This window comes from Mytilus trossulus, unplaced genomic scaffold (genome assembly GCF_036588685.1).
Source record: "Mytilus trossulus isolate FHL-02 unplaced genomic scaffold, PNRI_Mtr1.1.1.hap1 h1tg000429l__unscaffolded, whole genome shotgun sequence".
NCBI classification, from domain to species: Eukaryota; Metazoa; Mollusca; class Bivalvia; order Mytilida; family Mytilidae; genus Mytilus; species Mytilus trossulus.
The window spans coordinates 288,542-360,630 of NW_026963357.1; the positions used below are offsets into that span (position 1 = coordinate 288,542).

The 72,089-nt window shown below is 32.5% G+C and overlaps 1 protein-coding gene across 1 annotated transcript; it reads left to right on the top strand.

Moving 5' to 3' along the window:
- The first annotated feature begins 5,021 nt into the window (after positions 1–5,021).
- On the top strand, positions 5,022–54,547 carry LOC134702299 (uncharacterized). The gene is made up of 16 exons (XM_063563281.1): positions 5,022–5,108; positions 5,446–5,544; positions 5,882–5,980; positions 6,318–6,416; positions 7,290–7,397; positions 10,421–10,489; positions 21,193–21,214; positions 26,020–26,229; positions 29,064–29,606; positions 30,154–30,260; positions 39,480–39,933; positions 41,056–41,831; positions 42,292–42,322; positions 46,101–46,369; positions 49,583–49,610; positions 50,753–54,547. Exons 1-16 carry the CDS (start codon positions 5,031–5,033, stop codon positions 51,082–51,084), a joined length of 3,324 nt encoding a protein of 1,107 aa, XP_063419351.1. The 5' UTR covers positions 5,022–5,030; the 3' UTR covers positions 51,085–54,547.
- The last annotated feature ends 17,542 nt before the right edge of the window (positions 54,548–72,089 follow it).

Consider the following 72,089-nt stretch of genomic DNA (forward strand, 5'->3'; position numbering starts at 1 on the left):
TCTAAAGGTAAACTTGTAACATTGACTATCAAATAGGTAAACTTGTAACATTGAATATCAAGTAGGTAAACTTGTAACATTGAATATCAAGTAGGTAAACTTGTAACATAGTAGGTAAACTTATCATGACACAATAATGGTGTTCAACACAAAACATGATACATTATGACTTAACACTGATTTTCAATACAGAACATGAGACACATCATGACACAACACTGGTGTAAAACACAGAACATGTAACACATCAGGACACTACAGTTATGTTCAACACAAAACATGAGTCACATCATGACACAACAATGATGTTCAACACAATACATAAGCCACATCTTGACACACCACTGGTGTTTGACACACAATATGACATCATGACACAACACTGATGTTCAACACAGAACATGGGACACACCATGACACAACACTGATGTTAATCACAAAACATGAGACATATCATGACACAACACTGATGTTCAACACTGATGTTCAACACTGATGTTCAACACAGAACATGGGACACATCATGACACAACCATGGTGTTTAACTCAATACGAATATGAATCATGACACAACACTGAAGTTCAACACAGAACATGAGAGACAACATGAAACAACACTGATGTTCAACACGGAACATGAGACACATGACACAACATTCATGTTCAACACAGAACATGACACATATTAGGACACAACATTGATGTTCAACACAGAACATGACACATCATGACACACCACTGATGTTCCACACAGAAAATGAGACACATCATGACACAACACTGAAAACATACAAGTAATCAGAGTACTGCACTAAATGTGAAACATACCATTTTTATATGACTGCCAAAATTTTTAAAAAAATTGTCGTATATTGGTATGACGTTGGCGTCGTTGTCGTCATCTGAATACATTTGGTTTTAGCACTATAACTTTAGTATAAGTCAAAAGAAATCTATGAAATTTGAATACAAGGTTTATGACCATCAAAGGATGGTTGGGATTCATTTTGGGAGTTTTGGTTCCAACAGTTTAGGAATTAGGGGCCACAAAAGGTCCCAAATAAGCATTTTTCTTGGTTTTTGCACAATAACTTTAGTATAAGTGAATAGAAATCTATGAAATTTTATCACAAGGTTTATGATCACAAAAGGAAGGTTGGGATTGATTTTGGGAGTTTTGGCCCTAACAGTTCTGGAATGAGGGGCCAAAAGGGTCCAAAATTAAACTTTGTTTGATTTCATCAAAAAATTAATTATTGGGTTTTTTTTATATGCCAAATATAACCGTGTATATAGATTCTTAATTTTTGGTCCTGTTCTCAAATTGGTCTACATTAAGGTCCAAAGGGTCTAAAATTAAACTGAGTTTAATTTTAACAAACATTGAATTCTTGGGGTTCTTGATCTAAACATGTACTTAGATTTTGATTATGGGCCCAGTTTTCAAGTTGGTCCAAATCGGGGTCCAAAAATTCAATATATGGGGTTCTTCAATACGTTGAATCTTACCATGTATTTAGATTTTTAATATTTGGGCCTGGTTATCAAATTTGTCCACATTGAGGTCTAAAGGGTCTAAAATTGAAAATTATTTGATTTCACCAAAAATTGAATTCTTGGGGTGCTATGATATGCTGAATCTAACCATTTTAAATATTGGACCATAATATGAAAATGTCCAATTATAATTTTTATAATTTTTTAAGTTTAAGTTCTTAGACCACATTCATTCTGTGTCAGAAACCTATGTTGTGTCATCTATTTAATCACAATCCAAATTCAGAGCTGTATCAAGCTTAAATGTTGTGTCAATACTTGCCCCCACTGTTCAAGGTTCGACCTCTACGGTCGTATAAAGCTGCCCCCTAACAACACACAACACATGGTCTGGACCTGACTACTCAGAGTAAATAGACAAACAAATACAACAAACAACACATGGTCTTGACCTGACTGCTCAGAGTAAATAGACAAACAAATATAACAACACACAACACATGGTCTGGACCTGACTACTCAGAGTAAATAAACAAACAAATACAACTTACAAAACATGGTCTGGACCTGACTACTCAGAGTAAATAGACAAACACATATAACAACAAACAACACATGGTCTGGACCTGACTACTCAGAGTAAATAGACAAATATTACAACAAACAACACATGGTCTGGACCTGACTACTCAGAGTAAATAGACAAACAAGTATAACAACAAACAACACATGGTCTGGACCTGACCTGACTACTCAGAGTAAATAAACAAACAAATATTACAGCACACAACACATGGTCTGGACCTGACTACTCAGAGGAAATAGACAAACAAGTATAACAACAAACATATCGCATGTCCTGGACCTGACTACTCAGAGTAAATAGACAAACAAATATAACAAACAACACATGGTCTGGACCTGACTACTCAGAGTAAATAGACAAACAAATATAACAACTAACAACGAATGGTCTTGACCTGACCTGACTACTCAGAGTAAATAGACAAACAAATATAACATCACACAACACATGGCCTGGACCTGACCTGACTACTCAGAGTAAATAGACAAACAAATATAACAACACACAACACATGGTCCGGACCTGACTACTCAGAGTAAATAGACAAACAAATATAACAACAAACAACACATGGTCCGGACCTGACCTGACTACTCAGAGTAAATAAACATACAAATATATCAACAAACAACACATGGTCTGGACCTGACCTGACTACTCAGAGTAAATAGATAAAAAAATATAACAACACACAACACATGGTCCAGACCTGACCTGACTACTCAGAGTAAATAGACAAACAATTATAACAACAAACAACACATGGTCTGGACCTGACCTGACTACTCAGAGTAAATAAGCATACAAATATATCAACAAACAACACATGGTCTGGACCTGACTACTCGTAGTAATAGACAAACAAATATAACAACAAACATCACATGGTCTGGACCTGACTACTGAGAGTAAATAGACAAATATTACAACACACAACACATGGTCTGGACCTGACTACTCAGAGTAAATAGACAAACAAATATAACAACACACAACACATGGTCCGGACCTGACCTGACTACTCAGAGTAAATAAACATACAAATATATCAACAAACAACACATGGTCTGGACCTGACTACTCAGAGTAAATAGACAAACAAATATAACAACACATGGTCTGGACCTGACCTGACTACTCAGAGTAAATAGACAAACAAATATAACAACACACAGCTTATGGTCTGGACCTGACCTGACTACTCAGAGTAAATAGACAAACAAATATAACAACACATGGTCTGGACCTGACCTGACTACTCAGAGTAAATAGACAAACAAATATAACAACACACAGCTTATGGTCTGGACCTGACCTGACTACTCAGAGTAAATAGACAAACAAATATAACAACACACAGCTTATGGTCTGGACCTGACCTGACTACTCAGTGTAAATAGACAAACAAATAACACAACACATGGTCTGGACTTGACCTGACTACTCATAGTAATAGACAAACAAATATATCAACAAACAACACATGGTCTGGACCTGACTACTCATAGTAATAGACAAACAAATATATCAACAAACAACACATGGTCTGACCCTGACTACTAAGAGTAATAGACAAACAAATATAACAACAAACAACACATGGTCTGGACCTGACTACTTAGAGTAAATAGACAAACAAATATAACAACACAACACATGGTCTGGACCTGACTACTCAGAGTAATAGACAAACAAATATAACAACACACAAAACATTGTCTGGACCTGACTACTGAGAGTAAATAGACAAATATTACAACACACAACACATGGTCTGGTCCTGACTATATATACAGCTACTGAGAGTAAATAAACAAATATAACAACACACAACCAAGGTCTGGACCTGACTACTCAGAGTAAATAGACAAATATAACAACAAACAATACATGGTCCGGGTTGTCTGATTTGGTACAGGCACAAAATTTGGAGAGATTAAACCATATTTGCTTTAGTACAATTCCCCCTTGGCCTATCTAGACCATTGGTATTAAAAATAAAACACAGAATAATAAACCCTGCACTGTTCAATTACCCTTGGTCTGTATGGAAACTGATACTTAGTCATTATACTGAATCAACATTAAATCAAAATTCTCAGTTTTAATGGAAAAAATGTATGCAGGGTTTGATTTTAAAATATTTTTGTTTGTGTTTAAGTTATGGATGGTGAAGTTCTTATTTTGCTTCTTGACAAGAAACAATTGTTTACACTAATGTTTTACTTGGTGTTGTGTTAACAACTTTGATCAGATAGTGATATGTATAAAGATCTAATGTAGAAACATCTTGTAAAAAGGACAAATAGTCGTTAGATTCATATAAAATGTAATTCCGTTTTACTCATACAATTGTTCTGAATCTGAAAATACTACTCTTTTATTTTTTTTTTAGATTAATGATTATTCTGAACCTGCACTAAATTCTGTTGTTAATTAGGCATATTTAATGAACAACAAATGCTTGTATGAATAATAATAATAATAATAATAATAATAATCTTTATTTAAAGAGGGTCTCATTTTCTTTATGTTGTACTAAATCAGGAAATAAAACTTGTTTCATGCTTTTTTGAATAATTTATTTTATTAACATTAATGATTAAATGGAATCTACACTAAATCCTTTTTACACACAAAATCATGTTGTTAATTATACAGTTTTAATGAACAAATATTTGTTAGAATCATATAAAGTGGGGTCTCATTTTACTCATAGTATTGTTCTGAATCAGAAAATATATCTTTTTTCATTTTTATTTGAAAAAATTACTTTTATAAAATTAATGATTATACTGAATCTACACTAAATCCTGTTGTTAATCAGACAGTTTTAATTAATGTGACTGTTTATTTTTGTTTATATTTATTACACAACACTGTTCAGTTTATCAGACAAGTTTTGATGTCAGTTGTATTATTCCAGGTTAATGGATTGACAGCATTAATGTGGGCTGCCAGGTTTGGACATGTGGAAGTGTGTCGACTTCTCCTGGAGAACAGATGTAAAAAAGATATCACATCAGTATGTTATCTACTGAATCTGATCACATTACTTTTAATCAACACAAAATCATGTTGTTAATTAGACAGGTTTAATGGACAACTAATGTTTGTAATAATTATATGAAGTGGGGTCTCATTTTACTCATATTATTGTTCTGAATCAGAAAATATAACTTTTTTCATTTTTCTTTGAAAAATTTACTTTTATAAAAATTAATGATTTTACTGAATCTACACTAATTCCTGTTGTTAATCAGACAGTTTTAATTAATCTGACTGTTTATTTTTGTTTATATTTATTACACAACATTGTCCAGTTTATCAGACAAGTTTTGATGTCAGTTGTATTATTCCAGAGAGATGGATGGACAGCATTAATGGTGGCTGCCAGTGAAGGACATGTGGAAGTTTGTCGACTTCTCCTGGAGAACAGATGTAAAACAGATATCACAGATGTATTTTATCTTCTAAATCTGATCACATTACTTTTAATCAACACAAAATCATGTTGTTAATTAGACAGGTTTAATGGACAACTAATGTTTGTAATAATTATATGAAGTGGGGTCTCATTTTACTCATATTATTGTTCTGAATCAGAAAATATAACTTTTTTCATTTTTCTTTGAAAAATTTACTTTTATAAAAATTAATGATTTTACTGAATCTACACTAATTCCTGTTGTTAATCAGACAGTTTTAATTAATCTGACTGTTTATTTTTGTTTATATTTATTACACAACATTGTCCAGTTTATCAGACAAGTTTTGATGTCAGTTGTATTATTCCAGAGAGATGGATGGACAGCATTAATAGTGGCTGCCAGTGAAGGACATGTGGAAGTTTGTCGACTTCTCCTGGAGAACAGATGTAAAACAGATATCACAGATGTATTTTATCTTCTAAATCTGATCACATTACTTTTAATCAACACAAAATCATGTTGTTAATTAGACATGTTTAATGGACAACTAATGTTTGTAATAATCATATAAAGTGGGGTCTCATTTTACTCATAGTATCGTTCTAAATCAGAAAATACAACTTGTTTTCAGTTTTCTTTAAAAAAAAAATTTTCTTAAAATTTATGACTAAACTGAATCTACACTAAATCCTGTTGTTAATCAGACAGTTTTAATTGATGTGGCTGTTTATTTTTGTTTATATTTATTACACAACATTGTCCAGTTTATCAGACAAGTTTTGATGTCAGTTGTATTATTCCAGGAGGATGGATGGACAGCATTAATGTTTGCTGCCAGGTGGGGACATGTGGAAGTGTGTCGACTTCTCCTGGAGAACGGATGTAACAAAGATATCACAGATGTATGTTATCTACTAAATCTGATCACATTACTTTTAATCAACACAAAATCATGTTGTTAATTAGACAGGTTTAATGGACAACTAATGTTTATAATAATTATATAAAGTGGGGTCTCATTTTACTCATAGTATTGTTCTGAATCAGAAAATACAACTTTTTTTCATTTTTCTTTAAAAAAAATATTTTTCTTAAAATTTATGATTCTACTACTGGATCTACACTAAATCCTGTTGTTAATTAGACAGTTTTAATGTATGTTATCTACTAAGTCTGATCACATTACTGTTAACCAACATAAAGTTGTTGATAAGACAGGTTTAATGGACAACTATTGTTTGTAATAATTACATAAAAAGGGGTCTCATTTTTCTTGTCTCCTCGTACTTAATCAGGAAATGTAATGTAACTATTTTTCATATATCTTTGAAAAAGTTTTTTTTTTAAATTGATCATTATTCTGAACCATAATAATCAGGCAGATTTTATTATTATATCAACAAATACTCGCCAGAATTATATAAAGTGAGATCTCATTTATCTCTGTGCATTTCACTGAATCAATTGATATAGATATTTTATGCATTTCTTGAGAAAAAAAAATTTTGTTTTTGTTAACATAAATTTTTCTGATGGAAGTTCTGACATCCCACTAAAAAACATGTTGTTTATGTACAATATAAATACAAGTGTGACTGGTCATTTTATTCAGTTTTGACCACTGATTCATGTGATATACATTTTGTTTCTATTTGTTACACAACATTATCCAGTTTATCAGACAAGTTTTATATCAGTTGTAGGATATGTTGTATATTATTGACATTGAGAAAATATTGTCCATAATATTTACTTGTTATTTGGTATTATTATAGAGTGATGGACAAACCGCTTTACATCTGGCTGCTAAGTGGGGACGTCTACAGACCACAAGATATCTCGTAGAACAAGCTAGTATCAGTCCCTTGGTCAAAACACATCAGGTAATATTTTACAGTATATGCTCAGTATTCAACTAGTAAATAATGCATCACTAAAATGATGTTTAAGATATTTTTGCTCAAATGGACTTTTTTCTCAAGGTTAAAGAATGTCATATGATCCTTAAAATTGAACTAAAAATATGAAAGTGATTTATAGACTTAGATGGCTAAATGTTATTATAAAACACATGCACATAGACAATCATATAAAAGAAATCATTTTTTTTTCAAAATCTTCTAAAATAAAATGACTGTGTTTATAGACAACTAACACATTTTGGGTGATTAGTTATACTAAAAGGGGATACTTTTATTATTCCATAATTCCATAATTTGTTAGCCAAATTATATGAATATCTCAGTTTTAGGGAAAATAAGCAATAGTAATAACCTATAAGTAAATGGATAAAATAATTTTTGATATCAAAAATAATAATTTGTATTGATTCAAAATTAGACCTGGCAATATCCTGAATATGGCACTTGTTGTTATTAAACAAACAATCTTTCAAAAGACCCATACACCAATCTGTTGTCGTGACAATGATAAAAAAATTATTAGATCGTATCAAAATAGTCTTAAGGGCATACGATACAGTTACAGGGGAGGTAATGACATTGCTAACGTAAAATGTTATTTTCGCGACGTCAAACTGTGACATATCGGGAAAAGATGCATTTTTCGACTGATTTTTATCATTCAAACTGATTTCATTTGGAAATGAGTTCATGGACCCCTATTTTTCAAAACAGCAATTTGTTTCATTTTGCAGGGAGATTATGTGACCTAAATTTTATAAAACTGTAAATAGAGGAATTTTTTTAATTTTGATAAACACGCAGCAAAAAATGACGTATTTTCCTCTATTCATGAACATTTGATAAATATAAGTTATTTCTGAATAAAAAATGCATACGTTTTTAGGATACTTATAAAATACAGAAATTACCGATTATTTAACAAAAACAAATTTGTGTATATCTTTTATAACAAAAAAGTTATGGCTTTCTTTCGAAAAAAGAAATTACGGCCACAAATCTGAATTTTGAGCAAATATACAAAATTTCGACCTCATTTTACTCAAAAAGTAGCACATGAAGGTATATTTTTTATTACATATTTGATTTAATCAGGTAAAAAATAGCCTATATGCAAATTTTCACGAACTTGTAAATACAGGATCAAAACTGTATTGTATGCCCTTAAGGATGTTCGCTGCTCAGTTTCAAAATAAATAACTTTTCATAAAACTAGTATGTATTGATAGGGAATAAATTGAGGAATCCAAACAGAAAAATTTTTTAGGGGTCAATGTGCTTGTTTTCGAGATATTACCCATTGTAATTTTAGCGGGAAAATGTTTTCTCTTGATTTTTCATAGCTTTATCATTGACCAGTTAAAGATCTCAAATACTATTAAAAAATAAATAATATTTTATAAGACTTTTACAAATGACTTATAATTATACACGTAAAGGATTTATAAAAAGAAAAATGGGGTTCATGGGCCAAATATTTTAAGGCATTCAAATGCTTTAAACCAGAGGATTCCGAAAATTTTACAAAATTCCAAAACATGACAAGCAGACATCCTTAAGCAATACATTAAATAAAGGCAACAGTAGTATACCGCTGTTTGAAATTCATAAATCGATAGAGAAAAAAACAAATCCGGGTTACAAACTAAAACTGGAGGAAACGCATCAAATATAAGAGGAGAACAATGACAAAACAGAAACACAACCTTAAAATGTAACACACACAGAAACGAACTATAATATAACAATGGCAATTTCCCTGACTTGTTACAGGGCATTTTATAATAAAAATGGTGGGTTGAACCTGGTTTTGTGGCATGCAAAACCTCCCACTTTAATGGCGATGTTAATTATAACATTGAACTGACAACATTACTTGACAGGACTACAATACAAAAACATTGGAGAAAATATAGGAGAGAGAAACAAATAAATAATAGCCAACAAAAGGTACCAGGTTAAAAATTTAATACGTCAGACGTACAAGTTCATAATATATATTTAAAATTAAATAGTTAAAAAAATATTCTATTGTAAAAGTTACTTTATCTAAGTTATCTCTCATTATATCGAAGTTATCTCCCCTTATATGGCAAAGTTTTAAAAAAATAATAAATCTGTTTTTTTGTAAAATATAGCAGTAAATATGATAAATCACATTATTTTCTATATTAACATGAAAAGTCTTACACATAAATTACATACAACTTTCGAAATTTGCACATTTTATTAAAGATCTCAACTGTTTGTTGTCCGTTTTTTTTGCAAAATCCAATATGGAGGAAGACACCGCAGCCTTCCTTAAGACTGCAAATTTCTTCAAATTCTTGTTTTTAAAAGCTATATAGTTGGAATAGTTGCAGAAAAAACTCTCAACTGTGCTATAATTTATGTATTTCCTTATTTATACGATGTCAGTGATAAAACTAAAAACTATGAAATCTGTAAAATAACAATATATAGTTATAGGAGGATATGGATAGGGTATACAGAGTAGAAAATCATGAATGATAGAAAAAAACTTCGAGAATAGAGAAAATTGGGCAAAAAGATGACGAATAGAAAATAATGGAGTGCAAAAATATAAAGAATAAAGAAAAATGGGGTGCTAAAATATAAAAATAAAAAGTTAAAAAGACCCCCAAATCCTACAAACCCCATCTAGACATAAGGATGCATTAACAGATTTTAAAAAAAAACGCATTAAAAAAATACAAAGACTAAATGCTTACAGATTGAGATTATTTCATATGCTTTAAAAAAAAAGTTAAAAGCCTTCTTAAAGAATACAGAAAAAGTTATAAAAATATTCAGAATGTTGTTCATGAGTTATATTTTATAATTGAAAATAATATGGTTAGCACCTGTAAAAACAAAATAAGACACCGCTCAGCTGCTACTGGTCTTGTTTATTGTATGATATGTGTAACAAAAGTCTTCTTTGTAATAATCAGATAAAGGCTATATAAAGATTTGTATTTCAGGGTGAGACTCCGTATGATCTCGCAGCAGCAGAATTCGGGCCAAATAAAGAAGTGATGGAATACTTACAGGTACACATACTTTTAATTACAAATGCTTAGACTTAGAATAAATCAGGTACAAAACCAGGATACTCTAGGGGACATTCTTTATGTCTTGAAATAAAAATTTCAAATTCTAATGCAATTTATTTGTTATTACGATTTTGATTGACCAAATTCATATATTTGAGACGCTAAATTCAACTCTTTACCAGCCGTTCACAAAGCTAAGCTACCATTTTGAATTCAGGAAATTATTGGTTTGTATTTTCTTCAATATTAAACAAAATTAGTAGATGTCTTTTATTTCATTCAAGAGCGTTAATGCGAAAACAAGCTTTGCAAAATTCTATTTGAGATTCTTACACCGACAGTGTCTAAAACCTCTTGTTCATGGTTAACTAGTCTCATCTCAGATCAGGTTTGGGGTAATTGTAATTGTAATCATTAGTCAGCTATAATTGATTTCAATTTTTTAAGTAATCAATGTAATCATTAATCAACCAAAAATTACAAGTAATCTAATTTAATCAATTTCTTTTCAAAACATCTTTTAATCCTGATTTTTTTTTTACAGTATTAAATTCTGATTAAATTGATGTAAAATTAAAAAAATTGCCTTTATTTTCAATATGAAAAAATAAAATATTTCATGTCTTGGATAAACCTTGTGTTATTCATTTTGGTCGAGCCTTCGACTTAAGTCGAAAAAGCGAGACACAGCGATCCTACATTCCGTCGGCGTCAGGGGCGTCCACAAATATTCACTCTGTGGTTAAAGTTTTTGAAATTTTAATAACTTTCTTGAAATATCCTGGATTTTTGCCAAACTTGGACAGAAGCCTGTTTATGTTCATAAGATAGTATCCAGAAGTAAATTTTGTAAAAATAAAATTCCATTTTTTCTGTATTTTACTTATAAATGGACTTAGTTTTCCTGCCAGGAAACATTGCATTCACTCTGTGGTTAAAGTTTTTAAAATTTTAATAACTTTCTTAAACTATCCTGGATTTGTACCAAACCTGGACAGAATAGTTATCAAAGGTACCAGGATTATAATTAAGTACGCCAGACGCGCGTTTCGTCTACATAAGACTCATCAGTGACGCTCATATCAAAATATTTATAAAGCCAAATAAGTACGAAGTTGAAGAGCATTGAGAAGCTTGTTTATGATCATAAGATAGTATCCAGAAGTAAATTTTGTAAAAATAAAATTCCAATTTTTCTGTATTTTACTTATAAATGGACTTAGTTTTTTCTGCCAGGAAACATTACATTCACTTTGTGGTTAAAGTTTTAAAAATTTTGATAACTTTCTTAAACTATCCTGTTTTTTTGTACCAAACTAGGACAGAAGCATGTTTCTAATCATAAGATAGTATCCAAAAGTAAATTTTGTAAAAAAAAAATCCCATTTTTCCCGTATTTCACTTATAAAGGGACTTAGTTTTTCTTCCAGTTAACATTACATAAAGTCTGCAGTTAAATTTTTTAAAACATTTTTAAGATCCTTAAACTATCCTGGATTTTTACCAAACTTGGACAGAAGCTTCTGACATTCAAAAGATAGTATGGAGAGGAACATTTTTATTGATTTCTTTCATCATTTTGTTGAGTGTGATTAACAGCAAAAGTAGGCGAGACACTGGGTTCCGTGGAATCCTTACAATTTTTTAATAAATAGGATGACTTTATTTAGTATGTGCATACATGTACCTTGTAAGGTCCCCATGTCTGTCAGACCGTTTTCATTTGACCTCAATCTTATTTCATTGTTCAGTGATCAAGGTTAAGTTTTCATAGTCAAGTCCATATATCAGATACAATAATCAAAAATTATACTCTAATTGGTGTATGAAATGATTGTAAGGTGTACATGTCCAACTGACAGGTGTCATCTGACCTTCACCTCATTTTCATGGTTCAGTGGAGTAATTTGATTTTTTGTGTTCTTCTTTTTTTCTAATATTATATGCAATAGGTCAACTATATTTGGTGTATGGAAGTAAATTACGATGTACATGTCAGTCTTGCAAGTGTATTTGACCTTGACCTCATTTTCATGGTTCATTGCTCATTGTTAAGTTTTTGTGTTTTGGTCTATTTCTCTTGAACTATAACTAATAGGTCAACTATATTTGATGTATCGAATGATTGTACGTTGTATATGTCTGTTTTGTAGGTATCACCTGACCTTGACCTCATGTTCATGGTTGATTGTTCAATATTAAGTTTTCATGGTTAGGTTTCTTTCTTGGATTCTATAGGCAATAGGCCAACTATATTTGGTGTATGGAATGATTGTAAGTTGTATATGTCTGTCTGGCAGGTATGATCTGACCTTGACCTCATTTTCATGGTTAATTAGTAAATGGTAAGGTTCTTTCTTAGATATCAAAAGTAATAGGTCAACTATATTTAATGCATATATCTATTGTAAGGTGTGCATGTCTTGTATAGTTTATCTGAGCTTGGTCTTCTTTTCATTGTTCATTGGTCATTGTCAGTTTTCCTGGTTGATATGTTTCTTAGAAACTATAAGCAATAGGTCAACTATATTTTGTGCCTGAAACGATGGTGATTTGTACATGTATTTCTGGTTTGGTTTATCTGATCTTGACCAAATTTTCTTGGATCATATAAAGTTTATGTGATACTTGAAGTAAAGCTTTATATTTAGGAATAATAACATAAAATCAGTAGCCAGTAAAGGAGGTGAGACATTTCAGCGTGTGCCCTCTTGTTACGTTTTGGTCTGTTTTTTCAAATAATTATAGCAACATAAGCAATGTTAAGTTTTTCTGTTTTGGTCTGTTTTTCAATTACCAAAAATTATAAGGTTTAAATGTCTGTCTGATAGGATTTATCTGACCTTGACCTCAATTTCATAGATCTTTTAAAATGTTAAGTGTGTGTAATATTTTTAGTTAAATTTTATCTTTAAGACTTTCATTTAATCAATGGTCAGTAAAGGAGGCAATACGTGTGCACTCTTGTTATGTTTTGGTCTGTTTTTCAAATACTTATAACAATATGAGCAATATGTCAGCTATATTTTGTGTATTGAATAATTGTAAGGTGTGCATGTCTGTTTCGCAGGTATAATCTGACCTTGACCTAATTTTCATGCATGGTTTATTGGTTAATGTTAAGTTTTTGTTTTGGTCTGTTTTTCAATTACCATAAGCCAAAAGTCAACTATATTTGGTGTATAAAAAAATGTAAGGTGTATATGTCTGTCTGTTAGAGTTTATCTGACCTTGACCTCAATGTCAGATCTTTAATGTTTAATTTGTGTAATACTTATAGCTAAACCTTTATCTGTAAGACTTTCAAGAAATCAATGGTCAGTACAGGAGACATTTCAGCGTGTACACGCTTGTTGAAGACATTTGACCTTTTATTTTTGGAGAAAAAAATTGTTTTGTTTAAAAGTGATAGATTATTTGCATTTGCGTCAACTCAACAGCTACAGTCCTGACATTACTTAATTGATGAGGAAAGAAGATCTACAAAAAAGTTTAAATAAATTAAATTATGTTGAGTCTTTTTTTTGTTTTTTGTTTTTAGCTATAATAAATAGAGAGATACACATATTATCAACTGCGAGTACTCTAAGATCTGTACTTTGTGTCTTTTTTTTTTGTTTGGATTTACAAGTATCCGCCCACGTCCACTCTTTGTTTCTGTTAAATGTATTTCTAATTGTATCCATCTGATGAGTTTAGCCTTTTTCAATTGATTTTTAGCTCACCTGGCCCGAAGGGCCAAGTGAGCTTTTCTCATCACTTGGCATCCGTTGTCCAGCGTCCGGCGTCCGTCATCATTTACAAAAATCTTCTCCTCTGAAACTGCTAGGCCAAATTAATCTAAACTTGGCCATAATCATCATTGGGGTATCTAGTTTAAAAATTGTGTGGCGTGACCCTGCCAACCAACCAAGATTGCCGCCACGGCTAAAAATAGAACATAGGGGTAAAATGCAGTTTTTGGCTTATAACTCAAAAACCAGAGCATTTAGACCAAATCTAACAGGAGTAAAAATGTTCATCATGTCAAGATCTATCTGCTCTAAAATTTTCAGATGAATCAGACAACCCGTTGTTGGGTTGCTGCCCCTAAATTGGTAATTTTAAGGAAATTTTGCTGTTTTTGGTTATCTTGAATATTATTATAGATAGAGCTAAACTGTAAACAGCAATTATGTTCAGCAAAGTAAGATCTACAAATAAGTTAACATGACCGAAATGGTCAAATGACCCCTTTAGGAGTTATTGCCCTTTATAGTAAATGTTTAACCATTTTTTGTAGATCTTGGTAATCTTTTAAAAAAATCTTCTCCTCTGAAACAACTTGGCCAAATTAAACCAAACTTGGCCACAACTATCATTGGGGTATCTAGTTTAAAAAATGTGTGGCGTGACCCGGTCAACCACCCAAGATGGCCGCCACAACTAAAAATAGAACATAGGGGTAAAATGCAGTTTTTGGCTTATAACTCAAAAACCAAAGCATTTAGAGCAAATTTGACATGAAGTAAAATTGTTTGTTAAGTAAAAATATATCTGCTCTGAAATTTTCAGATGAATCAGACAACCGGTTGTTGGGTTGCTGCCCCTGAACTGGTAATTTTAAGGAAATTTTGCGGTTTTGCAGGTTATTATCTTGAATATTATTATAGTTAGAGATAAACTTTAATAACCTATAATTGTTGATTTCTGTGTTATTTGGTCTCTTGTGAAGAGTTGTCTCATTGGTTATCATACCTTATCTTGGGTGATTAGTTATACTAAAAGGGGATAATTTTATTATTCCATAATTTGTTAGTCAAATTATATGAATATCTCAGTTTTAGGGGAAAAACAATGTTAATTAGGTAAAAGTAAATGAATAAAATAGTTTTTGATATAAAAAATAAAAATTGATGCAAAATGAGAATGGGCAATATGGCACTTGCTGTCATTAAAACCAAACAAACTGTCGAAAGACAAATACACCAATCCGTTGTCGTGACAATGATAACAAAGTTATTAGAAAGTATCAAAATGCTATAAACAATACAATGACATACGTTAATCGTATTTTTATAACCCACGCAACAAAGTTGCGGCGGGTATGATGTTTTTGACCCGACCATCAGTCCTGCTCTTGTCATCGCAACTCCTCTGAAACCACACAACAGAATTTCATGAAACCTTGTTAAATAATAAGGACATACTATGTAGTTGTGCATATCTACAGGAAATTACGATTCAATTTTTTTTCTAGGAGTTACGCCCCTTTGAACTTATTTGCCCCAATATACTACTGCAACAGTTTGTCATAGCAACTCCTCTGATACCACACAACAGAATTATATGAAACCTTTTTAGATGATAAGGACATACTATGTTGATGTGCATATCGACAGGAAATTATGATTCATTTTTTTTCTAGGAGTTGCGCCCCTTTGAACTTATTTGCTTCAATGTACTTCTGCTAATTATACTACCCGCAACACCACACAACACAATTTCATGAAACTTTGTAGATAATAAGGACAAACTATCTAGATGTGCATATCGACAGAAAATTATGATTCCATTTTTTTTTCTTATACAATTTGTTTTCTTAGGCATATTTTATTTCTCCAATGACAATATGGGGACGTTGGATTTGTGAGCGCACTCACTAAGGTTCTTTAATTGCCACTGCTTGTATTAGTACCACTCTTCCAAGTGGACCAGGTTAAGTACTCTGACTACTGAGTATATGCTATACTTGGATACCCTTACCAGCAGTGGTGCATAACACTCCCAAGTTTGGATATCCTTACAAGGAGTGGTACTTGATATCACAAACTGGGTAGATGATACACTTACCAGCAGTGGTGCATAACACTTCTAAAGTTGGATATCTTTACAAGGAGTGGTACTTGACATCACTAACTGGGTAGATACCGTATAGCGGGTTATTTTCGCGGGTGTAAAATTTCACGATTTTCATTGGATAAGGTATACGAAAAATTTTGGCGATTTTGTTCTATCCGCGAAAATAAGCGAAAATTTACACCCTGTGAAAATAACCCGCTATACGGTAATACACTAACCAGCAGTGGAACTTACCAGCTTATACTTGGTAGATTGTATACTTACCAGCAATGGTGTCTAACACTGTCTATAAGTTGGTACACTTACCAGCAGTGTTATTTAACACTATCTACTGAATGGATTATACACTTACCAGAATTAGTATTAAACACTTGCCAGTAGTGGTATAAAACTACTGAGTTATTTGTACACTTGAATACCCTTTACAGAAATTGTTCGAAACACTGTTGGCTAGGTTGATGATAACTTTACCAGTAGTGGTACTAAACACTGTCTGCTATGTAGATATTACACATTATCAGCAGTGGTACTAAACACTCTGTTAGGTAGATGATACCCTTACTAGCAGTGGTACTAAACTCAGTCTACCAGGTAGATGATACCATTACCAGTAGTGGTACTAAACACAGTCTGTCTGGTAAATAATAACTTTACCTTGAGCTGTGGTACTAAACACTATGTTAAGTATATACTATTCTTTCAGCAGTGATACTAAACACAATATGTAAGGTAGATGATACCATTACCAGCAGTGGTACTAAACACTGTCTGTTCAGATGATGATACCATTACCAGCAGTGGTACTAAACACAGTCTGTTAAGTAGATGATACCTTTCGCAGCAGTGATACTAAACACAATCTGTTAGGTAGATGATACCTTTATCTGCAGTATTACTGAACACTTTGCTAGTAGATTATACCCATTACCAGTAGTGGTACTAAACACAGTCTGTTAGGTATATGATATTCTTTCCAGCAGTGGTGTTATACAGTCTGTTAGGTAGATGATAGTCTTACCAGCATTGGTACTTAACAAAGTCTGTTGGGTAGATGATACAATTACCAGCAGTGGTACTACACACTGAATGTTAGGTAGATGATACCCTAACCAGCAGTGGAACTAAACATAATCTGTTAGGAATATGATATCCTTTTCAGCAGTGGTACTGAGAACAGTCTGTTAGTTAGATGATACACCTACCAGCAGTGGTATTAAACACAGTTAGATGATATCATTACCAGTAGTGGTACTAAACACATTCTGTTTGGTAAATGATAACTTTACCAGCTAAGGCACTACACAATGTTAGTTAAGTTGATGATACCATTACTAGCAGTGGTACTAAACACAGTCTGATAGGTAGATGATACAATTACCAGCAGTGGTACTTAACACAGTCTGATAGGTAGATGATACAATTACCAGCAGTGGTACTTAACACAGTCTGATAGGTAGATGATACAATTACCAGCAGTGGTACTTAACACAGTCTGATAGGTAGATGATACAATTACCAGCAGTGGTACTTCACACAGTCTGATAGGTAGATGATACAATTACCAGCAGTGGTACTAAACACTGTCTGTTATGTAGATGATACCATTACCAGTAGTGGTACTAAACACTGTCTGTTAGGTAGATGATACCTTTACCAGCAGTGGTACTAAACATAATCTGTAAGGAATATGATACCCTTTCCAGGAGTGGTACTGAGAACAGTCTGTTAGGTAAATGATACACATACCAGCAGTGGTATTAAACACAGTATGGTAACTTAGGTAGATGATACTATTACTAGCAGCAGTATGTTAAGTAGGTTATACATAGGTTTGAATGGTTTTACACTAGTAATTTTGGGGCCCTTTATAGCTTGTTGTTCGGTGTGAACCAAGGCTCCGTGTTGAAGGATGTACTTGAACCTATAATGGTTTATTTTTTAAATTGTTATTTGGATGGAGAGTTGTCTCATTGGCACTCACACCAAATCTTCCTATATCTATATATGGTCGCATTACCAGGAGTAGTACGACACACTGTATGTTAGGTAGATGATAATATTACCAGCAGCAGTACTGGTTGTTAAGTAGGTTATATATGGTCGCATTACCAGGAGTAGTACGACACACTATGTTTGGTAGATGATACTATTACCAGCAGCAGTACTGGTTGTTAAGTAGGTTATTTATGGTCCCATTACCAGGAGTAGTAAGACACACTGTATGTTTGGTAAATGATACTATTACCAGCAGCAGTACTGGTTGTTAAGTAAGTTATATATGGTCCCATTACCAGGAGTAGTACGACACACTGTATGTTTGGTAGATGATACTATTACCAGCAGCAGTACTGGTTGTTAAGTAGGTTATATATGGTCCCATTACCAGGAGTAGTACGACACACTGTATGTTTGGTAAATGATACCAATACCAGCGGAGGGACATAACATTGTATAATTGATGGATGGTACACAGGGATTGATAATTGAAACACTTTGACACCCTTACCACAAAATGGTTATTTGATACTACACGTTCCATGCAGTGCTTCTAAACACTTCTACTGGGTAGATTGTAAACTTAGACACCCTAACAAACTGGTTTTATACACTGTCTATAGATTATATACTTGATTAGCATGACTGTATTTGTGCTAAGGACTGTCTACTTGGTACTAGAATAAGAGATACGTTTAACCTTCAACCTTCAACAAGAGTACTGTTGATCCGTAGATGTTTCACTTCGGTACTCATACCAGCAGTGTAACTTAACACCATGTGCAATATAAATCATACACTTGAATATACTCTCCATCAATGGGATTACTTGTGTATGCCATGCTACTAAACACTGTCTTCTTTGCAAATTGAAAACTTACCTCGGTACTAAACACTATCTACTTGGTATTCTGTAAATATCATGTACACTAACAAGCCGTGGTACAACAAACTGTCTACTTTGCAGATGATACACATGAATTCCTTTTCAGCAGTGGTGCTAAATACTGACTGTTTAATAGATGCATATATAAATATATATATATGTTACACTTAGATATCCTTTAAAGGAGTGGTGATCAACACTCTACTTCGTTATTGACACTCTACTATACTGGGAAGATGATACAATTGGAAACCCTTACGAGCAGTGGTGCTTAACACTCTTCTGGGTATATGTTACACTTGGATATCCTTACAAATTGTGTGGCTTCACACTACTGTAAATTCAGAAATTATTGCGAGGTTTTTATTATTGCGAATAATGCGACTGAGTTGTAAATAAAGGCAACAGTAGTATACCGCTGTTCAAAACTCATAAATCCATGGACAAAAAAACAAAATCGGGGTAACAAACCTAAACCGAGCGAAACGCATTAAATATAAGAGGAGAACAACGACACAACACCGAAACGCAACACACACAGAAACAGACCAATCATCAGACAAAACACCACGAGAATAACAAATGTAACATGAAAACCAAATACATGAATTTGGGATAGACAAGTACCGTGCCACGTCTTATCTCAATATCTCAAAAATAAGAGAAAACACAAACGACTCAACGTTAAAATGCAACACAAAGAGAAACTAACAGGGTAGATGTTACACTTGGATACCCTTATAAATTGTGTGGCTTAACACTCTACTTGGTATATGATACACTTGGATACCCTTATAAGTTGTTGTGCTTAACACCTTACTTGGTAGATGATACACTTTCGTACCCTTATAACCAGCAGTGGTGCTAAACACTCTACTTAGTATAAAGATACACTTGGATACCCTTACAAGTTGTGGGGCTTGACACTCTACTTGGTAGATAATACACTTAAATATCGTTACCAGCCATTGTGCTAGACACTCTACTGGGTAGATGATTCATTTGGATACCTTTGTGGTCATTGGTATTATACACTGTTTATAGAAAAAAACTAAACAGACCGAATGATCGGTAATATAAAACAGAGATTTTTTTCAATAATTATATTCTTGTCTACAATGTTGAAGATTAGCCAACATGACTAAACATAGATTATTGGGGTTAAATACAAGTGTTACGGCTATTATTTTAAAAAACCATTATAAAAAAAATGTATACTTGTTCAGTGATAATGGACGTCATACAAAACTTCGAATTATACACAAGAAACTAAAATTAAAAATCATACAGGACTAACAAAGGCCTGAGGCTCCTGACTTGGGACAGGCGCAAACAAGGTTAAACATGTTTTTTGAGATCTCAACCCTCCCCCTATACCTCTAGCCAATGTAGAAAAAACAAACGCACAACAATACGCACAGTAAAACTCAGATTAAGAGAAGATAAGAACGAGCCAATAGCAGAAAGTGGCATTTGACACCAAATATAAATCAATCAACATCTATTTGTTTTCCATTACATACTACGTTGTGGGTGTTTATGTTTGAAACTTTATTACTCTTACAAGTTTGGTGATAAACACTCAATACATTTTCCTCTTTATTACTCTTACAAGTTTGGTGATATACACTCAATACATTTTCCTCTTTATTACTCTTACAAGTTTGGTGATATACAATCAATACATTTTCCTCTTTATTACTCTTACAAGTTTGGTGATATACACTCAATACATTTTATTACTCTTACAAGTTTGGTGATATACAATCAATACATTTTCCTCTTTATTACTCTTACAAGTTTGGTGATATACACTCAATACATTTTATTACTCTTACAAGTTTGGTGAAATACACTCAATACATTTTCCTCTTTATTACTCTGACAAGTTTGGTGATATACACTCAACACATTTTCCTCTTTATTACTCTTACAAGTTTGGTGAAATACACTCCATGCATTTTCCTCTTTATTTCAGACTGCTGTACTAAGGATGAAAGGTAATTTCTTTATTTCATTACAAGATTTGACACATTACATATTTAGTGTTACTTATGAACACAATATCTATGTAAATATGATGCGAGGTAGATCCCTCTTCAATTTAATGTCACTAGGTCAGAGGACATTGCCATAAAGTTATTATAAATAGACTGGAATATGTTCAGAAAAATTGGGTTATTGATTTTGTTCAGTTATATGTAGAAAAAGCGATGTAGAATACCAGGGGTCAGTTAAAACTGTTTGGTCTTGTAAGCACTTCCATGTGTACAATTACGGTATTTTCACATTTTTGGCAATTTAGATTAACTGTGTTTTTCTGCACGGAAAATCGATGCATATCAACTACATTGTATTTTCAAAAGTAATGCCTCTTGGAAATATGTATTTTATAGAAATTACTATGTAAGCATGTGCTATTCTAATAGTTAATCTATGAAAAACCTTTATATCAACAATGAATCGAACAAGTTTCGAAATCAGTTCCGATAATTTGGAGGATAAACGTTTACCCTTATTCACTCACAGTCTACATGCATATGTGTCCCTATGTCCCGAAATTATTTTTTTTCTTTCAATAAAGTGTTCCTCGACCATATAATATGAACTTTATACACAATATTTGTTACTAAAAACACAGACCATGTGCCAATATTGGATCACCGTTTTCGAGTTGATATCTTTTTAGAAATTGAAAATTTGCTGAATCTGAATTTACAAGCGGGTGTATTTTTTTCTTGAGGAAGAATTGTTGCAGTTTTTATACGCCCGTCTGAGACGCATAGATGCCAACCATTACGATTTTTGCGTAGTTTTTCCGATTTTGCGATAAAAACTACGCTATTACGGTCAAAGTCGAATAGTTACGGATTTCCAATCATCGCCGTTCAATTTTTTAAAACACGGATTTTTATCATTACTTTTCCGTCCTGGTCCGGTATTTAGAAAACGCCAATGTAATGCTTCCGGTTTCTCGGGAGTTATCAACCTATTGTTGAGTAACTAACTGACTTCCGAAGAGGCAAACTTGCATTTATGAAGTAACTTTCCCCCTTTCTCTACTTCTCCTTAGACAAAACGAAAATTTACTAGTCGAGAACATCTGAACAATAAATGAATGGAATACATACTACAGACAACATGTTAAACGACAAATTTCGTGCACATCACTATGCAACCACTTGTCAGTAATTTGTATTGGTAAATGCACGTTTATGAATGATTACTGAAAACTTTTCAAAAATACGGAAAATTTGATAGTTTGTTACTGATTGTGTCAAAAGGGAGTTGGCATCTATGGAGACGGAACGATAATGGTATATTGTTGTCCTTCCGACTGTCCGTCTGTCTGTCCTTCCGTCCGTCTGTCCGTCCGTATGTCTGTCAGGCGTAAACATTTGGAACCAAAACCTGAGAAATACTTCTCCAAATTTCATGAAACTTAATATTGTTGGTCGAAAGATCTGTATACTTTTTAGTGAAAATTAAGTAAAAACTTTTTAAGTGATGGGACTTTGTAACTAAAATAGGGGTGTATTTTATTATGTCGCACTGTATCTCAAAAATAATTTATGATTATTGCTAAAAACTTTACACAGTTCTTAGTTATATTGATCTAAAGATCTGTATACCTTTTGGTGATGATTCAAAGTTTTTTTTTGAGATATTGAGGATTTTGTAAAAAAAAAAGGGGGGGAGGGTTTTTTACATGTCGCGCCATATCTTAAAAACGATTTATGATTATTTTGGAACAGGGGGAGGGGTGATAACGTCTCTCAAAACCGATTCATGATTATTGCTTAAAACTTTACACACTTATAAGTTGTTTAATCTACAAATCTGTATATGTTTTTGTTTGATTCAAAATTTTATTTTAGATGTTTAGAGTCATTTATTTTTTTGTTAAAAACAGTCGTTTTTTACATGTCGCGCTGTATTTCAGAAAATATTTATGATTATTGCATAAAATTTACACACAAGACGATGGGTGTATCAGGCGCATATGGCTCACCTGTTTATTAGGGGATACACAGACAATCCTTATCCTTTTAGATCTCCGGTGCCAAAGTACCCATGCGAGCTTATGCCATCACTTGGCATCTGTCGTTGTCGTCATCGTTCTTGTAAACTATTTCAATAATCTTCTCCTTCGACACTACTGCGCCGAATGCCTTCAAACTTTAACTGAATCTTTTTTAAGGGTCTAACTTTATGTAAATCCTATCCAAAGTTCTGATGATCAACATGGCTGATATGAATAAAAATAGAGCATAGGTATCAAATGCAGTTTTTGACTTATATTTTTTCAAAAATTAAAACAATTATAGCAAATCTGACATGGGGTGAACATGTTTAATAAGTCAAAATCTATCAGCACTGAAATTTGCAGTCGAACTGAAAAACCTATTGTTGGATTTTTTGTTTATCTTGAATATATAAGAGATAAACTGTAGCGAAAATGTTCAGGGAAGTAAGATCTACAAAAAAGTTACTATAACCAAAATTCTCAATTGACACCTTAAGGAGTTATTGCCTTTAAAGACAATTTTGCTCAATTTGCTCATCATGTTTGCTAACATTTAAAAATATTCTTCTCTGAAACTACTTGGCATAACACTTCTAAAGTTTAACTGGATGTTCCTAAAGGTATCTAGTTTATAGATTGTATCTGTGTTGAGATCAATCAACAGACAAGGCCGCTATGGCCAAAAATAGATCATGGGGGTCAAATGCAGTTTTTTGCTTATATCTCAAAAACTTAAGCATATACAGTAAATCTGACATGGGGTTATATTGTTAAATAGGTCAAGTTGCATCAGTCCTTAAATACATGTATATTCAGACGAACTGGTTGATGTCCTTAAATTGGTAATTTTAAGGATATTTTGCTGTTTTTGGTTATCATCTTAAATATTATTGAAAATAAAGATAACCTGTCAACAGGGAAAATATTCAGCAAAGTAAGATTTTCTAAAACGTTGATATGACAAAAATTGTAAATTGGCCCTTCAAGGACAATTTGACAAATTTTTTTCATTATGTAACGTTATTATAACATTTATAAAACTACTCCTATGAAACTACTATGCAGTTATTTTGCTTTCATAAAAAAATAAATAAATAGCAGTTAGTAAAAATGTGACATGGAAATACAGTAAATAATAGATCAAAATCTATCAGTTATGGACTTTTAGACCACTTGGACCAACCGCTGTAGAATTACTGTCCGAAATTTAATTATACAAATTCCTCTTATTTGTTGATATTTCAATGTTATGTTATAATCTTGTAAAATGTAATTTAAAATACAAAGAAAGAAATTTGAAGTCCATTTTTCATATACGTTACATGTGTAATGTACAAATCAAGAACTTTCATTCTTCTAATACTATGTTGTTATCAAATTTCTGTTTCTTTATTGGCCCTGTAGACTCGAGGATAGCTGTATTTGACCCGAAACTTGATTCGAGGGCCAATACACTTGATTGACAATCTATAACATGGACAATTAAGAAACGGGACGTTCATAACAATTTTAATAACTAATATATATATTTTTAATAAGAATGAAATAAGAAACTTACCTTATTTGCTTATCTGAACTTGTTTTTACGCTTTTATGTCCATGATTTTTTTCTTTTCAACTATAAAGTTGCTGGAAAGAATCAATTAGACAGTTTAACTATTCTTACCCTTGGATCGTCTGCTTCGGATGAATAATTAACGGAAATGCAATAGTGTCAATAATCAAAAGTGGTTCTTGGAAAGGCTGTAAATTATTTTTGTTTCAAGACTTCAAACGGTTAAAACATATAGAACATCTTTTAACCTTTTTATATTATGATTTTAAGTTAAAAAAAAATGTAATACACACTTTGTTATGCATAACCAATGATAACGATACTCCTTAAGTTAAGTCATGGTGTAAGAAAATTTAAACCAGAAGTGAATGTACTGTATTAGCCAATGGGCCAACACGGCTTTTATCCGTATTGGCCCTGTTTTTGTCCATATTGGTCTTGTTAATAAAGCAATATGAACTCTTGATTTATATTGATAGTGGAACCTTTTCCGTATCTAACATGATGATGTATTTGTATTATGACTAATTTCCTCATATCATCAAAGTAAATATTTTGATCTAAAAGAATGCATTTACCTTTGGACTTCGTCCTCTGTTAATACACTCATAACAGGTCAATATATATAATGATTTGTCCTCGTCAGAAGTTCATTGTTGTAAAAACATAGTAGCTTAATATAAAACATACACATGACATATTACATCTTATATGATTTATAACATATCTTATGTAATTTATTAGATATCTCATATAATTTATAAGATATCTTATATAATTTATAAGATATCTTATATAATTTATAAGATATCTTATATAATTTATAAGATATCTTATAAATTATATAAGATATCTTATAAATTATATGAGATATCTAATAAATTACATAAGATATGTTATAAATCAAAGATATCTTATATAATTTATAAGATATCTTATAAAATTTATTAAATATATTATATAATTCATAATGATTTTATGATTTATCATATACATTATAAGTTACCGTATATGATTTATAAGATATCTTAAAGATATCTTAGATATTTTATGAACTATGTTGGTATATTTTTTATATCAAATTTTGAAGTGTTATTAAAAAGTAAAATAGCTTGTCATAAATTTTACTATTTATAGTCACTATTCCTAAGGTGTAGCACATATTTCGTAAATACCATTAGCCATACATTGATAATAGACAGTTTCGACATTTAAATTTTCAGAGTCTTCTATGTTTGGCAGAGGAAGCTACGAATCATTTGACATGCGCTGCATGGTAACCGGCCAGTTCGCTACTGGGAAATCAAGTCTTGTCAAGCTTTTAGTTGGAGATAATGTTCCAGAAGGGCGATATGCGACTGATGGCATTTCCCTCGTTGAAGGTCGCTGTGGACTCGATATTGAGACCAGAAGTTGGATTATGATAGATCCAGGTAAGAATAAACATCGATATATATATATATGAATTCAACCTTATTATTTTCTACTGTTTTTTTAGAAGCTGAGGTAGACAATATTTAGTGTGTAAAGAAATGAACATATTAGGTCAACCTTGACTCTAGATTATGTGTGTGTCTGTCTGCAATTCAGTGGTTGTTGCTGGTTGCTATCTGTTTTTTTCTGTTCAACATTAATTGTGTTGTAACTAATTTGGCTGACCAAGCGGCATTATGCTTTTCGGTATGTGTATGTATTCGTCCGTCCATATATAAGGGTATGGTCAATGTCGAAGGCCGTACACTTACATGTAATTGTTTTAAACCATGTCGATGGGACTTTGTTGAAAAGTTGTCTTTTATAATCTACAATCATGCCACGTTTTATTTCATAATGTTTCCTGGTTATGTCATTCTCATCTTTGACAGGTTTCCATTAACTTTATTTTTCATGGTTCAATAATCAACTCTTACTTTTCATGCTCAATTTGGGTCACTTTTAATGACTACCAGTATGTCATTTTGATGACAATCAGTATGTCATTTTGATGACTACCAGTATATTATTTTGTATTTTGATGACTAGGTGGAGACCACGACACGCTAGTACCAGTATGTCATTTTGATGACTACAAAAGTGTTATTTTGATGACTACCAGTATGTTATTTTGATGACTACCAGTTTGTCATTTTGATGACTACCAGTATGTCATTTTGATGACTACAAAAGTGTTATTTTGATGACTACCAGTATGTCATTTTGAGGACTACCAGTATGTCATTTTGAGGACTACCAGTATGTCATTTTGAGGACTAAGGGTGTCATTTTGATGACTACCAGAATGTCATTTTGATGACTACCAGTATGTTATTTTGATGACAACCAGTATGTCATTTTGATTACAACCAGTATGTTATTTTGATGACTACCAGTATGTTATTTTGATGACAACCAGTATGTCATTTTGATGACTACCAGTATGTCATTTTGATGACTACAAAAGTGTTATTTTGATGACTACCAGTATGTCATTTTGAGGACCACCAGTATGTCATTTTGAGGACTACCAGAATGTCATTTTGATGACTACCAGTATGTCATTTTGAGGACCACCAGTATGTCATTTTGAGGACTACCAGAATGTCATTTTGATGACTACCAGTTTGTCATTTTGAGGACTACCAGTATGTTATTTTGATGACAACCAGTTTGTCATTTTGATGACTACCAGTATGTCATTTTGATGACTACAAAAGTGTTATTTTGATGACTACCAGTATGTCATTTTGAGGACTACCAGTATGTCATTTTGAGGACTACCAGTATGTCATTTTGAGGACTACCACAATGTCATTTTGATGACTACCACAATGTCATTTTGAGGACTACCAGTATGTTATTTTGATGACAACCAGTTTGTCATTTTGATGACTACCAGTTTGTCATTTTGAGGACTACCAGTATGTTATTTTGAGGACTAAGGGTGTCATTTTGATGACTACCAGAATGTCATTTTGATGACTACCAGTATGTCATTTTGATGACAACCAGTATGTCATTTTGATGACAACCAGTTTGTCATTTTGATGACTACCAGTATATCATTTTGAGGACTTCCAGTATGTCATTTTGTGGACTACCAGTATGTTATTTTGATGACTACCAGTATGTTATTTTGATGACTACCAGTATGTTATTTTGATGACAACCAGTATGTCATTTTGAGGACTACCAGTATGTCATTTTGATGACTACAAAAGTGTTATTTTGATGACTACCAGTATGTCATTTTGATGACTACCAGTATGTTATTTTGATGACAACCAGTATGTCATTTTGAGGACAACCAGTATGTCATTTTGATGACTACAAAAGTGATATTTTGATGACTACCAGTATGTCATTTTGATGACTACCAGTATGTCATTTTGATGACTACCAGTTTGTTATTTTGATGACTACCAGTATATTATTTTGATGACAACCAGTTTGTCATTTTGATGACTACCAGAATGTCATTTTGATGACTTCCAATATGTTATTTTTAAGACTACCAGAATGTCATTTTGATGACTACAAGTATGTCATATTGATGACTATCACACTGTCATTTTGATGACTACCAGTACGTCATTTTGATCACTACAAGTATGTCATTTTGATGACTACCAGTATGTCACTTTGATGACTACCAAAAGGTCATTTTGACGACTACCAGTATGTCATTTTAATGACTACCACAGTGTCATTTTGAGGACTACCAGTATGTCATTTTGATGACTACCAGTATGTTATTTTGATGACTACCAGTATGTTATTTTGATGACCACCAGTATGTCATTTTGAAATAGACAGAGTAAAGTTCATTTCAAAGTTTATTTATTCTGTATATTAAGGATGAACTTAGGTAAGGTTTTGGAATTTGTGTCAAATGTTCGAACTCCTTGGTGTTTTTCCATACAACACAATGTAAAATTATTTGCCTTATATCACTCATTTATTTTTTCATAAAAGATTAAATACCTCATGAAAAGTCATTTACTAAACTTTTAGGAGATTCTTTATTTTATTTCTTTTGTGTTGAGACCCAATATAACCAATGCAAATATAGGTAAAAGTCCTAGTCAGTCTTTTCTTTCCATATCTTTAATCTCAACTATCTCGAAAAGGATGTCCATGACCTATTAATATTTTTTGCTTAATTTTTATCCTTAATTGATGCTCTACCAGCTTAAAGTTTTTAACTTCTTATTTTATTTATTTTCACCTAACTTCACCTAAGTACATTCTTAAGTAGATACCATCAGTATTTTGCTATCTCTTTATACAGCAACCTATAATGCCTTGGATGTGGTGTACAATAAAGTGTTAATGACCTCCATAGAAGAAGATGAAAGTCAACGTCAAACAAAAACACCAGAAAAACAGGAATCAGTTGCAAAACCTGCTGATAGTCAAAATAAAGAAGATACTAATTCTCAGAAGTCAGATGCTTCCAAGTCACCATCTTTTCCTGTTGACCTATCAGATGGACCTTCTTCACAGCCACAAGCAGCTCAATCTGTGTCCCCACAAACATCATCTAGTGAGTCTAAAAAACAGCAAATGAAGACGAAAATAAAAACAAAAATGACCAAAAAGGAAATAAGAAAGAGAATGGAGAAAGTCTTAAAAACTGGGAAATATAAGATGAAAGTTGGCAGGCTCATCTTCTGGGACTTTGGTGGACAGTATGTCTATTATACAACACACCAGACATTCATGACTTACAGAGCGTTGTTTTTAGTAGTATTTGATGGAAGCAAAAGATTGAATGAAGTAATCCCTGATGTACTGTGTTTTCCAGGACAGCACATGAACCCAACCCCAGCAGGTAACTTATATCAATTACAATTGGAACATTTATATTACTGAACATACTTCATTCAAAAATGAACATAGTATGCATAATGACAATTAGAAACTAATAGTCCGGAGAAACATTTTATCTTGATGATCAAAAGTCTAACTTATTTGTACGTTGTGTTAACCTTTGAACGTCATCATTGAACTAAAAATGACAAATTGAACTAAAAAATAACAAATAATAATAAATATAAATGCCTTAATATCGTCACGAATTAACACAGATTTTCATTTCCCTTTTTTGTATCACACTCTGTACAGTGTGATACGAAAAATGTATATGCTAGCAAGACATATATAACATTTATTGGACACAACCATGAGAAAATGTAACACAAAACAGTTTTAAGAATCATACAGTAAAATACTTCAACATTTATCGAGAAATTCAGGGCAAGTAAATTTTGTTCTGGACAACAAGAATTTAGGGTAAAGTTTTCAAAACGAATATTTTCATACCCCTGTAAATTGAGAGAACAAATTAAAACACATATTATACTCTATACTTATTTCAGTCTTTTTACTGCACTGGGTAAACTCAATCCTCACCTATTGTAAGGTGGTGTATGCTGGTATCCCTAAGATATTGTTTGTTGCCACCCATAAAGACAAGGTACCAGTGGTAAGTAGCAAAGATAAAATTACGCCTCGTTTAAAGACATCCCTAAGATCTTGTTTGTTGCTCCCCATAAAAACAAAAAAAAACAGTGGTAGGTGAAAAGTATCTATCAAAAAATATTTTATACAGGAAATAATTAGATTATGTTTGTAGCTAACAACAAGGTACCAGTGAAAGGGATACAAATAGGTCTTTTATACAGCATTCATTTGATCTTGTTGATTGTTACCTATAAGGCTAATATAACAATATACCTTATTTGGTGATTAAGAAAATAATTAATTGTTTATAATGGAATTGTTTTATACCTCATGTTCCAGACCATATGAGTATTTGGACCGTACACGTATGGTCTGGACCGTATGCGTACTTTTTTCAAAATACCGAATACGGTCGAACCGTACACGTATTAGTCTGATTAGTATTACGAAGTTGTTGAAGTGTATTAGATGCAAATGCATATAATTACATTAGTTGTATGTTTCATTATAATACTTTATTCTGATTGGCTAACTGCACATCACGTGCTATTTCTATAAGCAGTTGCATCACTCAATAAAGCTTATCATTCATAAAATTATGTGGTCCCACAATAAAGTGCACACTCAGGTAAATTAAATAAAAAAAGTATGTTCAAAATTCGTGTTTTTATGATCATAGCTAAAAAATGTAATTATAAGTATTGATTGCTTCTTTTTGTAACTTCATAGGGTTGTAAAAGCGTTGACCGTGGGCACATTTTTAGAATAGCTTCATTCATACAAAATGTACCTCAGTCAACGGTTTTACATCCCAATGAAGTTACAAAAAGAAGCAATCAATTCTTAAATAACAGATTAAGATAACTGAACTCTCAAATTAATATAAAAAGTTTCAATTGTATTTAAAATAAAAACTTGATATTTTAACTATTTAAAAAATTCACGGTAATCAAATCTGTTAATTATTTCACATGTCGATCAGTAATACATTAATTGAATAATGATCATTGAAGTTGAAGATATCGGAAGTAAACATAATGTGGGATGATATGTTTACAAAATTTTGAATTTTTGAAATACCAATGCTTTTCTACCTCAAGCCTAGATTACCTTAGCTGGATTTGGCAAAACTTTTAGGCATTTTAATCCTCAATGCTCTTCAACTTCGTACTTTATTTGGCTTTTTAACTTTTTTTGAATTCGAGCGTCAGTGATGAGTCTTTTGTAGAAGAAACGCGCGTCTGGCGTATATACAAAATTTAGTCCTGGTATCTATGATCAGTTTATTTACTACCACTGGGTCGATGCTGCTGGTGGTGGAGATTTATTTCCCCAATGGTATCACCAGCCCAGTAGTCAGCACTTTTTGTGCTGCCATGGATTATCATTGATATGGTTATATTTATAAATTAAATGTTTACAAAATTTAGAATTTTTGAAATACTAAGGCTTTTCTACCACAGGCATAGATTACCTTAGCTGGATTTGGCAAAACTTTTACAAATTTTAATCCTCAAAGCTCTTCAATTTCGTACTGTATTTGGCTTTTTAACTTTTTGGATTCGAGCGTCACTGATGAGTCTTTTGTAGACGAAACGCGCGACTGGTGTATATACAAAATTTAGTCCTTGTATCTATGATGAGTTTATTTAAGAATATATAGCAACAGTTTACAAAAAAAATGCAAATGCAAAGGAACATGCATGTAAATGTAAAAAAAAATACGTTACTTGTGGTCACAAGTGTCACCTTAATTGGGCGAGAGTACCAAAATAAGATTCAAAAATACAATTAAACAAATATTTAATTTCAAATGTTATTGTGTTCATTTTATTCAATCCATCTAATTGTAAAAATAACAATTTGTAAAACTAAAAATATATTTTAGATTTTGATAAATGTTTGTTTAAATTGAACCCATATGATCCAATAATATGTATATAGTTTTCTCGCTTGAATTGTTTTACATTGTCTTATCGGGGCCTTTTATAGCTGACTATATGCGATATGGGCTTTGCTCATTGTTAAAGGCCGTACGGTGACCTACAATTGTTAATGGTTGTGTTATTTTGGTCTTTTGTGGATAGTTTTCTCATTTGCAATCATACCACATCTTTTTTATATATATATATATATGGTCATCTCGTACTGGACCATACGCGTATACTTATACGGTCTGACCTTACGCTAATGGGCGGACCGTACGAATATATGTATACGGTCCGGACCGTACGCGTACGGTATAAATACTCATATGGTCTGGAACACCTCACATTTGAAGGGTAGTATACTAGTTAAAATCTGTTCCCATTCAAATCATGATTCATTGCCTGTTAAACAGATACTGCATATATATTTGTCTGAACAAAATGGCTTTTAAAAACACTTGTAAGGTCGTATATTTTGTAAAAAAAGCATGCTTCTTTAAAAACAATTGTAATTCCAGAAAATAACAAACTAAAAGAAAGATGGTCTATAAAAAATGACATTGCAAAGATTGTGATAAAAAATAACTCTATTCCAAAAGTCCAAAAGAAATGTGAACAATGAGGAGTACAAATGTGATTTGGTAAAGAAATATTTTGGTATGATATCAACATTAAGAAAATGTATACCACACTGGTGTGTTTGTGTTATGATCTTCGATAAATTTGATGACATGAAGATTTCATAAAGTGTGTTATGATTTGTATATATATACCCCCGCCATAGGGGAGGTGGTATTCAATTTTACCCTTGTCTGTTTGTACGTCCTTCCCGTGCGTACGTTCCAAAATTGATCTCCGTTCTCTAACCTAAGCTTCATACCTTAAACAAATGTTATGATACTTATACACAATACTTATTACCGTAAAACACATATTAACTTTAAATTTGGATAGTGCCACTTTAAATGTTCTAGAGTTATGACCCTTTACAAACTGAATCTTTCATTTCTGCTCTCTTATTTTGATATGCCTCAACAAAATGTTGTGACACTTATACACAATGCTTCTTACTATAAAATACAGATAAATTCTTAATTTTTGGGTAGTCACATTTTATTGTTCTAGAGTTATGCCCCTTTACAAATGGAAAACTAGCTGATTTTATATTTCCGTTCTCTAACTTGAGATTGCCTCAAACAAATGAAACTTATAAACACAACTTATATCACAAATATCAGATCAAGTACAAATTTGGGTAACGTCACTTTTATAATTCATCAGTTATGTCCCTTTAAAATTGTATATGTTGTGTTAGCACTGGCATCATATATGTCCCATGTACACATTCCCCATTTATTTTTGGATCATTTCAAAAATGAAAAAAGTCATCCCTATTTTCGGGTTGAAAAAACTGCCACACTTCCAGGAGCGGATCCATAACCTAGATTCCTAGGCAGGCACCATGAAACCAAAATCTATATATTTTTTTAGAGATGTATACATGTATATGCGAGTGTGGGTGGGTTTGTTTTGTTGTGGTTTTTTTTAGGGGGGTCACATCATCGTTTTCTTTTTTTTTATAATATTTCACTTCATACTTTATTTTCCTGTCAATCGATCTTTTTTATATTCGTCCTAAACATGCATCAAATATTTGCCACTGGACTTTAAACAACCAACAATCAATCAATTTTGTCATTATATTTCATCACCTCTACCTTCTTTTATCTATACTTTTTGGCCTCCCTTTCAGACTTACTTTTTTGCACACAATTATTATCTCTGTAAAACACCTTCATATCCTTATATATGGTGACCTATTCATTTCCTTGTACATGTACGTACATATGGTAATTGAAAAAAGAAAAATAAACAAATATTACTGTATGCTTGGGCTGTACAAGTCCCAGATTGTGTTTTAAAGTAGATCTTATGGAAATAAAATAGCATTTATATATGATTATTTATTAGAAAATGTTAAAAGAAAAACATTGATGTAATATGCTTACAAGAAACACATAGCTCTAGCGATGTCGAAACGAAATGGAAAAATGAATGGAAGGGGGAGAGTTTTTGGAATCATGGATCAAGTAATTCAAAAGGGGTAGCTATTCTTTTCTCTGAAAAATTTAAATTTGAAATTAATGAAACCGGACGGGATAGTATTGGTAGAACAATTTCTGTGCATGTTAAAACCCCAGGTAATAACGGGATTTTTATTTACAATGTTTATGCTCCTAATCTAGCGGGTGACAGAAAATCATTTTTTGAAAAAGACATACTTATTGATAACAATAATAGAAATATCGTTCTTGGAGATTTTAATTGTGCGCTTATTAAAAATTTAGATCGAAAACCAGTGCCTGTACGAGACGACATAGGATCACATGAATTAAAAACTTTTGTTGAACATAATGAGTTAATAGACGTGTGGAGAAAGCGATACCCTAAAGAAAAACAATATACTTTTTGCCGGGGTAATTCAAGGTCACGAATTGATTATATATTTATAAGTAGTGAGCTTCAAAATAAATCACAACAGGTAAAACTAGTTTATTTTCCGTTCAGTGACCATGATGGTGTGTTCATGAAATTAAAAACAAATGAACCAGATCGCGGTCCCGGAACGTGGAAAATGAACTCATCAGTTATTCAATCGGATTTATTTAGAAATACGTTCGAAAGTTTTTGGGGGAACTGGAAATTAAAAAAAAATCAGTTCGAAAATAATCTAGAATGGTGGGAGGAAACTAAGATAAAGATAAAAAGTATAACCATAGAAGTTGCAAAGCAATTAAACATAACAGAAAAACAAGTAAGGGAGTGGGAAAAAAGGTTAGATAATATTACGGGAACCCATCCTATCAAAAATGAAAACGAATTAAATAATTTGAAAGTAAAAATTAAAGATTATTATGCCCAAAAAGCTGAGGCAGCCAGAATTAGGTATAAGGTTAACTGGTACGAGAAAGGCGAAAAATCAACAGGGTACTTCTTTAAACTCGAAAAAAAGAGGGGTGCTGAAAAATTATGGACTAGAATAAAAGGTTCAGACGGAAGGTATAAGGACGATATAGAATCTATCCTAGAAGAACAAGTGTCTTTTTACAAACAATTATTTACATCCGAGGGGTGGGATAGGGATGCTGCAGAAAATCTATTACAAAATATAGATCATAAACTAAGTGAGGAAAATAAAAAAATGTGTGAAATGGAAATATCTTTAGATGAAATAAGTAAGGCCGTTAAAATTTTGAAACTTGATAAATCCCCTGGGGAAGACGGAATTGTGAATGAATTTTACAAAACGTATTGGTATTTGATAAGCGACGACTTCGGGGCGGTTATTAAAGAAATTTTTGACAACAATTTGCTCTGTGAATCCCAATACAGAGGTATGATAACGCTTATGTTTAAGTCTGGGGAGAGAGAAGACATAAAAAATTGGCGTCCTATAACGCTTTTGAACACGGATTATAAAATTATTTCAAAAGTACTCGCGGAAAGGTTAAAAAATGTATTACCGCAAATAATTGATTTCGATCAAAAAGGGTTTGTGAAAGGGCGCAACATTTTTCAAGGCAATAGATTATTACAAGATGTTATAGATTTTTGTGAGTTAGAAGATGAGGAGGGTGCGATATTATTTTTAGATCAACAAAAAGCATTTGATAGGGCGGAATGGGAATGGATCGATTTTTGCTTATTAAAATTTGGGTTTGGGGAAAAATTCAGGAGTTGGGTAAAAATGCTTTTCATTAACGCTAAGACGTGCATTCATACGAATGGGTTTACGTCTAGATTCGTAGGCATAACCCGTTCAATTCGTCAAGGATGCCCAATAGCCCCGATGTTATATATCCTGCAAGCAGAACCACTTGCAGCATCAATTAGAAACAACCCTAATATAAAAGGAATAAAACTTCCTACTAGAACTGGGGACTTTATTGAAACAAAGCTAAATATGTTTGCTGACGATACTCAACTCTTTAATAAAAGCGAGGAGTCTATCGAAGAAACATTTAAAACTTTAAAACTGTACGAAAATGCTTCGGGGGCTAAAATGAATATGGATAAGACAGTTGGCATGTACTTAGGCAAGTGGCGAAATAAAAAACCAAAATTTAACAAAATTAAATGGTCTAAGCGTCCTGTGAAAGCACTAGGGGTACTACATGGATACGGGGTGGACTTAGATCAAATTTGGTTAGAAAAAATAAATAAAATAAAAAGCTGTATGGAAGTTTGGAAATCAAGAGATCTCACATTTACGGGAAAAGTTTTAATTATTAAATCCTTTGTACTGTCCGTCATTGGATACGAAATTGAAATGAGAGGTATCCCGGATATATACGAAAAACAAATAAATAATATTATATGGTCCTTTATATGGGATGGGAAAACAAACCAAATCGCTAGAACAGTGTGCTGTTTACCGAAAGAAAAAGGGGGGATAGGAATGATAAACTTAAGAGACTTTATTAAATCAAAACAAGTGAAAAGTATGTACAGTATTGTCAACTCAAAAACACAAAAATGGAATGCAATAGGAAAATACTGGTTAACGTCACTAGACGAAAAATATGATACAGATTTTTTTATATGTTCTTGTTCGGACACTACATGTTTTAGGCAAATACAAATGTCCAAATATTATAAAGAACTCTTAATTTCCTGGACCGACTTACAGAAAATCCAAAAATCGGTCACGAAAGAGGACATTTTAGAAGAAAATATTTTCGGCAATTGTAAATTTAAGTTCAAGGGACATGCATTATATTATGCAAACTTTGCCTCCAGTGGAATAAAAAAAATTAAAGATATATGGGACTTAAACAATAAATCCTTTAGAACTTCTTTTGATATTTTTAAAAGTCTTAAAGATAAAAGGAATTGGATTGCACAATATAGTCGCATTAAATCTTCGTTAACACCTCAACAAATTGACGTTTTAAAAACAGATTCTAGCATACAAAGTCATTCTGATAGACCTATAAAAATAATAAATTCTTGTCAATTTATAAAAAATGGAGTTGTCGTTGATGCCAAAAAATTATGCCTTAAAGATATTAGATACTTTTATGAGAATAAAACAGCTCCAAATAGTCAGTTGAAGTGGAATTTACATTTTGGGAAAGAACTACCATGGGATTACATTTGGGAAACTTTGAATAACAATTTAGCTAACAGGAAAATTAAACAATTTCAATGGAAGTTACTACATAATATAATTTACACTGAAGAAAAATTACAAAAAATGAATCGCTCAAACGGGAAGTGTCACTTTTGCAATGAAAAAGAATCACTATTTCATCTTTTTATTTATTGTAAACTGGTGGAACACGTTTGGCGGGAAATTTTTGAGAAAATAAGGGAATTTTGTTCAAAATTAAATATCCAAAAATTACAAAAATCGGAAATAAGTATAATTTTTGGGGTCATTAATGCAGATGCATCCTATACCCAAATTTTAGATACGGTGCTTATAATCACGAAATGGGTTATCTGGAAAACTAGAAATATCGCAAAATATCAAAAGAAAGGGATAAGTAAAGCGATGATTTTAAATATGATAAAACATGAAATGCAGTTTTTGCAAAAATATCTTAAAACGAATACGAAGATAGAAGCCTTTTCCACTATGTGTGACATTTTTTGTATATAAATATATATTTTGCGTGGTCAGGTCAGTGTAATGACCTCTTTGATACTGATTGAACAATAATATGTACACTGCTCTCAACTCCCTACATGTAATTATTTCTGCTGTGTATGTATTCATGTATATCATCTAATTGTAATAAGACATGATGTATCATATTATAAACAAATATTTACTCACCATATCTTTGAAATTAATCCTTATTGGGAATCAAAATCATTAATCCATTTTATTTATGAATGAACTACACATGTATCCCTTTAACAAATCGCACGTGGTAAATGATCACTCGACCAGAAATTTAATGTAATTGAAATTAACATAACAAAAGACGTGATGTACGATAAAATTGAAACTGCTTAATAAATACAGGTAGCCTTTGTGAGAAATAAATAATGATAAAAACATACTTTATTCAAATAATTATATATGGTGAGAGGTATAGATATATAGATCGATAAGGACTACATGTACAGGTACATTTGTACAAGGATAGATAATATTTATAAAGGTGGATGTTAATAAATTATAGTGGGAGTTTTTTTTCTCATTTGCTTTTTCCCCGACAAATGAGTCTGTAAAAATGGGGCCCCCTTAGTTGTTCCCTGGGCAACTGAGGGTTGATGTAACAGGTGATTATTAATAAAATATGTTAAATATTAAAAAAAAAAAAAAAAAAATTCATTTTTCCTGGACCTGGTGAAAAGAGGAGGGGTAAAACAAATTGTTAATTTCCCTTGAAAATAAGAGGGAAAAGAAATATGACATGCCATTTAAAAATATAAATCTTGCATGGTATTTAAAAAAAAGAATAGTTTAATTTGTTTGCTGAATAAATTCTCAAAACGAGTTTTGAAATTGAAGAAGAAGAAATTGTATTTGTGAGTACTGTGTTTTGGAATGAAGAGATACCCAAATATAAATGTATGCCATCCTTATCGAATTCAAACATGTATTTGTACCTATTTAAAAAAAAAACACATCAGATGTTTTACCTGGTAATCGTAGTTATAAACCATTAAAAATCGTACTATTCGAAACAACATGTATTTTACATAAAAGCTTTTGCAAACAGACATTACACACAGGTGTCAATATTTACACACCCACCGATAAGTTGTCATAAATCACACATGTGGACACTGGTATTAATTACAAAACAGCCAGTTTAAGGACTCGTTTAAGAAGTCAAATCAAGCTGGGATTAATTTCCGATTTAGAATCAATAGTAATACAATTATATTAGAATTTTTTTTGGTGACCTGAACTGGGGGGCACCGTGCCTCCTGTGCCCCCACCCCTTACGATAAATCCACCACTGCACTCCTCATGTTTTCATAGGTACCAGAGGAGAGACTATGAGCACAAACAATACATGACAACTATACTATATACACAGTATTGCATGTACATGCATGTAGAAACAAAGTTCAAAAAAAGAAGAAGTTAACAGTGTTGTTGGGTTACTGTCTGTAAACACTAAAACAAAAAAAACGATTTGATTATACAATGTATCAACAGTTTTATATAAGTACTATCACATTCTTTCAAATAAAAAAAACAAAAAAGAAATTGAGTATGATGTCAACTATATCTTTTTTACATCATATTCAGCCATTAAATCTGTATTCAAGGATATTTTTTTTGCCAGGAGGATGTTGAAACCAGACGTGCACTATTGTACAGCGAAGTACAGGAATTATTTAAGGACCACGAGGGACGAAATCATCTTGTCCTTGACAAACAGATATTTGTCAATGCAACTGATAAAAATGATCAAGAAATTGATTCACTGAAGAGAGCCATCACAGAGCTTACTTTCGATCATCCTTGTTGGGGAGAGAAAATGCCTAACGCTTGTATTCCCCTTGAACTTGAGATTGCTGAAATGGTAGCTGCAGGAAAGCAAATCTTGTCATTGGTAGAACTTGAAGAATTGAATTCAATCAGCAGGGTGTCCGTTCTGGATTTAGATCAACTTCATTATTTCTTACACTTCCATCATTCCCTTGGCAAGATTATCTACTTTGATACCCTTCAGCTCAGGGATTATGTTATAATTAACCCACTTTTCATGGTGGAGGTTATGAGATCATTTGTGACAGGTAGTTATAAATTGTTAATTATGTAATAGCCGAACATGGTGAGGATGTCATTGGTGTCATCTCTGACATCAAATAATATACAAAGAGAGAAGATGTTAACAACTATAATTGGTATCAAAATAGGCAACTTATGCTTTTGGTCAGAAAGAACACTGACAAATCAAAATATATTTTAACCTTTTTCATGTGTTTTCGTACTGATATTTCCTCTGACTTTTCTATATGAATTTCATTGTAAGTTTGTTTGTTTTTGTAATTCAGATGTTTACTTGAGAACAAAGAATTTAAACTCGCATGTTTATGAACAAACACAAATAGCCAGTCAAAAAATTATTTGTCAATTTTACAGTTTAATTTTACTCTTTGGTTTTTTTCAACTAAAAGCTTGGTGTTTTGAAGATTATTAATGGGTCTTGTTTTGAAACAATCTTTACACCTAGATGTGTTTATCATTTTGGAGAAAATTCAGATAAAAATATGTAGTCATCCTAGTTTTCTGGTCAATAATCAATATGTTTTGTTTCATTTGCAATGGGTATATGGGTTTTTTAACGCTTTTTTAATATACATTTCCAAATTAATTTCTCATGTCAATATTAATTATCTTAGTGTTAAATATCAATATAGTTCATGCCCCAATTTATAAATAAAATGACCAAAATGGTATAATTGGTATCAAATTGAAGAATCATTTGTTTTCTATTTTCAATTGACAAACAAATCTAAAAACATACACAAAAAGGCACAATAAAACAAGGATGAGTATTGGATTGAAAAGTGTAAAACAAATGGATACAATACATGGTCAATCAACAAAATTATTCCTTTATCTACTTTCTGTAAGTTAAGAAATATTGCCTTCTTTTCTTATTGCAATTAAAAAAAATGAACACAGATGGGAGAAGGATGATTGCGATTTCAGGAAAATCTGCATATATATATTGTTAATAACTTCTGAATCTAAAATGAATGGTGTTGATAATTCTTGAGTTTGATAAAGTACTTTTGTAACATGTTCTTGAGAATTGTGTACATCTTAAAACAACCCATAGACAACATGAAAAAGAAAAAATCATGACGTCCTCAGTGGGTGATTTATCTCTGCATGCTCTGTATTTTTAGACATAGGATTTTGGCCAAAGAATGGAAGAATGCAAGTAATTTTCAGTAGAATGTCAGAAAGTGGTATCATACTCAGAGAAGACCTTTATCAGATTTGGGAACAAAAGGACTTCTGTCCAATTTTACAGTACAAAGAGTTTATATTCAATATCCTCATTCATTTGGATATTCTGGCAGAGCAACGGAGATATGATACAGCTACAGGAAGTCGGTTACCAGTAGAAAACTTCTTTGTTCCCTGTATGGTGACAGAAAGAAATACCACCAGCTTCATGGACAAAGAATGTACACCAGAAAGAGCAATTTGTCTAGCCTTTGTTTTTAAAGGAACTGTTATACCACCAGCTTTGCCCAATCGTCTGATCAGTGCGTGTCTGAGCATGTGGACTCTGAAGCAGTATGAAGGGAGAAAACTCCTCTTTTCAGGATTCATTGTAGTCTCATTTGACAAGGCACACGATGTTGTAGTATGTGTCGAAGGCAACAAGATTCTTCTTTATCTAGTCCATAAAACCTCGCCTGGACTTATAGTACCAGATATTGCCACTTCAGTAAAGGAATGCTTAGTTACAACAATGGAGAGAATATCAGATTTCTATCAGTCCACGATCCATGCAACATGCAGCCAACAATCACCTTTCCATATTGAATATTCGTGTTCTAAGTTGAAATGCTTCATTAGTGAGAAGGAAGCTTTGCAGACCAATGAATGGGTTTGTGACACACATAAACTTACACACAGACAAGGAAACTGGGTTGTTTGGAATCAAGATAAGGTATACATTATATACAAAGTACGGTCAGTAAGCAAATTGAAAATGATTTTATAAAAAACAACAAGATAGAAAACTAAGAAGGAATGGCCCCAGTTTGGGAATTGTTTTCTCATGTAGTTATAACAAGTAGTCGGGAATATAACTATAGAGAGTTATCTTTAACATGCATTTGTCAAATTATCATGAGATAAAGCACTACTTTGCATATTTTAAATTTTAAACAGAAAGTATGTGATTGTATAACAACGCATGGCTGTATTCATGATCCTCGGTTTGTCTGCTCTATTGTGAATATGTTCATGTTTTAACTCCCTATTTGTGTAGAAGTTGTCTTTTACACAAGGTGTAGATTTCCAAAACTGATAATGATTGTAAATGTGGTGTTTATGTTGATAAATGAAATATCTCCTATTCTATAGATATTAACATTATCTTATGCATATATGCTTTATTTTTACAGATAAAAGAACAGTGTGAGCTACATTGTCCAGGTAAGATTCCTCTAACGTACCTTCACATACTTGAAAACTTGAAACAAGTTACTTAGTAATTGCATGTTAATTTGAAAAGAACCAATTTACTTTTATGAATTTAAACATTCGACAAAGAACTGATTGATGGCAAATTGTCAATGGTTGTCTTCACATCTGAACAAAGTTGTAAAGTTACTCATTATGAAAGTTTCCCCCCGTAAAGCCATTTTAAGTATTTTATATTAGTAGATAGATAGAAAGTCACGTTTAATAGTTAAAATATCTGCAATACATGATCTATAAATAAGTCGAAATGCTCAATTTGTCAAAAGATTCCGTATTAGGTACATTTGTACATCACAACATTTCCCTTGTTTTTAGATCAATAACTTCATTCTTATTCCACAAAAATAAAAGTTTAAGTAATTTAAGTCTCATTAAATCTCAATTCTATTTCAGACTTGTCTCAAGATTGTAAAAATAACTGATTTCAAATAAAATAAAATCATTTATAATAAAAAGAAGAATAATTTTGGTTATTTTAAACAATGCGAATACAATTTTAGTATGATTTCTGTGACATTCTTTTAATGTTATGTAACAAAACTATTCGAAACTATAAAAAGTACAAAAATCCAATGGCGGTCAATAATTTTCAGTAAAATTGAGAAATATTTGCATTTTAGGCAACACATACAGAAATTAAATACCTTTTTCTTTTAAGTAAACATTATTTATTAAGAACGACCAATCGTGATGAACAAAAAGTACTGAAATCTTATGGCGGTTAATAATTTGTATCAAAATAAAGCAGTAACGACATTTTTATTCCACAAAAATAAAAGTTTAAGTATTTTAATTCTTATCATATCTCAATTCTAATTAAAAGACTTATTTTGAGTTGTTTGAAATAACTGATTTCAAATAAAATAGTGTCATTTTTTAAATAAAAAGGAGATTATTTTTTGTTCATTTTTATAAATAAGAACAAAAATTTAATATGATTTCTGTGACATTCTTTTAATTTTATGAAAAACGACCTTTTCTAAATCATAAACTGTTCAAAACTCCAATGTCGGAAATTTACCGGCATTTTTGTAGGAAGAAGTTCATGTTAACTGAGACATATAATACAATTATGAATTATGATATGTCTCTGATGTTTACAATATTTGATACAAAACTATTAATCAAAACAAACAATTTAACGCTTTAATTAAGCATCTTATACAGTTTTACTAATTTTACTTTTTTATTGCAACCAATTTTATTACAAATTAACGTGTAAATCATAGTGTCTTCATCGAGGTCCGCGTTCATGGATTGTAGACACTGTTGAGTTCGGTTTACATAAGAATTTGAAATATATACGTATCCGTCCGATCCGTGCATAAATTTGATTTACTGATTGATCGATGACCGTTGTCACGGTAACTCTCACATAGGTTATTTGACTTATCTGACGGATCCTATGGGTCACTCGTCGATCAGTCAAACATCCGTCACCGATCATTCACCGATCAGTCAAGTTCACGTCAAACAGTAACGCCTAAGGTTGCAAGTACTGTATCTAGGCGAAAACATAAAAGAATCAATGACATTTTAAAGTAAATTGAAACAGCAAGATGGTGCCTACAAATAAAATCAGTGTACAAATTTTAAGATGAATACAGAAATAATATCTGAAAGTCTAGAAAAGTAGCAATTGACAATAATAGGTGGTTTTAGAACAAGGAAACATTACAAACAGATTATTTCAACAATCCAACAAGTAGGGGTCAACAGTCGATGACGTTATTTGCCTTAATCTGCAAATTTTGAGCGAGATTTGCAATTAATTAGTAAAACTAATTATGTGTATAAATAAAACTAGTGTGTACCATGGTTATGTTATTCAAAATGTGTTAGCAAATAATAAATCTTTTGTTTTTATAATCATGTTTTAACTATTTAAGGATGTCTGCTGGTCATGTTTTGGAATGTTTGTCAGATTTTCAGAATCCTCTGGACTAATCCATTTGTACGCCTTAAACAAAAAATTCCCATGAACCCCCATTTTTCTTTTTATAAATCTTTTACATGCATAATTATAAGTCATTTGTAAAAGTCTTAAAATTTTATTTATTTCTTAATAGTATTTGAGAACTTTAATTGGCCAATGATAATGCTATAAAAAGTCAAGAGATTTTCCAGCCAAAATGTCAATGGCTAATATCTCGAAAACAAGCACATCAACCCCTATATTTTTTTTGCCTTTTTGATTCCTCAATGTATTCCCTATCAATACATACTAGATTTATGAAAAGTCATTTATTTTGAAACTGAGCAGCGGACATCCTCAAGGGAAGTTAACTCGTATAGCAAAAATGTAAGACTGCAATGATAGTGACATTTTCATTTTAACTCGCCGGGCAAAAACGGGACAAGCTCATCAATTGGCGTTCGTCGTCATTCGATAACTTTTACAAAAGACTTCTCCTCTGAAAATGCTGGTCCATATAAAACCATACTTTGTCTTAATTATCCTTCGGATACTTAGTTTTAAAAAGGTGCCCATCAACCAAGATCTCCGCCATGGATACACATAAAACATGGTATGTTATAGCTTGGACCTCTGAAATCAAGGTATGTCAAGCAAATTTGACATTGGTTTAAAAATGTTCAGCGGGTCTAATTCTATCTGCCCTGAAATTTTCAGACAACCCGTTGTTGGGTTCCTACCAATGAATTAGGTATTGTGAGCAAATTTTGCAGTTCTTGGTTATTATCCAGAATAATTTAGAAATAGACATCAACAGCAAAATTGTTGAACAAAGTGAGATGTACAAAGAAGTCAGTATCACCAAAATTGTCAATTGACCACATAAGGAGTTATTGCCCTTTAAAGTAAATTTTTCACAATTTTTCGTTAATTTTTGTAATATTTTACAAACATCTATCTATACTAAACTAAACTAAACTTAAAAAAAAACTAAAAAAACTAAAGCATGCAGAGCAAATCTGATACTGTGTAAAAATGTTAATCAGGTCATGATCTATCTGGCCTGAAATTTTCAGACGCATCAGACAACCCATTTTTTGGTTGCTGTCCCTGAAGTGGTAATTTTAAGGATGTTTTGAGTTTCGGTTATTATTTTGAGTATTATGACAGATAGAAATAAACTGTTAACAGCAGAAAGGTACAACAAAGTAATCTCTACAAAGAAGTCAACGTAATTAAAATTGTCAGTTGACCCCTTCAGGGCCCTTTCAAGTAGATTTTTCACAATTTTTCGTAATTTTTTGTTATCTTTTATATAAAATCTTCTCTTTTGAAGCTGATGAACAAAATTAAACCAAGCTTATCCTTATGGTATATAGTTAGAAAAATGTATCCATTGACCCCGTCCATCAACCAAAATTACCGTTATGGCTTTTTACGTTATTTTATGTTTTGTTTGGGTATAAAAGCTAAAGGTGATAGAGAGATACATATCAGCAATACATAACAAAATGGATTAACAAAAGAAGAAATGTACCATGAATTCTATTGCTCTGTATAACCTCTATTTATGTCTTTTTGTCTGTGTTTCTTCAACCAATGAATATTGATAGAATGTTTGCGTTTTATTTTTGCCGTTTTATTCATTTATAGTCATCTATCCTTTGTAAACTTTACAATTTTACTGTATATATCAGAAAATATAATGAACATTCTTTGGTTATTCATATCCTTTAACAAAATAGTCTATCAAGATCTTAAAGAGAATAGATTCATGTTACTAGCAATATGTATCTTTTTTTTATACAATTCTAGGTTTACAAGATAGTGCCTTAGATCAAATTCCGAGTGATGTTGAACTTCATCGATTAACATCAGGATGTGATGAAACCACAATACGAGAGTTGGCCATACATCTTGGTATGACTTTGCAAGATTGGGAAACACTTAGATCTGATAATGATCGGATTGCGATTGTAAAGTATAGAATACTGGTCAACTGGCGGGACAAATACTCGGGAAGATTTAGCAGAATAGCAAAAGCTTTAACAGATATGGACTTACCGGTCCATACACTGTGTCAGGTAACTAGTTTTGATACACTGCACATACATTATTATACATTGATGCTTTTCCCGCCACATTTTTTTTAATTAACTATCTCAAAAACTTATCAATATCTTTAGCTTATTGTATTCCTTAACTGATGCTCTTCGGATTTATAGTATCAATTTTAAATGGGTAACAACTTAGACATGTTAGAACAAATGTTTATTAATTGTTTAATATTTATTGTACACGCTAAAGGTCATTTTAAGTAAGCCCAATTATATCTGTCACTTGCACACATGTTTACACAAAAGCCCACATAATATCATGTGAATACATTTGAATAAAAAATGGTTAGCCTGACAATTTCCAGGATAATCATTCTGGTACCCAAACCTTTGAATATAATTATGATTGATATGCAGTTATGGTAGTCCTCCAATTTCATCTATGTTTTATTTGCACTATACGTTTTCGCACTTGGGGTAGATTTTAGAACATCAACGTATTAAGTTTTAAACAAGAAATTATCATCATATTTAGGAAATTTAGTATTCCTTTCAATATTGTAAAATTTGTTAAAAGGGAGATTTAACTATGTCAATCTATTGCTGTATTTATACATGTTATACACAAAGGAGAATGGTATTAAGTTGTATATGAATATACTCCATTAAAAATTTAATAAATATAACGAGTTCATCTATAAATTGAATGCATTTTTAAAACTATATTCTGATCTCATTTTCGAACACTTGACAGAAGATGATAACAGATACGAGTCAATGATTTCGTTGTTGCTGCTCTTGGTATATAAAGATGGTGTATGGGTGATGTGTCGTTTTGGTTTGTAGATGGTGTACAAACGTATGTGTCGTCTTGGTATAGAGATGATGTATGTGTCGTCTTGGTATGTACGTGGTGTATGTGTTGTCTTGGTATGTACGTGGTGTATGTGTTGTCTTGGCATGTACGTGGTGTATGTGTTGTCTTGGTATGTATGTGGTGTATGTGTTGTCTTGGTATGTATGTGGTGTATGTGTTGTCTTGGTATGTACGTGGTGTATGTGTTGTCTTGGTATGTATATGGTGTATGTGTTGTCTTGGTATGTACGTGGTGTATGTGTTGTCTTGGTATGTACGTGGTGTATGTGTTGTCTTGGTATGTACGTGGTGTATGTGTTGTCTTGGTATGTACGTGGTGTATGTGTTGTCTTGGTATGTACGTGGTGTATGTGTTGTCTTGGTTTGTACGTGGTGTATGTGTTGTCTTGGTATGTACGTGGTGCATGTGTTGTCTTGGTATGTACGTGGTGTATGTGTTGTCTTGGTATGTACATGGTGTATGTGTCGTCTTGGTATGTACATGGTGTATGTGTCGTCTTGGTATGTACGTGGTGTATGTGTCGTCTTGGTATGTACGTGGTGTATGTGTCGTCTTGGTATGTACGTGGTGTATGTGTCGTCTTGGTATGTACGTGGTGTATGTGTCGTCTTGGTATGTACGTGGTGTATGTGTCGTCTTGGTATGTACGTGGTGTATGTGTCGTCTTGGTATGTACGTGGTGTATGTGTTGTCTTGGTATGTACATGGTGTATGTGTTGTCTTGGTATGTACGTGGTGTATTTGTTGTCTTGGTATATAGATAGTATATATATTGTCTTTGTAAGTAGAATGTGTATGTGTCATATTTGTATATAAATGGTTTATGTGTTGTCTTGATATGTAGATGTTGTATGTGTTGTCTGGTATGTAGATGATGTAAGAGTTGTCTTGGCATGTACATGGTGCATGTGTTGTCTTGGCATGTACGTGGTGTATGTGTTGTCTTGGTATGTATGTGGTTTATGTGTTGTCTTGGTATGTAGATGTTGTATGTGTTGTCTGGTATGTAGATGATGTATGTGTTGTCTTGGTATGTATATGTTGTATGTGTTGTCTTGGTTGTATATGCTTTATGTGTTGTCTTGGTATTTATATGGTGTATGTACTGTCTTGGTATGTACATGGTGTATATGTTGTATGTGTTGTCTTGGTATGTATATGATGTAAATATTTTCTTGGTATGTAGATGATGTATGTGTCGTCTTGGTATGTAGATGATGTATGTGTTGTCTTGGTATGTAGATGATGTATGTGTTGTCTTGGTATGTATATGTTGTATGTGTTGTCTTGGTATTTAGATGATGTATGTACTGTCTTGGTACGTACATGGTGTATGTGTTGTCTTCGTATGTAGAAGATGTTTGTGTTGTCTTGGTATGTAGATGGTGTATGTGTTGTCTAGGTATGTAGATGATGTAAGTGTTGTCTAGGTATGTTTATAGTGTATATGTTGCTTTGATATGTAGATGATGTATGTGGCTTGGTATGCCTGTACCAAATCATTTGTTTGATATGTTTGAGCTTTTTATACACCCATCAAAAATTTTTACGGGACATATTATGGTATACAAATGTCAGGTGTCCGTCAGTCTGTCCATCCGTCTGTCCGTCTGTCCGGCGTAAACATGTCGCACAGTAACTTGAGATCAACTTATCCAAATTTCATGAAACTTAACATAGTTGTTTCTTATGATGGTCAAATGATCTGTATACTTTTTGGTGAAAATAAGATTTAAACTTTTTGAGTTACAGCACTTTGTAACTAAAACAGGGGTGTGTTTTTTTTTCAAATGTCGCAACGTAGCTCAAAAACGATTCTTGATTATGGCTTAAAACTTTAAACACTTCTTAGTTATATTAATCTTAATATCTGTATACTTTTTGGTGATGATTCAAAATTTTATTTTTGAGTTATTGAGTATTTTGTAAAAAAGGGGGAGGGTTTTTTTTACATGTTGTGCCGTATCTCAAAAACAATTTGACTATTGCTTAAAACTTTACACACTTTTTTGTTATATTATTCTAAAGATCTGTATACTTTTTGGTTTTGATTCAAGATTTTATTTTAGTGATATTTAGTTTTTTGTAAAAAAAAAAACAGGGTTGGGGATTTCACATGTCCCGCTGTATCTCAAAATCAATATATGGTTATTGCTTAAAACTTTCACAGAAACTATTTATGATTATTGAATAAAACTTCAACACAAGACGTCGGGCGTATCATGCGCTCATGGCGTAGCTGTTTATTTATTTTGCCATTTGATCAGGGACTTTCCGATTTTAAATTCCTCGGAGTTCATAATTTTTTGTTAATTTACTTTTTTCATGGTGTATGTGTTGTCATAATATTTATTTGTTGTAGGTTAAAAGAGAAAGAAGAGCAGAGACAGGTATGTATTGATGTTGAATTAGTAATAAAATTTAGCATATATAGAGATCCGAAAATGTGGTATGAGTGCCAATGAGACAATTCTCCATCCAAGACACAATTTTGTAAAAGTCAAAGTACAATCTTTAACACGGAGCATTCGCTCACATCGAACAGCAAGCTATAAAAGGTTTCAAAATTGACAAGTTTTTAACCATTCAAACGGAAACACCAACAGTCTAATCCCTGTAAAAAACGAGCATCGATAAACACTTATGAACCAAATCAACACACGACAACTACTGAACATCAGCTTCCATTCTAAGGACAGGTGCAAACAAAAGAAGCGGGTTTAAACGTTTTAATAGGTACCAATCTTTGCCATAATTTGAAACAATCGTTTAACATGATAACATCACAACATACAAGACGTTCAAAAATATCAATATATCATATCTCTGGTCGTTAGAAAGAGAACATGGATAATTTGAGTTTTTGGCTAATAGCTTAAATTAGTTAGAACAAATCTGATAGAGAGGAAGAGATCAACATATCAATTATTATCTATCTCCTGCTGAATTGAAAGAAAAGTCGAACAGACCATTTTGGTGTTATTACCCCTATCAACTCTTTCTATCAATTTGTTTTCATTTGTTTAATGTCAATAATGCAATAACAGTAAACATCTTATTTAACTTGACAGTGACAATACTTACGTTTATATTGAGATACGTGAGTTGTTTCAATTTGTAATTCAGTCATTGTGCATGGTTAAACTAAAACGCATAAGTCACGAATACTTCACGTTGATGTGAAAGGTGAAATATGATGCAATTTCTCACAACACTTAAGTACATGTTGACTGTTACAGTATATAAGTCAGATTAAGCATATTATAAGATTTGTTTGGTCTTAATACTCATTTTAGGGTATCAAGATCGCCTTATAAAAACATCCGTACATTATTCAGTCATTCATTTGATGGATCCTGCAATTATGTTATATGTGTGTTTAACTACAAGAAAACCTTTTTTTATTATGCATTATTTATTACATTAGTTTTGCAGATAAACGCCTGATAACTTTACACACAAAACTAGATCTATATTATTGAACATGCGATATTCAAAAAATAATATACATTAATTCGTATTAAAATTTCAGACATTCCTTTGGAATATCTAGATTGTATACCGACGGATGAGATACTAGATAAACTAGCACCCCAAATTGGTCAAGTATATTTTCAACTTGGCGCTGCTATTGGGTTGTCAATTGGAATCTTGGAAAATATTCAGAATAATAATCCCAGAGATTTAGCAGCTCAGAATAGAGAAGTATTATTCGCTTGGAGAGAAGACAAAACAGTGAAACCTACAATACAAGTACTGGTACAGGCTTTAGTTAACATTGGGAGAGGAGCTCTTTGTTTACAGGAAGTTTTAACGAATGTTGATCCTAATACCCTTAGAGAATCAGAAAAAAGTGAGAGATAAAGGTGCAATATCCAAGAAATTAAACAAATGTTCAATAGCTTGAAAGTGGATACCACAGAGTCCAGTTACAACAATAATACAGGAGAAAAAGAAGACTACAGCTAAGGAGAAAACTATAAAATGCAATCCGGTTTTATTGTTTCTAAAATACCTTCACTTTTGCATTTTACTTGTTCCATATTTTCTGCGTGCAGCAGGTGACATAGGTATAGTCTTTGCCTGTCTGTTGTTCTTCCATCTGATACAACAATGCTAAGAGACTGTCTGACAGAAAGCTTTCATACAATGTTCTTTATCATTTATTTTCATATATTTGTTTTCCGTACTGTATTGTTATTTAGATTTCACAATTGAAAGCGGATTTAATAAGATTTTTTGGACATTGTAACGCAATTATTTTTTTCTTTTGGAATTGGTTTGATCAGTAAAGACAGAATAAACTCATGTTTACTGTTCCAGTGTTATGTTACTTGAATGTTTGAAAATAACTAAGTTTTGATGTTTCTGTATAATCAATGGAGAAAACCATTTTCATAATTGATTCGTAAAATTCTGAAATAGTGGCAACCTCGTGCAATATAAAACAATACTCTAAACATTATTCATGCAATAAACCATACTGTTGGAAAATGTATGTATTCTTTAAGTGTATGTTCCCTCATATGATAATGTAGTATAATAATGCAGATACTGTTCATTTTGTTAAATAGTTTGTATATATAAACATGAACATGGACATGATTGCTTTTTATACAACAAAAAATATTGCTATCACGTTGGCGTCGTCGTCGTCCGAATACTTTTAGTTTTCGCACTCTAACTTTAGTAAAAATGAATAGAAATCTATGAAATTTTAACACAAGGTTTATGACCACAACAGTAAGGTTGGGATTGATTTTGGGAGTGTTGATCCCAATATTTTAGGAATTAGGGGCCAAAAAAAAATTGAATAATTGGGGTTCTTTGATATGCCGAATCTAACTGTGTATGTAGATTCTTAATTTTTGGTCCCATTTTCAAATTGGTCTACATTAAGGTCCAAAGGGTCCAAAATTAAACTTAGTTTGATTTTGACAAAAATTGAATCCTTGGGGTTCTTTGATATGCTGAATCTAAACATGTACTTAGATTTTTGATTATTGGTCCAGTTTTCAAGTTGGTCCAAATATGGGTCCAAAATTAAACTTTGTTTGATTTCATCAAAAATTGAATAAATGGGGTTCTTTGATATGCTAAATCTAACTGTGTATGTAGATTCTTAATTTTTGGTCCCGTTTTCAAATTGGTATACATTAAAGTCCAAAGGGTCCAAAATTAAACTTAGTTTGATTTTAACAAAAAATAAATTCTTGGGGTTCTTTGATATGCTGAATCCAAACATGTACCTAGATTTTTGATTATGGGCCCAGTTTTCAAGTTGGTCCAAATCAGGATCCAAAATTATTATATTAAGTATTGTGCAATAGCAAGAAATTTTCAATTGCACAGTACTCAGCAATAACAAGAAATCTTCAATTGCACAGTATTGTGCAATAGCAAGAAATTTTCAATTGCACAGTATTGAGCAATAGCAAGAAATCTTCAATTGCACAGTATTGTGCAATAGCAAGTATTTTCAATTGCACAGTATTGCGCAATAGCAAGAAATATCTTATTGCACAATTTCAATTGGAGTTATCTTTCTTTAGATATAGGAAGATGTGGTGTGAGTGCCAATGAGACAACTCTCCATCCAAATAACAATTTAAAAAGTAAACCATTATAGGTTAAAGTACGGCCTTCAACACCGAGCCTTGGCTCACACCGAACAACAAGCTATAAAGGGCCCCAAAATTACTAGTGTAAAACCATTCAACCAGGGAAAACAAACGGTCTAATCTATATAAACAAAACGAGAAACACGTATATATTACATAAACAAACGACAACTACTGTACATCAGATTCCTGACTTCGGACAGGTGCAAACATTTGCAGCGGGATTAAACATTTTAATGGATCCAAAACTTCTCCCTTTTTCTGAAACAATAGCATAACATCACAACATAGAAAAACACACGATAAAATATCAATTGGCAGACTTAACTCAATCAAAACACGTATGATTACAAAAGTTTGTCCAGAATAGTAGTTGAATCAACTTAAATCATCGTTTTATACAATATGCAATGTATATTCACTTATACTACCAACTGATAAATTAAAACAATCTTTACCATTCAGTGATAACAAGCACTTTTTGTACATTTTAATATTTTATGATGTATTTAAATGAGTAATTATTGTTGCAAACTCCATTAGAAATTTGAATTGAGATCGGTTTTGGAATAAAGGACAAGGGGATGTGAAAAAAAAATTGAGGGTGGGGGAACGGGGGGGTTCAATTTTTCTCATTTGAAATTTCATAAACAAAAAGAAAATTTCTTCAAATTTTTTTTTGAGAGGATTAATATTCAACAGCATAGTGAATTGCTCAAAGGCAAAACAAAATTTTTAAGTTTATAAGACCACATTCATTCTGTGTCAGAAACCTATGCTGTGTCAACTATTTAATCACAATCCAAATTTAGAGCTGAATCCAGCTTGAATGATGTGTCCGTACCTGCCCCAACCGTTCCGGGTTCAACCTCTGCGGTCATATTAAGCTGTGCCCTGCGGAGCATCTGGTTCTCATTCTGGAATTATTTCAATAATTTCAGGACTGTTTGTTCAAATCTTTTGTCTTTAATATAAAGTTTGTAATTACAACTAGAAACAGATTATGTAACTTCTTAGTTTCCCTTTTGCAGCAGCAATAATAGCTAACTTAAATAAAAGTTTCCTCTTCCTGAAGCAGGGAGTATTTACTAAAGAACTTGCTAATGACCTCAATATTCAAAGAGGAGGAATATGGTGTACATGTATTTCAGCAGTAGCAAGCCAGATTAGGTCGTATATTTCTATATTTCAACATATAGAGACCTGTTTGTGTTAGAATCACTGCTCAGAATGAAAAATAATGAGATAGTGTTTGATTCAATGAGAAAACTATCCACCAAATGGTAAAATCATGTGAATTTAAGCAACTAAAGCAGAATGTACCGCATTCATCAAAAAGCAAAATTGATTTATTGTTAGCTAATAAAGCCCTACATGAAAAAATGTGAAACAATTCAAACTGATTTATGATCAAACAAATAACTACTAAAAAGGTGGTTTTTACTGACCTTCACTTCCCATTAGGGTGCAACATGGTTGGTCTCCTTTTTTTATTTTTTTTTATTGCAGAAGTGCATATATAAAAGGTTGTCTCCCTTTATATAGGACCCCATCTATAAGTACACATAGTATTAATAATGAAATTTGTATATATATGTTCACCATAATTTTAACATATAAACAAGCTGTGTTTTTATTGTATGATTATCATTATGTTTTATCATGTATAGTTACTGTATTATAAATTTATTAAAATTGTCAACATTTTTCTTTTCTTTTAATAATATATCAATAATGCACCTGTATTTTAATAACAACCCCACATTCTTGAGGATACTTTCACCCGCTAACATGCTAAACCTCGCCAGATGCTGTATGTGTATGCTTGTCCCAAGTCAGGAGCCTGTATACAGTTTTTTATATATATATTAAGGACATTCCAAAAGCATCAAACATATTCTTAAACTGAAAAAGTTACAGATCAAAGATACGGAAGGGCATTAAAAAGTTGTCTTAAAGAAAAACAGACGATGCAATGGCCATAAAAAAAAATGACAAATCAAACATCAGTACATACAACTCCTCACAGAAAAGCTAAAACATGAGAAACATCAACTCAATCAAAAACGGGTGATCACATGAGCTCGGTGAGGATAAGAATATTCTGGTCCACCAATTCCTGTCATGTTTTTTCTTGGCAAGCAAACATTTGGTGAAAAGTCACATACGTTGATGTCACTGTCAAAGAAAATGAATTGAATGATTGTGACTAAGAAAATTAGACCAAATCCGTGGTCCTCCTTAACACAGATGTTCTTAACGATAACAAAAAATGATGGCATCTTGTATGTTTTAAGTAATAACTTCAACTAAATCATGTTCAATAGATTTATTTCAGCAAGCCTCTTTAATAAGAATAATGAATGGAGTTCGTGTCATTAGTGGAATAGCTACTTCCTCCTCTGATTTTGAGAGTTCATGTCATTAGTGGAATAGCTAGTTCCTCCTCTGATTATAGGGACTTCATGTCATAAGTGGAATAGCTAGTTCCTCCTATGATATTAGGGAGTTCATGTCATTAGTGGAATAGATAGTTCCTCCTCTGATTTTAGGGAGTTCATGTCATTAGTTGAATAGCTAGTTCCTCCTCTGATTTTAGGGAGTTCATGTCATAAATGGAATAGCTTATTCATCCTCTGATTTTAGGGAGATCAATTTATTAGTGGAATATCTAGTTCCTCCTCTGTTTTTAGAGATGTCATGTCATTAGTGGAATATCTAGTTCCTCCTCTGATTTTAGGGAGTTCATGTCATTAGTTGAATAGCTAATTCCTCCTCTGATTTTAGCGAGTTCATGTCATTAGTGGAATAGCTAGTTCCTCCTCTGATTTTAGGGAGTTCATGTCATTAATGGAATAGCTTATTCATCCTCTGATTTTAGGGAGATCAATTTATTAGTGGAATATCTAGTTCCTCCTCTGTTTTTAGAGATGTCATGTCATTAGTGGAATATCTAGTTCCTCCTCTGATTTTAGGGAGTTCATGTCATTAGTGGAATAGCTAGTTCCTCCTCTGATTTTAGGGAGTTAATGTCATTAGTGAAATAGCTTATTCATCCTCTGATTTTAGGGAGATCAATTCATTAGTGGAATAGCTAGTTCCTCCTCTGTTTTTAGGGATGTCATGTCATAAGTGGAATAGTTAGTTCGTCCTCTGATTTTAGGGAGTTTGTGTCATTATTGGAATAGCTAGTTCCTCGGATTTTAGGGAGTTCATGTCATTAGTGGAATAGCTAGTTCCTCCTCTGATTTTAGGGAGTTATATGTCATTAGTAGAATAGCTAGTTCCTCCTCTGATTTTAGGGAGTTCATGTCATAAGTGGAATAGCTAGTTCTTCCTCTGATTTTAGGGAGTTCATTTCATTGATGAAATAGTTAGTTCATCCTCTGATTTTAGGGAGTTCATAGTGGAATAGCTAGTTCCTCTTCTGATTTTAGGGAGTTCATAGGGGAATAGCTAGTTCCTCTTCTAATTTAGAGAGATCATATCACTTGTGGAATAGCTAGTTCCTCCTCTGATTTTAGGGAGTTCATGTCATTAGTGGAATAGCTAGTTTCTCCTCTGATTTTAGGGAGTTCATGTCATTAGTGGAATAGCTTATTCATCCTCTAATTTTAGGGAGATCAATTCATTAGTGGAATAGCTAGTTCCTCCATTGTTTTTAGGGATGTCATGTCATTAGTGGAATAGCTAGTTCCTCCTCTGATTTTAGATGGTTAATGTCATTAGTGGAATAGCTTATTCATCCTCTGATTTTAGGGAGATCAATTCATTAGTGGAATAGCTATTTCCTCCTCTGTTTTTAGGGATGTCTTGTCATAAGTGGAATAGTTAGTTCGTCCTCTGATTTTAGGGAGTTTGTGTCATTATTGGAATAGCTAGTTCGTCGGATTTTAGGGAGTTCATGTCATTAGTGGAATAGCTAGTTTCTCCTCTGATTTTAGGGAGTTCATGTCATTAGTGGAATAGCTAGTTCCTCCTCTGATTTTAGGGAGTTCATTTCATTAATGAAATAGCTAGTCATCCTCTGATTTTAGGGAGTTCATAGTGGAATAGCTAGTTCCTCTTCTGATTTTAGGGAGTTCATAGTTGAATAGCTAGTTCCTCTTCTAATTTAGAGAGATCATATCACTTGTGGAATAACTAGTTCATCCTCTGACTTTTGGGAGATCATGTCATTAGTGAAAAAGCGAGTGCCTCCTCTGATTTTAGGGAGTTCATGTGATTATTGGAATAGCTAGTTCATCCTTGGATTTTAGGAAGTTCATAGTAGAATAGCTAGTTCCTCTTCTGATTTTAGAGAGTTCAGAGTGGAGTAGCTAGTTCCTCCTCTAATTTAGAGAGATCATATCACTTGTGGAATAACTAGTTCATCCTCTGATTTTTGGGAGATCATGTCATTAGTTGCATAGCTAGTTCATCCTCTGATTTTAGGGAGTTGATGGCATTAGTGTAATAGCTAGTTCCTCCTCTGATTTTAGAGATTTCATGTCATCAGTGGAATAGCTAGTTAATCCTCTGATTATAGGGAGTTCGTGTCATTAGTGGAATAACTAGTTTATCCTCTGATTTTAGGGAGTTCATGTCACTATTGGAATAGCTAGTTCCTACACAAGTTTAACGGAGTTCTAGTACCAATTGAAGCAGCATGTCCTTCTACAGGTTTAATGGAGTTAGTGTTTCAAGCGAAGTAGCTAGTTGTTCCACAGGTTCAATGGAGTCCATGTTCCTTGTAGAGCAGCTAGTTCCCATACTGGATTTTTCATGTCACTTGTGGATCAGTTATTTCCTCTACAGGTTAAGAATAGTTCATGTCACTTGTGGATCAGCTTTTTCTTCACAGATTTAACATATGTCATTTTACTTGTGGAGCAGCTAGTTCAACCATTTGTTTAAAGGAGTTCATGTCACCAGGGGATCAGGATTACATTCAGATGCTAATTCACGATTTTGAAAGGGGCCAACGTTTGGTGAAACATGCAAAACGTCTATCCGTTAGCCATATATGTAATTCTATAAAGGAGTCTGCTCCCCCTTAACCTCCCCTTTATAGAAGGTCCACGTTCACAGTCTGAGTGGTCTGATTAGTATATACCTTTGTACTGCAATCTACAGTGGAGATCACTTCTAACCTCTCATTAGAACTGTCAAAATAATCTGTCATAGAACAGTTCTACCCTAGAACTGTTCTGAGTAGAACTGTCAGAATCAGTTCTAGGTAGAACTGACTAAATCAGTTCTAGGTAGAACTGTCAGGATTAGTTCTAGGGTAGAACTGTCTAAAACTGTTCTAGGTAGAACTGTCCAAATCAGTTTTAACCGTAGAACTGTCAGCAGAACTGACTAAATCAGTCAGGACTGTAGAACAGTTCTAAATGACGTCACTTCAGTAAGGGCACTTTAGAATTTATAAGAAAAAAATTAGGTCCAATAACTTGACTATATTATGGCAGATTTTCTATATTTTTTACTGATCAAATGTTACATGTGGAAGTGGATAGAAAAGTTATCCAACTCATCGGAGAAATATATTTATAAGATTGCATGATAAACATGATTGTTTACGTTTCTTCTTTCCCCGTTTTTAACAGTCTCTTCCTTAATATAACTGCATTTAATTCATGGATTTTTTATCGTAATTTGCCTTGGATTTACATTTATGATTTAAGATTCTGTTTTGACAATGATCAGAAATGTTCTTACGAAAATTGTACAGTGGATGAATTATAGGATATTAATGAAAAAAGTGTTGTATAACGTATAAAAAAAAATATGTACATTTGCACCATCTCGTCAATTTAGCCAGACTTATCCATAACCTGATAACGATTATAAATACAATCCATTGTGATATGTAATTATAAGTGATTTACTATGCAGCTATATGTATATATTAAGATTTACATAATACAGTGGAAATATGGTCAGTTTTGGTTGATGCTGTCACATATGGTCAGTTTTGATTGATGCTGTCAAATATGAAATTGAAATGGAAAATGGGGAATGTGTCAAAGAGACATCAACCCGACCAAAGAACAGACAACAGCAGTGGTCACCAACATGGTCAGTTTCGGTTGATGCGGACAAATAATTTTGTTATATGAGTCAGTCTGAGATATCAAAACTACTGAAATTAGTTTACAAATCACAATTTTGAATTAAAAGAGGACATGTTGGCACTATAAACTGATGCGAGTCGATCATTGTTTTCCAATATCGCTTTTATTGATATTAAACAATCCATCCTGATATAACATTTTAAGTGATTTTCTTTGCGGATATTAAGATTTACATCATGTACATAATAAAGTGCAAATATGGTCAGTTTTGGTTGTTGCGGACATGATACCATATTTTGAATAAAAAGAGGACATGCTGGCACTCTAAATTGAAGCAAACTAAATTAGGTAGCATTGTGTTTCAATACATCTGTCCTTTTTTTTATACAATACATCCTTACCTAAAAATATTACAGATTTACAATGCGACTATAAGAGTTACATAAACAAGAGGAAATATGGTTGATGCAGACAAATATGGTCAGTTTTGGTTGATGCTGTCAAATATGGTCAGCTTTGATTGATGCAGACAAACGATTTGTTACATGAGCCAGTCTGAGATATGAAAACTACTGTTATTTGTTTCTGATGCGATATTTTGAATAAAAATAGGAAATGCTGGCACTCTCAATTGATGCGGAAAAAATTTGTGGTCATTGATTTCCAATGTTGCCTTTATTTTAATATTACTTGTGACACTTACCTGATATCCTTACATTATGGACTATCTTTCCGGTATTTGGTCACATCTCGCTCAAAACGCTTGACCGATCAAGAATTCAAACCTCTCGGTGAATCAGTCCAAGCGTGAGAACCCCTTCAGTATTCTTTCCGGCGAAATCCAAAGCGGTCACGTTTCTTTATTCGTAAGAATTAACGTGTCTACGACACAAGTTTTTGCAAATTAAGTTTTCGTATGCGTGCAAGGATGACGGAAGCTACCGTTCACCACACGCTCAGTGAAGACGAGGTATTTTCTACTGCCAGCAGTCCAAAATCATCAGTGGCAGGGGATGCTCGGGATAAAATGGCGGAGCCAAAAGCCTCGAGAAAAACCAATTCCCGTAGGTCCAAGAAATAGGACGAGGTCGAGGAACTGAATAAGAAATTGGAAAGCCGTTTCTCACAGATAGAAACCAGGTTTGATAATGTTTTTGATTTATTTAGTTCAAACGATGGTAATATAAACAAGGATACTGTAGGTGAGCAGAGACCTTGTCAGAATCAATCTGAACAAGATAGTGGCTCTTCAGGAGCTCACAGACTTGTTGAGAATTCTAACCATGAACATTTTCCAACAGATTCAGTTCGTGAAAGGGAAAATGACGATGTTGTATCTTTGGCATCAGGCCATAGAGAAAGACATGACATAGGTTTACTATCAGATGATGAGTCTTTACTAAAAAGTGGAACTGAAAATCCTCAAAAATCTTCATCAAGATTCCGTAAATATGTGAAGGGTAATGAAAGTGATTCAGATGAAAACAATAATGATCACTTAAAATCTTTATTTGGGGATGATGTACAGACTAAAAAAGAGACAAGCTCTTATTCTTGACAAAAGTCAAATTGATATTTTATCTGGTTCTTGGAGGTGTAAAAATCAAGAAAGGTTGACAGCCTATAATGATGAATATAGACACAGTTTTCCTGTTCATGAGAAAACTAGTGATATCTTAGAAGTAACTAGTCTAGATAATATGGTACCTGATCTATTAGTGAAAAAAACACGGTGCTGAAGCTTATGCAGTAAGCCAGAAAAGCAATTTATACAATCCTTGTTTAAAATCCCTTAAAAAGTTGGCGTATCAAGGCCAGATAGCTGCATGCATGGGGATAATTACTACAGCATACACCCAACAAGCTTTGGGCAATTTATTAAACACTTTGTCAGAAAATGAAGTTAACCTAGACAAATCTATCCAGCTAGAAAGAGACATATTTGCAATGTCTACAAAATCTTTGGACCAAGTGGCACGTGCTGGAGCATTTCAACACTTAATTCGTAGAAAAGCTACTTTAGAGGACACAGGTCTCAATGATATTAAAGAGCTTAAGCATCCACTTGTGTCGTTACCTTTGACAAAGTCAGGTGTCAGTAATTAGACAAAGTCAGTAATTGGTGACAATATGGAACAAACTCTTAAAGACAGGGTTGACAAAAATAAACAATTAAAAGAGTTTCTGCCTGAATTACATGTGAATAAAACTTTTTCAGTGAAAAGGAAAGCTACAGGCAATCAATTTTCTAATGATTGGTCTAAGAAACCAAAATTTGACAATGCACAAGGTTCTACTTTCACAGGTGCAAAATCTGGTACACAGCGTACAGTGCAAAGAACTAGTACAGTAACAAGACCAGATAAAGACGACAAGAGTTCTGGTACAACGAACAATTTTCGTCGCTTTAACAACCCATTTCATGCAAAGGGGCAACAAAAGAAATGACTGTCAGATCAAGGTAAGCAACTTTCATGTGAAAATGTTGCTTCCAGAGATACCTGTAGGGGGTCGTTTAAGCCTATTTCTAAAGGAATGGACGAAAATAACAAACGATCAGTGGGTTTTATCAATTATAAAAGAGGGCTACAAACTGGAATTTCAACAGTTTCCTCCAAAAACAGGAGTAAAAATAACTTCTGTTCCTGCAAAAGATTTAGAAATTTTACATTTAGAAGTAAAAGAACTTATGGAAAATAAGCGCTGTAGAATATGTTCCGCAAGCGGACATTTTAAACGGTTTCTACAGCACATTTTTCCTAGTTCCGAAAAAAACAGGGGACATGAGACCCGTAATAAATTTAAAACCCCTCAATAGGTATCCCCGAAAACAACACTTCAAAATGGACTCTCTATCAACAGTTTTGAATGTAGTAAAACAATGGGATCGGGCAATATCTCTAGTTGTATACCTGGACGACTGGTTGCTAGTAAATCAATCATCTCTCATGTTAGTCCAGGATCGAGAGATAGTGTTGAATCTTCTGGTAAAGTTGGGTTTCAAAATCAATCTAAAAAAATCCTCTTTAACTCCAACACAGAAAATAACATATATAGGTGCATTATTCCATCTGGATTTAAAAATAGTAATGCCAACACAAGAAAGAGTGTTGAAATTACAAAAAACAACATGCAACAGCCAGAGATTGTTTACATCTACTCGGAATTATGGCTTCTTGCATAGAGATGATTCTCTATGTATGCTAAAAAATAGATAAATGTATATATTTTAGGTCAAGGAATATTTGTTTTGTAATTTTAAGACTTCTATTGAAATGTTTGCAGTTGCCCAAAAATCTACCATCTTCAAATAGCGACCATTTTGTTAATTTATGTTAAAATAGCACATCGCTAATTGTGAATATCAGGGAGGAGAATGATATTTCATAATAAAAGAAGGGATATTTAAAGTTAGAACATAATATATGCGAGGTAATTGAGGTTAAACTTTTTTTTACTAAGTCAAACTTTTTTACTTTTTGTAATTATGTTTAAATGCAAACATGACTTTGCTACTAAATCGTAGGCAACATTGAAATAAGTAACCTAGGTTAGAAACACTTGGTTGTCTAGAGCGGGATGTAAACGAACTAAATAAAATGCGTCTGTTTCTTATTCAGTTCAAAATCGTGTTATATTAATCATATTAAATGTGTTTAGAAGTTTAATCGCTTTAATTATTTGAATAAAAGATACTTTGAGAATTGTCGACATAAGCTTTAAAATACAAAAGCATGTCGTTGTGGATGTAAAACACTATAAGCAGTGTATAATAACAAAATGAAAACGTTAAATACCCTTCTTTACCTTTTGAGATCATTCGCTGTTTTAGGAGTGATCGTTTTCATGGTATGCTGTGTTTTGTGTACTGTTTTTGTTCGTCTCTTGGACTTTAATTTTATTTTATTCATGGTTTTTATTAACTTTATTTGATTCATGGTTTAAGGTGTTGATTGTCCCTTTGGTATTTTTTTTACTTTAAAGACATTAAGTTGCAGTAATGAAAATCGCCCAAAAATCACCTCAAAGTAAAGTGCAGAAGATAAACGCAATAAGACAAATATCCGCGAAAATACTAAGTAACTTAATTTGCTCAAGGTGATATATATATATATATAGAACCAAATCGTTATCATGATATTTTTAGCTTCACTGATCTATCATTTTAAAACCTTTTACTACTTGAATAGTGACGAAATATACTATAGGGACATCAAACTCATAATTAAAAACGAACTGACAAAGCCGGGCAACAAACGAACAAGAAAAGCAACAGTATACAAAACACAACATATAAAGCTACAGATTGAGTAACACAATCTCCCCAAAATATTTTGAGTGAACTCAGGGGCTCCCAAAGGGTAGGCAGATTATGTTCCACATGTGACAACCGTCTTAGTTTAAACATATTTATTTATAGTGGATTGGGAAACAAGTTTTGCAACTTGAATTAATCGCTTTCACTTTACGTGAGCAAGTACTGCCTTGTTCCGGCATTAGTCTGCTCTTTTTCGAAATCTACAAATGTTTGTTTAACGTACAAGAGATATGGCTCTCTCTTTACACGGGTCAGCCATTTATTTTCATTGTTTCCTTAAGACCATACTCACAAATGGTGTCTAGTAGAGCCGAAAATTCAGTACCTGAAATTTTCATCACGGAACGGGAATCGAACCAGGAACCTTTTGTGTCAATAGTTCGATGCACCAAACACTACACCACTGATCTCTTTTACCCGTCTTGTGGCTCATGTTTTTCCTAACTCGGTGCCAAGCTCTTTTCGGTTGGTGTCATTCACGGCAGAGATGACGGCAATTTGGTTACGTCGATGGAACTTATCAGTCGTCATCTGGCGAAACAGATATCTCATAATTGTCAACCAACTCGTAGTGGCGTCCATGAAATTTTCAAAGGGCTGATTTCAACTTTGCATTTGAACTCTGGTTTAGAACCATGTTTAAACCACCATTTTTCTTCAAATGTCCTGTACCAAGTCAGGCATATGACAGTTGGTATCGAATAATCTGTTTCTTTGTATGTTGGCGTGTGTTTTTTTGTAGCAGTTCAGTGTTTCTGTTATAACGTTGTGTTCCTCTTATAGTTGATGCGTTTCCCTAGTTTTTTGCTTTGTGACCCGGATTTATTTCAGTTACTAGTAAATCGATTGATCACTATTGAATAGCGGTATACTATAGTTGCCTTTATTTCAGAGGAGTTGCGGCTCAATAAAATCGGTCTCCTCCTTTAGTAGTATAGATATGCAGGCGTTGCTATAATGTTGTTAGATGGAAATGAGAAGTTTATAATTTTGTAGTAAGGGGTGGTTTTATGGGTTGTTTTATGCACATTTCTCTAGTCGTAAAACTTTTTCCAACCAACCCTCATCATCGATTTCAAGATACGTGATGGAGTAAACTATATCTGTTGAGTCTTTTATTTCCAATTTCAATGGAATAATTAGTCCAACATTGTCACAAATATTGCACTCTTTAGTGAGATGACATCATCTATATAGTGGAAAGTGAAGTTTCAAGATAATGATAGCTTCTATTCTGTCGTCATCAGAAACTCTTGCATGAAGTCATCCTTGTATGAAAAAATAACTAGTCATTCAAGCTATTCAGGAAGTCTAGTTGTAACTAGAATCTTTGCGTATAAATGTATATTTTTCTTCAAAATTATTCCTATTTCATGAATTTATACATGTAAACAATGAACAACGCAATTCAAGCAATCAAGAAATCAAGTTTTATAATGTGTTTACTAGTTTTTTGAAAATCTTTGAAATTTCAATTTTCATCAATTTATTTTTATTTATTTTGGTCTTAATTTTCAATTCACATATTATAGATAAATAAAAAGGTATTTTCACTACATCAATATTGATAATGAAGCTACAAATCAAACAATTAGAAAATTCAAAATATGTATATTTCAGACTGGTAGTTACAATGCAGATTGTCATCTCTTAGTTTCACCCCCTTTATTTCAAGCAATAAGATGATTAACGCACATATTTTTTACTCTAAGTTTTTCAGATTCTTAATTTTTTTTTTATTAAATCTTATTTGGACCACATACAATGTTAAAATAGGAAGAAATTCTTAAAAGCAGTGTTTGGCAGATAGCGGTGTTTTGGGCAACTGTATGAGTTGTTATGATTTGCTGTTTGATAAGATGTAAGCATACTTTTAGGAAATTTTATGATGTCAAAAACTTCTTTGATAGTCATTACAGGGTATTACTTAGTTTAAAGTGATAAGCAGTTGCACAAGAAAGAAAAAATTTGACTAAAAATTTAGTCAGTTCTACGTAGAACTGTCTAAAACTGTTCTAGGGTAGAACTGTTCAAATCAGTTCTACTAGGTAGAACTGACCAAATCAGTTCTAGGTTAGAACTGTTCTAGCTAGAACTGACTAAAAGGTGTCAGTCTGACAGTTCTACGTAATGTCCTAGAACAGTTCTCCTGACAGATTCTGACAGATTTAATGAGATGTTAGAAGTGATCTCCACTGAAGTAGACAAAAGCTGTCAGACCACTTATTTTCCTTTAATACATTTTTACCATTTTTAACAGATTTGGATGTACGCGTTTACTTTTGAAAACTGTAATTGAAAATGAGCAAGTGAAAGAAACAAGAATGAGCAACAGGACAAGATCTACAAAAAAGTAAATCGGCTGTCAACTCCCTATTTGCCCCTACATGACAATTTTTACCCTTTTTTTGTGAAAACTATCCGATGCAAAACTGTTAAACTATTAAAACTATCCGAGTAAGCAAAACTGTAAAACTATTATCAGCAGGTGAAGACCTATTCGTTGGTTAACATGAAACTTCAGTCATCATTATAAGAGAGATTGCTTTTAAATGATGATTTTACTATGGCTTGAAACTGAAAAAGGTAAACATTATCGGCAAGACTAGATGTACAAATAAGTCAACGTAGCTTTAATATGAAGTCAGTTCATAGGTCTGGACTTAATTTATATTTTTTTCCAGTATTTTGGGGATTTTTGATTGCAGATGAATATAAAAAGAAACTAATTAAAACATGATCAGCTAAACAAGACCTATAAATGTGTCAACAAGGTTGAAAAAGCCAGGCATCTCCTTATGGAAGTCAATGATTGCACATAATTGGTGATCATTTACCATTTGTTAGGGAAACTATTGTAGATTAAAAAATGTGTAAAAAAAAATAAAAATAAGCAGGACGAATCTACAAAAGGTTACATGAAACAAATAAATGATAATTGACTTTATAATTTAAACATTCAGTTTAGTTTTTTAAAATAGCAACTTACCTTTATATAGAAATACGCCAAAAATTAACGCCGTGTTTCTAAGACAGACTATCTGTCTGTGCATTCTCTGTTTTGTTGAGTTGCTGTCTCATTTAGGTATAATAAACTGTCTGACGGGTCTATTATGACCTGTTACAAAGAAACCTTGTTGTCTATATTTCAAACATTCCCGTCATTTTTCAGTGGCAGTCTAAATTTCCCGCCCTTTATCTTGGTCGATCTACATGTACCTTGCAGTACCTACCTATAGTATTAGTATGTCTTGCCCTTCATCCTGGATGAACTATTTGCCACTGGACATTAAGCAAACACAAAACAATCAAACGATAAGTGACGTAAACCCTAGATCTCTTTTTCATCAAATGTTTTATACATATATAACGACGTACTTATTGCATGGAACGTTTTGATGATATCAGCTTACTGAATGAAGGTTAACTTCATTAATCCTTAATACCTCGTATCATCAGTATGTCAACTAGAAACTTATATGTCACGTGGGACACTATGGTGTGAACCTGAAAGTACACACATGAAGATATCACCTCGTATCATCAGTATGTCAACTAGAAACTTATATGTCACGTGGGACACTATGGTGTGAACCTGAAAGTACACACATGAAGATATCACCTCGTATCATCAGTATGTCAACTAGAAACTTATATGTCACGTGGGACACTATGGTGTGAACCTGAAAGTACACACATGAAGATATCACCTCGTATCATCAGTATGTCAACTAGAAACTTATATGTCACGTGGGACACTATGGTGTGAACCTGAAAGTACACACATGAAGATATCACCTCGTATCATCAGTATGTCAACTAGAAACTTATATGTCACGTGGGACACTATGGTGTGAACCTGAAAGTACACACATGAAGATATCACCTCGTATCATCAGTATGTCAACTAGAAACTTATATGTCACGTGGGACACTATGGTGTGAACCTGAAAGTACACACATGAAGATATCACCTCGTATCATCAGTATGTCAACTAGAAACTTATATGTCACGTGGGACACTATGGTGTGAACCTGAAAGTACACACATGAAGATATCACCTCGTATCATCAGTATGTCAACTAGAAACTTATATGTTATGAGGGACACTATGGTGTGAACCTGAAAGTACACACATGAAGATATCACCTCGTATCATCAGTATGTCAACTAGAAACTTATATGTTATGTGGGACACTATGGTGTGAACCTGAAAGTACACACATGATGATGTAACACTATAAACTGTTATTACTATTGTAAGTCATTTGTTTGGCGCATTATCAAATGATTTTTAATTAATTCAAGACTCGAGGCAATGAAATACTCCACATATTGAAGAGAACTCTGCCAAAAGTTTTACGTCCGTTTTTTTGTAATTTTTAGATTGGTTTGGTTTATGTCTAGTGTCTAGCGTTTTAGTCCGTATTTTGATTTCTATATTGTTTTGGTTTCTGTGCAGTTGTGTCTAATGTTTTAAGTCCATATTTTGATCTCTTTATATTAAACTAATTTCTTTGTAGTTGTGTCTAATGTTTTGTGTCCATATTTTGATCTCTTGAATGGTCTAATTTCTGTGAAGTTGTGTCAGATGTTTTAAGTCCATATTTTGATCTCTAGATATGTCTAATTTTTTTGGAGTTGTGTCTAATTTTTTTAATCCATTTGTTGATCTCCAGAAAGGTCTTATTTCTGTGTAGTTGTGTCTAATGTTGTAAGTTCACATTTTGATTTCTTTAGATTTGTATAATTACTGTGTAGTTGTGTCTAATGATTTAAGTCCGTATTTTGATCTCTAGATTGGTTTAATTTCTATATTGTTGTGTCTAATGATTTAAGTCCGTATTTTGATCTCTAGATTGGTTTAATTTCTATATTGTTGTGTCTAATGATTTAAGTCCGTATTTTGATCTCTAGATTGGTTTAATTTCTATATTGTTGTGTCTAATGATTTAAGTCCGTATTTTGATCTCTAGATTGGTTTAATTTCTATATTGTTGTGTCTAATGATTTAAGTCCGTATTTTGATCTCTAGATTGGTTTAATTTCTATATTGTTGTGTCTAATGATTTAAGTCCGTATTTTGATCTCTAGATTGGTTTAATTTCTATATTGTTGTGTCTAATGATTTAAGTCCGTATTTTGATCTCTAGATTGGTTTAATTTCTATATTGTTGTGTCTAATGATTTAAGTCCGTATTTTGATCTCTAGATTGGTTTAATTTCTATATTGTTGTGTCTAATGATTTAAGTCCGTATTTTGATCTCTAGATTGGTTTAATTTCTATATTGTTGTGTCTAATGATTTAAGTCCGTATTTTGATCTCTAGATTGGTTTAATTTCTATATTGTTGTGTCTAATGATTTAAGTCCGTATTTTGATCTCTAGATTGGTTTAATTTCTATATTGTTGTGTCTAATGATTTAAGTCCGTATTTTGATCTCTAAATTGGTTTAATTTCTATGTAGTTGTGTCTCATGTTTTAAATCCGTATTTTGATCTCTAAATTGGTTTAATATCTATGTAGTTGTGTCTCATGTTTTAAATCCGTATTTTGATCTCTATAGTTAAGTATTATTACTGTGTAGTTGTGTCTACATAGGCGGATCTAGGGGGGGGGGCCCGCCCCCCCCCCCTTTCGTGGGAAAAATTTCGTTGATTATTTAGGGAATCATTGAAGCATGACTGGAGCGGGCCCCCCCCCTTATGTCAGTCAGCGGGCCCCCCTTAGGAAAAGTTCTGGATCCGCTACTGGTCTAATGCTTTTTAGTCCGTATTTTGATCTCTAGATTGGTTTAATTTCTATGTAGTTGTGTCTAATGTTTTAAGTCCGTATTTTGATCTCTAGATTGGTTTAATTTCTATGTAGTTGTGTCTAATGTTTTAAGTCCGTATTTTGATCTCTAGAATGGTTTAATTTCTGTGAAGTTGTGTCTTATGTTTTGAGTCGGTATTTTGATCTCTAGATTGGTTTAATTTCTATATCGTTGTGTCTTATGTTTTAAGTTCGTATTTTGATCTCTAGATTGGTTTTATTTCTATATAGTTGTGTTTAATGTTTTAAGTTAGTATTTTGATCTCTAGATTGGTTTTATTTCTATATAGTTGTGTGTAATGTTTTAAGTCTGTATTTTGATCTCTTGATTGGTTTAATTTCTATATAGTTGTGTCTAATGTTTTACGTCCGTAATTTGATCTCTAGATTGGTTTAATTTCTGTTAAGTTGTATTTAATGTTTTAAGTCGGTATTTTGATCTCTAGATTGTTTTAATTAATGTGAAGTTGCGGCTACTGTTTTTAAGTCCGTATTTTGATCTCTAGATTGGTTTAATTTCTATAAAGTTGTGTCTTATTATTTAAGTCCGTATTTTGATCTCAAGATTGGTTTAATTTCTATATAATTGTCTCTAACGTTTTAAGTCCGTATTTTGATCTCTAGATTGGTTTAATTTCTATATTGTTGTGTCTAATGATTTAAGTCCGTATTTTGATCTCTAGATTGGTTTAATTTCTATATTGTTGTGTCTAATGATTTAAGTCCGTATTTTGATCTCTAGATTGGTTTAATTTCTATATTGTTGTGTCTAATGATTTAAGTCCGTATTTTGATCTCTAGATTGGTTTAATTTCTATATTGTTGTGTCTAATGATTTAAGTCCGTATTTTGATCTCTAGATTGGTTTAATTTCTATATTGTTGTGTCTAATGATTTAAGTCCGTATTTTGATCTCTAGATTGGTTTAATTTCTATATTGTTGTGTCTAATGATTTAAGTCCGTATTTTGATCTCTAGATTGGTTTAATTTCTATATTGTTGTGTCTAATGATTTAAGTCCGTATTTTGATCTCTAGATTGGTTTAATTTCTATATTGTTGTGTCTAATGATTTAAGTCCGTATTTTGATCTCTAGATTGGTTTAATTTCTATATTGTTGTGTCTAATGATTTAAGTCCGTATTTTGATCTCTAGATTGGTTTAATTTCTATATTGTTGTGTCTAATGATTTAAGTCCGTATTTTGATCTCTAAATTGGTTTAATTTCTATGTAGTTGTGTCTCATGTTTTAAATCCGTATTTTGATCTCTAAATTGGTTTAATATCTATGTAGTTGTGTCTCATGTTTTAAATCCGTATTTTGATCTCTATAGTTAAGTATTATTACTGTGTAGTTGTGTCTACATAGGCGGATCTAGGGGGGGGGCCCGCCCCCCCCCCCTTTCGTGGGAAAAATTTGGTTGATTATTAAGGGAATCATTGAAGCATGACTGGAGCGGGCCCCCCCCCCCCCCCCTTATGTCAGTCAGCGGGCCCCCCTTAGGAAAAGTTCTGGATCCGCTACTGGTCTAATGCTTTTTAGTCCGTATTTTGATCTCTAGATTGGTTTAATTTCTATGTAGTTGTGTCTAATGTTTTAAGTCCGTATTTTGATCTCTAGATTGGTTTAATTTCTATGTAGTTGTGTCTAATGTTTTAAGTCCGTATTTTGATCTCTAGAATGGTTTAATTTCTGTGAAGTTGTGTCTTATGTTTTGAGTCGGTATTTTGATCTCTAGATTGGTTTAATTTCTATATCGTTGTGTCTTATGTTTTAAGTTCGTATTTTGATCTCTAGATTGGTTTTATTTCTATATAGTTGTGTTTAATGTTTTAAGTTAGTATTTTGATCTCTAGATTGGTTTTATTTCTATATAGTTGTGTGTAATGTTTTAAGTCTGTATTTTGATCTCTTGATTGGTTTAATTTCTATATAGTTGTGTCTAATGTTTTACGTCCGTAATTTGATCTCTAGATTGGTTTAATTTCTGTTAAGTTGTATTTAATGTTTTAAGTCGGTATTTTGATCTCTAGATTGTTTTAATTAATGTGAAGTTGCGGCTACTGTTTTTAAGTCCGTATTTTGATCTCTAGATTGGTTTAATTTCTATAAAGTTGTGTCTTATTATTTAAGTCCGTATTTTGATCTCAAGATTGGTTTAATTTCTATATAATTGTCTCTAACGTTTTAAGTCCGTATTTTGATCTCCAGATTGGTTTAATTTCTATATAGTTGTGTTTAATGTTTTAAGTCTGTTTTTTTATCTCTAGAATGGTTTAATTTCTGTGAAGTGGTGTTTAATGTTTTAAGTCCGTATTTTGATCTCTAGATTGGTTTAATTTCTGTGAAGTTGTGTCTTATGTTTTGAGTTCGTATTTTGATCTCTAGATTGGTTTTATTTCTATATAGTTGTGTCTTATGTTTTAAGTTCGTATTTTGATCTCTAGATTGGTTTTATTTCTATATAGTTGTGTCTAATGTTTTAAGTTCGTATTTTGATCTCTAGATTGGTTTTATTTCTATATAGTTGTGTCTAATGTTTTAAGTTCGTATTTTGATCTCTAGATTGGTTTTATTTCTATATAGTTGTGTCTAATGTTTTAAGTTCGTATTTTGATTTCTAGATTGGTTTTATTTCTATATAGTTGTGTCTAATGTTTTAAGTTCGTATTTTGATCTCTAGATTGGTTTTATTTCTATATAGTTGTGTCTAATGTTTTAAGTTCGTATTTTGATCTCTAGATTGGTTTAATTTCTATATAGTTGTGTCTAATGTTTTAAGTTCGTATTTTGATCTCTAGATTGGTTTAATTTCTATATAGTTGTGTCTAATGTTTTAAGTTCGTATTTTGATCTCTAGATTGGTTTAATTTCTATATAGTTGTGTCTAATGTTTTAAGTTCGTATTTTGATCTCTAGATTGGTTTAATTTCTATATTGTTGTGTCTAATGATTTAAGTCCGTATTTTGATCTCTAGATTGGTTTAATTTCTATATTGTTGTGTCTAATGATTTAAGTCCGTATTTTGATCTCTAGATTGGTTTAATTTCTA

What these genes read in the sequence shown, in the direction of transcription:
- LOC134702299 (XM_063563281.1), top strand. Translation starts at nt 5,031, where the DNA reads ATGTGGGCTGCCAGGTTTGGACATGTGGAAGTGTGTCGACTTCTCCTG. An exon ending in CATGAACCCAACCCCAGCAG is followed by an intron (nt 29,607 to 30,153) that starts GTAACTTATATC and finishes TACTTATTTCAG; the next exon opens with TCTTTTTACTGCACTGGGTA. An exon ending in GTGTGAGCTACATTGTCCAG is followed by an intron (nt 42,323 to 46,100) that starts GTAAGATTCCTC and finishes ATACAATTCTAG; the next exon opens with GTTTACAAGATAGTGCCTTA.